At 44.1% G+C, this 72,089-nt stretch overlaps 3 long non-coding RNA genes and 1 pseudogene across 3 annotated transcripts; all 4 read right to left on the bottom strand.

Moving 5' to 3' along the window:
* Positions 1 to 7,784: 7,784 nt before the first annotated feature.
* On the bottom strand, positions 7,785 to 14,183 carry LOC138919420 (uncharacterized). Its single transcript, XR_011429583.1, has 3 exons — positions 13,699 to 14,183; positions 9,623 to 9,772; positions 7,785 to 8,872 (listed from the first exon to the last, which is right to left on the bottom strand). It is a non-coding gene; the product is annotated as an uncharacterized lncRNA (long non-coding RNA).
* A 3,754-nt stretch (positions 14,184 to 17,937) lies between these two features.
* LOC138919419 (uncharacterized) lies at positions 17,938 to 20,628 on the bottom strand. Its single transcript, XR_011429582.1, has 5 exons — positions 20,522 to 20,628; positions 20,125 to 20,235; positions 19,304 to 19,485; positions 18,669 to 18,772; positions 17,938 to 18,193 (listed from the first exon to the last, which is right to left on the bottom strand). It is a non-coding gene; the product is annotated as an uncharacterized lncRNA (long non-coding RNA).
* Positions 20,629 to 34,327: 13,699 nt separating this feature from the next.
* Positions 34,328 to 47,766, bottom strand: LOC138919418 (butyrophilin subfamily 3 member A3-like; annotated as a pseudogene).
* A 17,705-nt stretch (positions 47,767 to 65,471) lies between these two features.
* Positions 65,472 to 71,863, bottom strand: LOC102150115 (uncharacterized). Its single transcript, XR_002802187.2, has 4 exons — positions 71,386 to 71,863; positions 67,310 to 67,459; positions 66,368 to 66,559; positions 65,472 to 65,781 (listed from the first exon to the last, which is right to left on the bottom strand). It is a non-coding gene; the product is annotated as an uncharacterized lncRNA (long non-coding RNA).
* Between the last annotated feature and the right edge of the window lie 226 nt (positions 71,864 to 72,089).

The raw sequence follows: 72,089 nt of genomic DNA, 5'->3' as shown, positions 1-72,089 counted from the left end.
GAACAGATTAATGGTTACTAGAGGAGAAGGAGGTTGGAAGTTGGGCTAAAGGGATAAAGGAGCACATATGTATGGTGACGGATAAAAATTAGACTATTCGGGTGAGAAAGATGTAGTGTATTCAGAAATTTCTAAACAATAATGTACACCTGAAATTACACAATGTTATAAACCATTATGATCCCAATAAAATTACTTTCAAAACATAGATAAATAATACTGTACTTTGTATTGGAAGTGGCTAAAAGAGTAGATATTAAAAGTTCTCATCATGAGGAAAAAAATTGTAACTCTGTGGTAATGGAGGTTAAATAGATTTATTGTGATCATTTTGTAATATATGCAAATATTTAGTCATTATGTTGTATATCTGAAACAAAGATAATGTTATATGTAAATTATATCTTAATTTAAAGAATCCACAAATTTCAAAGATAAAATTGTTAACAGTTCCAAGATGGCAAGAGCAGAGCATTAAACCAAGTCTGGGTCCTGTGCAACTGTACGGGTGATGCTCCTATGAAGCCAGCCCTGTTCCTTTCTCTTTACTGCCTCTTGGAACTGCCCCTCCTCTTCAGCCCCCTGGCCTCTATCCAAGTCACTGCAATTTGTCCCCTGGACTGTTACAGTAGTTTCCCTACTTCCTGTTTCCTTTACTATCCTTCCTCCACGTTGTCCTGAGAAAGAACTTCATGAAGCACACATTTTATCTGGGCCTCTAATCCCCTCTGCATTTAAATCTTTCCATGACAAGAAAGAACACAATGCTCAGTATAGCATCTAAGGCCCTCTATGACCTGCCCTCATCTGGCTCTACAGTCTCATCTTCTCCACACCCTCAACCCCTGACACTCAGTCATTATATAAGTGAGTAGTGTTGTCAGACTTAGTACATAAAAGTACACGATGCCCATTTAAATTTGTCCCATGCAATATTGGGGACATATTTTAAAATTATTAGTTGTTTTTCTGAAATTCAAATTTTAATGTGGGTATTATTTGTATTAGTCACTCTCTCCCTTGTTTTCTTCAAGGCATACCTCGGAGGCTGCCCCTCCTGGAAGTCTCCCTGGCCTCTCCCATCACTCCCCTTATCACAGCACCTACACATGGCTCCTTATCAGTACAGTCCATGCTGTTTGGCTCTAAGCAGAATCAGGGATCCAATAACCTGATTTCAAAATCTAGAAAGAGTCACTCTTCTCTCATTGTGACAAGTTACTCAATCTCTTCCTGCCTCACTTCCTGCACCTGTAAAATGAGCATGATGAGGTGATGAGGGTAACATTGCCTGCCTCCGAATGTTGTTAGGAGGACTCAGGAGTTAACACGTGTATAAACCACTTAGAATGATTTTTGACACATAGTGAATAGTAGTTATTTGCTATTTGAACGACTTGGCTGTGAATTCCTGGCCAGCAGGTGCAGCGTTCTATTTATTGCTCCCCTGCCTCCTCATACAATACCCGGCACAAAAATTAGGCGTGGTTACTGAGTAAACTTGTCTGCTTTAAACTCCAACCTGGAACCTTGAGGAGGAAGATTATAAAACTTCACCTGGCCTATAGCCTTATCGGGAGTCAAGAAGGTTCCTGTTGACAGTGCTATATCTTTCCCAGGTCCCCTGGGTGTCCTTCCTGGGGCAGCTCTCCATCCTGGCCTCTGCTGCTTTCACACGCTTGCCTATTTCTAGGTTTCATCACCTTCCTGGCTCTGCCCTTCTCCCCTCTCAGTGGCAGTGTTTGCTGGATCTGCAACTGACCTGTCTTTGCAGGCAGAGAGAAAGTGCTACTGTGCAGCCCCCTGGCTGGCCTCTCCTGGTCCAGCCTCTGAGCCAGGCTCTTCTACCCCTGTGACCCAACTCTGGCAAACTCCAGAGAATAAACATTTTGTGTCATTCAACCCGAGGTTCTAGAAGACAGGAGAAGTAGAAGGACAAGGAACATTCTGTGTGAAGTAAGTATAGGGGAAAGCCTGAAAGGGAACAAGAAAACCGTATTACCCCTTTCATGTTACTCTGTAGGAGTAAATAAACTAGGGGGCAGGAAAAAGACCTCCTGTGCTTCGGCCAAGGAACTTAGCAGTGTTCTGTCACAGTTCTCAACTGGCTGGCACTGGCTCTCCTGTTCTCATTGGCCAGCTGTGCTCATCAGGGGCCAGTGTAGAAGCAGATTCACCCCCTAACTGACCAGTCTGAGCTGAGGTCTTGCTTCCCCACAGTCAGTGTGGGTGGTCAGGATAGGCCAAGGTAATGAGGGTAGGGCCTGCTGCGCGGCAGAAACTGTTCAGAGGTCAGGCTTCGTAGTCACACAGAGCCAGGTTCAACACTGGCATTGCTGCTCGCTAGCTGAGTGACTTTGATTCAGTCATTCAACTTCTCTCAACTTCATTTTCCTACAAAAATTGGTATCATAACACCTCCCTGGCAGGTTTGGTGCAATGAGAAGGATAAACAAAAATTCACCCCTCAGGCTTGCTTGAGTTATGGGAATGCACACAGCCCCTAAAGCAGTGGTAGCACTGAATAACTACTGGGTATTATTATTAGAGTCTTAGAGAGAGGGCACAACAAGGATTCTGAAGTGTGATCTCTTCCCAGGAAGGAGCAAAGTTTAGAGGAATGAAGGAGGATTCGTCCTCTCCTGTTCTGTGATCTTCCTCACTTTGGAGAACTCTCTAGTTTTCAAGTGAGAAGGTGAGGGTATGCTGAAGAGTTATCTATTGAAGGGCAGGCATGTGAGTGTGTCTGAGGGACCTAAGGCTGCATATGCCCAGCACTTCTCATGCAGTTCAAGAAAATGTCAATGGCATGAAGAATGGGAGATGATGAAGATTTGGGAGGCAAGGACATCCTCCATAGTCCCCAACTTTGTTAATTATGTTTTCAAAATACAATGGTTGGGAAGGCAATGTTGGGTGTGAAGAACATTGGCAGTGAATGTGCACACCATTGAGTCATTTGTCACCAACCAATCCCACATGATGTCTTCAGGGAAGGAGAGGATACATGATGGGAGAGGACCAAGGGGGAAGGGAGGGGTTAGGTCCCAAGATCTCAGTCCTGTCTCTGAGTAATCCACCTAGGCCTGCTCTCAGGCTCTCCACTATCTAGGGATGCAACCAAATATGGGGTGGTTAGGATGGAAGCCAAGCATGAACTCCAGTTTGAATCAAGCCTTGCCAGCTGGCAACAGCCCCACACTTCCTTATCACAAAGGTTCATAGTGATGCCACAGACCATGCCTAAAAGATGGTGGAGGTGCTTTTCTGAGCCAAGATACAGTTGGGAGCACTGGGCTGGGAGTGGGGAGTTGCAGTGGCTCCCCTCTGAGAGACAAAGCCAAGGCCAGATGGTCTTTCAAGGCCAAACCACTCTGACTCTGTCTGCTCCAATTCTCCTGGTCACTCGCTGTCCTCTAGCCACTCTAGCCTCTTTATATTCTTCAAACATGCCACATTTGCTTCTGATTCTGGGCTTTGGCCCTGATGTTCTGTCTACTTAAAATGCTTTTCCACAGGTAGTCTGTGCCTTGCTCCCCTATGTCATCAGCACCCTATTTTAAATTGCACTTCAAGTACAATTTTCATTCCTCTGATTGATTTATCTCCTGAGTACTCATCATTATGTGCCACACCACAATTTTACTACTTATTTAGTTTTCTGTCTCTCTCCCTCCACTAGAAGGTAGGTTCTTGGTGAATGGGGGATTTCTCTTTTGCTCACTTCTGTACCCCTGGCTACTAGAACAGTAACCGGCACATAGTTAGTGCTCGTGGATCTTTATTGAGTGAAAGAATGAAAGAATGGACTGAATAGAGAAGCCCTGAGGGGAGCTGGAGAGTGAGGGGTCCAGGATGAGGGTAAAGAAATAGCCTGAGACAGGAGAAAGGACATGTGCTCCCTCGAAATCAGAGGAAACAGATGAGGAGGGGCAGGTGCAGGTGGTGGAGAAGGGGTTTTGGGACCTCCGTCTTCTGTCCTCTCTCTGAAGTGGGGGGTTGCATCCTAGTCACAGAGGTGAGGAAAGGATGTTGTGATGAGGATAATGGCTAATGTTCACTGATCACAGCCGTGTGCTACATTCTGTACTGGGTGCTCTCCACACTTTATCTCATTCTCTAACATCTGCTCAGAGAAGTGGGTGCAATTAACTCACTTTATAGGTGAGGAAAATAGAGTTTCAGAGAGTTTAAGGAAGCTGTCTCCATTTCTCTATGTAAGTAGGATATTCAAGGGCCAACCAGGTGTGTTGAATCTACAGAGAAAATGGGCACAGAAGTGTGAAACCCAGTGATGCATTTGGGGCACTGCAGGTGGTGTGGTCAGGGCAGTGCAAGGTGGCACACGGCAGGGAGCAGCCAAGGATGGAGCAGAAATATGAAGACTGGACCGCTGAGTGCCTGCAATGCAAGGATAAAACGTCCAAGGATTGGGCTTTATCTTTTAGGGTAGTGTTTTCTTCAACTGAGTTACACAAAAAACTTGCCTAGACAAAAACTAATTTCTAGAACACATCTGAAACTATAACTTCAAACCCTAAGGGACCCAATTTGAAAATGCAACATTAAAATAAAAAATTTGTCAAGGCCAGCCCCATGGCCCACTGGTGAAGTTTGCACGCTCTACTTCGGTGGCCCAGGGTTTCGCTGGTTTGGATCCTTGGCATGGGCATGGACATGGCACGGGTCTTCAGGCCACGCTGAGGTGGCGTCCCACATAGCACTCATGAATAGTATATACAACTATGTACTGGGGAGCTTTGGGGAGAAAAAGAAGAGGAAAAACACAAAGATTGGCAACAGTTGTTAGCTCAGGTGGCAATCATTAAAAAAAATAGTTAAAATCTGTCTGTAGGGAGTTCATTTGTCACTGATGGGATTGTAAACATAGCAGTTAGCTTGGAAACCTGGACCACTCAGCAATAATTGATTATAAGAATGATAACCAGATGATACAGAGTCTGCTTAGGTTGTATTTATTTAGATTAAAATTGACATTAAGACAATTTTTCAAAAGAATTAAAAATTCTTTTAGAATTTACAAATCTCCACAGCAGCCCCTACCCCACTAACACTGCAGAAAGCAATGGGAAGCCACAGGAGGTTTGGGAGCTCAGGAATGTAATCACATGTCTGTTTTAGCAAGTTTACTCTGAGACTCTAGACTGTGGGCAACACTGTAACAACTTTTCGAAAGCAATGTGTTGTTTATTCTGGTTGTCTTCCAGACTTCTTGTCTGTTTCCTGATGTTTATTTAATCTTAAGTGTTAAGAGGAAAAGGACAACAGTAGCTCTTGGAGGAAGGGAAGCAGAAACCAGGGAGGTAGAGTGGTTTGCTAGTGACGGCTGTGAAGAGAAGGACTGTGGGAAACTGAGTCCCATGGCTCCTTGATAAAAGAAGAGAGACAAATTGGAGGAGGTGGTCCATGCTGAGAAGGGGCCCCAGGCTAAGATGTAGAAAGGACTTTCCCTGAGGGATAGGAGGGAAAGGAGCCCACCTGGGCGGGTGGTGGCAGCCTTGAGGAATCAAGGCTGCACAGGAGGAAAGGACATGACGTTCAGTTTTGGAGAGAGGATTTAAAAAGCTTTGGGGCATCCAGGAGGTGTGAGCCAGAGATATTAGGATTGTAGGAGGTAAGTCCAGATAGTGTAGGAGTGAGCAAGGCCTCAGGGGAAAGAATCAGGTTAAATACACCTAGAAAATGAGGCAGATGAAGCCTTAGATAAAAAACAAGAATTCAAATTTAGTCACCATCCACTTTCTGGGCTTTTCTCCAACCTAAAGTAGAACAAAGATACCTCATGAGATAGCTGCCACTTGAGAGGGTCTGAAATCATAGACAGAAGAGAGGGAAGCACAGAACTTACTGGGCTCTCTTTGGAGTTTCTCTTCAAAAAGACATGAATCTAATCAATACTGTCCATAGCAGAGGAGGCAGGTCTACTGGGCAAAGTGGTCTCTTGGAGACCCCTTCCTGGGCTATCTGTTCAGGGAGTCCTGGGAGCTGTCCCAGAACCAGGAATGCTAGGAGACAGTCAGGGTCACAAGAGGGGGAAGGAAATGGATCAGGCTTGGTGGTAGTGAGTGAGGAAGGACTGCGTTAAACATCTCAGTTAAAACATGTCCTGATCCTCTGCATCTTCATCCTCTCCCTTTCCTTCTGTCCAACCCCATGTTCCACATTCTTCATTAGACCTCATTGTCTTGGTCTTTTGATTGCTTTACCTGATTGTTTATTGTTCCTTTAACCCTCACAACAACAATGCTTGTTAGATATTTGGGGGAAATTTGCTTCTGGGGCGTGCATTGACCCTAGACTGTTGAATTCTCACTCTTTCTCCTGATGAAGTTTCCAGATGAAACACAGTGCACCCACCAGAAGTCCCAGAAGAAGCAAGAATGAAGTCTGAGCTTCTGCCCAAGGAAAGTCCTTCAGGAAGAACGTGCCTGAGTCAGAACAGCTGAGCATTATTTCTTCAGAGAAAAGGAGGAAAGACCCAAAGACATCGGGGTGTTGGTGCACACAGAGATGCCTCTAGGACTGTCCAAGATTCCTGGTCCAGCCCGATGGGAGGAAGGAGCCTGGCTGGGATAGTGACTTTAGCCTTGCCCCATTCTCTCCCACTCAGTGGTTGGGAAACCATGAAACCTTGAGAGTCATTGTGAAAAAAACAACACAAAACAAAAACCCTTGGGACTTAAGGGAAGCACAAATCACCCCTGAAACATGGAAATGAACCTGAGATCTGCAGGAATGGGTGGACATTGTTCCCTTTTCCTCAAATCGTGGGAGGAATAGCCTTTAACTGAGAATCACCTTGAACCTTGGAGCCCCTCAAGTTACATGCAATTGTTGATTGAAGCGTATTTTTGGCAAGGAAGGAGAAGACAGTAGGAATGAGAAGCCCTGAGTACTAGTTCCATCTCCGCGGTTTACTCTACGTGTGGTTTCAGCCAAGCCATCTAGTGTCTCTGTGTCTTGATTTCCTACCTAAAATGGAGAGTTCAGTAATGTTACGTGTGCTATTGACACTCTCAGATCAAAAAGAAAATTGTGAGAAGAGAACTTGACCATGTAGATGCACTTTTATGCATGTGCTTCTTGTGAACTTTCCTCTGCATACCGCAAATACTAGTCATTTCGTAAGCGTCCAATAAATACCATTGAATTGAAAAAAATGAGACTGTGAAGCCTTTGTCTCCAAGAAGAAGAATTCCATGTGACTAAAAAGCCTTTTCAAGGAGGTGTTGCCAATTCAGTGAAATATCCTATTCATTGGAAAAATTAAATTAACCAAATAAAAACTACCCCTACCCATACAGCCAGAACAAAGTCATAGATGGACATAAATGCAAGTCTAGGGTCAATGCATGCCCCAGAAGCAAATTTCCTCCAAATGTCTAACAAACATTGTTGTTGTGAGGGTTAAAGGAACAGTAAACAATCAGGTATTGCTATCTTTCTAATATGATGGAATTTTTTTATTAATAAAGTAGTTTCTGACAATTTTCCCTGAAACTTGAACATCACGTTTTTGTTTGGTTGGTCATTATCTTCTAGAGCAGCCCACACAGGACTTCCTCATTTGCTGTGCTTATGTTCTTTCCTCCCCCCAAATTTAACCCTAGATTTTGTACTGTTTTGTTTCTTCTGGTAACAGCTTTAGAGTGAAAGCCGCATATGTCCTGATAAAAGATGAGTTTCAAAAAAGGTTAATATATATAAAGAACAGGTGCCAAAGAGTTCATTTAACTTATTAACGAGGAAACCAGTAAAAGTGCTAAGAGTGGTTCAAGTGAGGATTTTATTTATAGAACTTTATGTTCTCTATCAGAGAGAAATCGTGTGCATTGCCTAGGACAGGAATCAACTGTATTCCTCTCAGTGTTCCATGAGTTAACATCTGTTGCTACAAAGCTGTACAATAGCCTAGAAAAAGAAACAAAGGCACACTTCTGTAGATCAAAGATCACCAGTGTGAAGTCCATGAGACAATGCCAGTATTCCATTGAAAAGATACCCAGTCAGCTTTTTCGACCATTTGAAAGTCTTTCACAGTTTTTCGTGGCTGATCTTCTTTCTTTCTTTCTCCTACAGTGTTGAGGACAAAACAGGCAGTGGTGGTTCACACAAAGGCAGTAAATATTAGATAAAATATGAAACAGAGGAACTGACTGTTTCCCAAGAAATACTGCCTAAGGGGCACTTAGAAAAGATCCAAAGTGATTTCCAGAAATGATCAGACCGTTTGCAAAGAGCCTCAGTTGAAGAGAGAGGACTACACTCATGCACACCCTCCGTCCCTTTAAACAGCATCCTCACCTGCCTCCTCCTGTCCGGCAGTGGCTTCAATGATGTCACCTCTTTGTAAAATGGCAAATATTCAAGGACTCTTACTTGGCATTTCCTGGTGTAAGTGCTACGGGCCTCTCCTCTGTGGTACTGATGAGTCCTGTCCTCGTCGAGCCCATGACCAGAGAGGATGCACCTACAGCTGTTGTACCCTATGCCTGAGTCTCACCTCCAGGGAGAGGGACAGGGGAGCTCGCTGTCCTTCACATCTTGGCTAGAAAAGTAGTCACCTCAGGGGTCACTCCCTGCCCATGGAACTGGTTACCAACCAGTAAGAGGGAGACGAAGTGGAGACATGTGAGTAAAGGGAGGACCCTGGACTAACCTCAGGATGGGTCATGTTCTCCGTCAGAAGTCTGGGGAGCAGACACAATCTGAGACCTGCTTCATTTTGTCCATAACACTTATAACCAATTTATCTTTCTCTTTGTTTATTATGTGTCTCCTTGTTCTTGCATGTAAACTCCACAGGGGCAGAAATTTTTGTCTGCTTTGTCTTCTGCTGGATTCCCAGCACCTAAAACAGAAGGTAAGACGGATTGCCAGATAAAATACATTGTGTTTTTGTTTGCTAAATCTGGCAACCTTAAACACAGAGGACTCTCAGTAAATATTTGAGGAATGAATGAGTACTATTTTCCACTTGGAGCTTTGATTGAAATAGAGAAACCAAGCAAGGCAGCAGGCAGAGGAGAAAAGGGGAGCGGAGTTGAGCTTATAAGCAGAAACCCCTGTCTATTTGCTGTGAGTCAGACACTGTGCTGAGCAAACAGATTAGGGAAGAGAAATAAAGAGAAGAGTGGGAGAGAGCCCTGGCCTTCAGGGAGCCCTCTGACCTCAGGCTTACACCCTCCCATGTCCTTCAACCACACCCTCCTGGCAGTCTCCCCACAGCCCTTTCTCAGACACTCACATTTCTCTGCTCCTCTGACTGACTGAGTCTTTGGATCACTTCGTGATTCAGACTCTGGGCTGGGCCAAGGCTTCAGTCACGACTCTCCACTGCCTCCAGTATCTCAAACTGAAATACTGTTAGAGGCAGGAGAGCATTCAGGGGCCAGGTATTGCCATCAGCAGAGCTCCCCTGAGGACCCCATGTAAATTTGTGTGGGGCCCGGGTGTCCCGTATCTGAGCCTGCCCCAGGGCTGAAACAGATGATGACAGGGATGAACTCTGGACTGTGCAGCGCTTCCCCCTACACTTCTGATGTAAGATAGCAAGGATTTCAGGGAAAGAAGCTAAGTCTAGAGATTGTCCTACACACACCTGGGCTGGTCAGTCTCTCCACAGCACTGCCCATCTGGCACTCACACCAGTGGGCATGAGGCTTTTCAGCTCAGCCGGCCTGTTGACAATCCCCTATCTGTGCTTGGGGAGAGTGGATGATGCACTGGGGTTCCCAGGAATGCGAACAAGCTGGAGAAAAACAAATTTGTATTAAAACAAAACCAAAAATAAACCACACTTCAGCATGCATCTGCTAAACACTTTTGACTTCCTTGGTCCTACAAGGATTTGCTGGAAGGTGGGAGACAATGGGGACAAGGAGCTGTTGCTAGGCAGCAAGATCAAGTAGGGATGAAGTCAGAGACTGCAATTTTCTTATGAGGAGAGAACTTTGGTGGCAGGAAGTAGACTGGGTGAAGCTGCAGAAATGACTCTGTTGCTACTGAATCATTCAGAATTTTCAGTCAATTCTGAAGCTGCAGAAATGAAGCTCTGGAGCAGTGAGAACCCAGGGAAGATATGGACCAAGTGAGTCATCCAGCATTAACACCCTCAGCCAACTTTGGTGGGATAAATGCTCTGCAAGCTTCCCTTCAAAATCTGAACCTCTCTCTGGCTGTGGCAGCATTTACGGCCAACAGACCCAGGTGCAGGTAGTAGCTGTGCTCTTGACCGAGGGGCACAGCATTTTGGTTAAGCGTGTGAGCTCTGGCGTGACATAGTCTGGATTCACAGGTGCCTCCACTAACTTCTCTGGCTGTGTGACCTTGGGCATATTATTGATCTCTCTAAGCCTCCTCTACAAAATGGGTTGAATTGTAGTGATGACTCATAGGAAGGCTGTGAAGATGGAACAAGGGCATACGTGCAGAGCCTGGTACAGGATGCTCAGTAAATCTAAGCTGTTGCTCTAATATCTCTTACTCCAATTTATTTGATAATGTGGTTACTTATTAACATCTAGCTATCTCTCCAGATTGCAAATCCTTGAAGAAAGATGTCTGGCCTGGTTAATCTTTATTTGTATTTTACTCCTCCTCCCACCATCCCAATCCACTCTCTGCTCTTTTCCAGTCAGCTCTGTGCCCCACAGGCTGACCTCTGAGGACTGTAGCAGCAGCCTCTGCAGTCTGGGTTCTGGTGGAGGTCTGCCAACAGAAGACAACAGGAGAAGATCAAAGGGTGGAAGGGCAGAGACTCCAGGGTATCTATTCTCCTAGCTCCCTCCATACTGGGCAGCAGGTGATGGTGGCCGTCTTCCTACTCTAGAGGTCACAGCTCTGTCAGGATGCTCTAGTGTGGCTTTAAGTCTCATCTTCTGTGGAAATACTCTCCCCTAGCTTCATCAGACCCACTGGTGGTGGTTCCTGCTGTAGCCCTAGGGTGTGTCACCATTCCTTGCTGATATCCCTTAAACCTTCCACTGACCTTTGCAAATGGTCCCTCCATTAAATTCTCTTCAGTTGCCTTCTGGACTTTGCCTGATTTCCTGCCAGGACTGTGACTGATTTGGTACTTTATCTCACTCATTTGTTCATGTCTTCAAATGTCTCCTCATCCATGAAAGCTTTCCTTGATCTTTATAGCCAGGAAAAATCTCTCCTTCCTATGAATGTTCAAACCACTTTATAAGGCAAGAAAGGGACCTGGAATGCCACTAACCCTATCAACTCAGCCATTATAGAACATAGGCTTCCTCAGAATTCACAATATCACTGGTCTAGTCTATCAATAGGCTATCTTTCTCCTTTCTCCCTATCCTTTTGTAACCACATCAAGAAGGGGTTCTCCTATCCAATGCACATAAAATAGCCAATAATTACAGTATCAGCTTTTGGGAAAAGCAAACAACTTTATTGCAAATTTGATCTGCGAGTAGACAGGAGGCATATAATCTCCAATCTGTATCCCTGATCCAGGGCTTGAGGCAAACTTTATGGGATGAAGTGTGGAGATAGATGATTGGAGTTAAGGAGAAGTGAGGTAATTGATGACCTGCACAGGCATAGTCAAGCTTCATGGCTCTTCATAGGATGCGTGTTCGTAAATGATGGTGTTACTACCATCTGAGGATGGAGTTTTCAGCCCCGTGACTTCAAAAGGGTCAGTTATCAGGCTTTTGCACAGGCCTAGTTGATGGGTTGGTGGTCTCAACTGGCCTGAACTGGACAAGGGGTCTCAGTTCCTGAAAAACAACTCTTAGTTGCTCTGTTGACAAGATGGGCTCATTTTGGACTGGTCCTAGAGGGCCCATGGTTACACTTTTGCAGAAGGCAATCAAGACTAACATGCTTTAATGGAGTTGCCCAAGGTCAGAGCTAGTTGATTTTCTGATTTATGGCCTAGTTATCTTTCCCTGGTCCCAAGCTGCTCCTGTTTAACTCTGAGACTCAGATCTGGAGGTTCTCTAAGGGGAAAGAGTCCCTTGTCCCAGGAATGGGAGACTTGACCTGGCAGTTTTACATTTGCATTCAGACAGAGAGGCTGCCTCTCCAAAGGACCATTCCATGCATACAAGATGAAGGCATCTCCTGCATGGTCCAAGAGCAGGGGTCTATGACAGGACAGGGGACACCTGAGCACAGGAAAGGAATTAGCCAAAATGGACTGGAGAAGCAGAGTCTGAAGAAGAGGAGGAGGAGGTGGTAGAGATGGTGGAAGGCAGGGCTGCAGTCTCACTTCTGGGTGAGACTTCTTGCTGTGGGCAGCATTCCTTAAGCTCCATCGTTAGTCTCCTAAACTGCATTAAGTCAAAACTCTTTCTCTTCTCTTCCATCCCCTCCTCCTACCCTCCTACCTCTTGCTTGCTACTAAAGATTTCAAGTAAGAACAACCATTCTCAAAATTTTTTTCTGCAGCTAGAATAGCTGCCACAACAACAATGGGATGAACATTCCCAGACTTGCTGCAGACTGTTCTTCCTAGAACAGCGCATGTCTCTAGGATATTCTCTTTCAGCCCAGCTCCTACTATGGATCTGTGAATACTAAGACTCTAGGATCCTTGTTGGTCTTCCATCCAATCCCTGCTCCCTCAACTTACATGAACAAGCAAACACCAAGATTGAGGGTTGGCTTAATGACTCTTTTCCTTAACCTTCCTTAAGATAGTGGCAGCTCTGGAGCTCTCTGACTAACCTTATGACTATTATTCCAACTCACTGCCAGTGTTCTTCACACCCAACATTGCCTTCCCAATCATTGCAATGTGAAAAGAAGTTTAACAAAGTTGGAGACTGTGGGGGACATCCATTCCTCCCAAATCTTCATCATCGCCCATTCTTTATTCAGTTGACATTTTCTTCAATTGCATGAGAAGTTCTGTGTATATGCAGCTTTAGGACCACAAGACGCACACACAAGTGCCCCTCTATAGAGAAATCTGGATCCTCCCATCGTCTTCTCATATGAAAACTAGAGAGTTCTCTGAAGTGAGGAAGATCACAGAAGAGGAAGGGAAGAATCTCTCCTCTACTCTTCCAAACTTTGCTCCTTCTTGGGAAAAGATCACAGTTCAGAATCCTTGCTGTTCCCTCTCCCTAAGACTCCAATAATAGCATCCAGTAGTTATTGAGTGGTCCCCCTGCTCTAGCAGCTGTGTGCATCCCCATGAGTGAAGCAACCCCCAGGGGATGAGTTTTGTTTATCCTTCTCACTGGATCAAACCTGCCTGGCAGGTATTATGATCCCAATTTGTACAGGAAACTGAGGCTGAAAGAAGTTAAAAGACTGGATCAAAGTACTTGGTTAGTGAGCAGCAATGCCAGGGTTGAAGCCTGCTTTGTCTGACCACAAAGCCTGACCTCTGTATAGCTTCTGTTGTACAACAGGCCCTACCATCATTATTGTGGCCTGTTGTGACCACTCACACTGACCCTGGGGAAGCAGAACCTCAGCTCAGACTGGCACAGCTACCTGATGACCACAGCCAGCCAATGAGAGCAGGAGAGAAAGTGCCAGCCAGCTAAGAACACACAACAGGGCAAAGGTCCTTTTCCAAAACACAAGAGGTCTTTGTCCTGCCCCCACACCCCTAGAGTTTATTTGCCCAAAGAGAGTAATATGATAGGGAGAATACAGTTTTCTTGTTTCTTCTCAGCCTTCCCCCATACTTACCTCACACTGAATGTTCCTTGTCCTTCTACTTCCCCTGTTTTCTCGCTCCTCGGGTAGACAGATATGAAATGTTCATTCTCTGGAATTTGTCAGAGTTGGGTCACAGGAGCAGAAGAGCCTGGCTCAGAGGCTGGACCAGGCAAGTCCAGGCAGAGGGGTACACAGTAGCCTCTGCCTACAGAGACCGGTCAGCTGCAGACTCAGCAAACACTGCCGCTGAGATGGGAGAAGGGCAGAGCCAGGGAGGTGATGAGACCTAGAAATAGGCAGATGTGTGGAAGTAGCAGAAGGCAGGGTGGACAGCTACCCCAGGAAGGACATCCAGCAGGGATGGGAAAGATGGAGCCCTGTCAACAGGAGTCTTCTTGACCCCGGATAAGGCCACATGCCAGGAAAGGTTTTATAATCTTCTTTCTCAGGGTTCTAGGTTGGAGTTTAAAGCAGACAAGTTCATTCGATAAGCACACCTCATTTGTGCGGCAGGGATCGCATGAGGAGCCAGGGTAGCAATAAATAGAACACAATTCCTGCTGGCCAGGAATTCACAGCCAACTCATTCAAACAAAAAATGATTACATTTACTATGTGCCGGAAATCACTCTAAGTGGTTTATACCTGGGTGAATTCCGGAGTCCTCACAGCACTCCTCTGAGCCAGGCATTGTTACCCACGTGACCACCATCCTCATTTGACAGATGCAGGAAGTGAGGCAGAAAGAGATTAAAGGACTTTTCACAATTAGAGAAGAGTGACTCTTTCTAGACTTTGAAATGAAGCTATTGGGTCCCAGAGTCTGCTGCGCACCAAACACCACTGACTATACTAACAAAGAGCCATGTGTTGGTGCTGTGATAAGGGGAGTGGTGAGAGAGGGCGGGGAAACTTCTTGGAGGGGTGGTCTGTGAGGTATGACTTGGAAGAAAGGAAAGAGAGAGTGGCTAATAAAGACAACACCAGTTAAAATTTGAAATTCAGATAAACAACAAATAATTTCTTTGTATAATTATTTGCCAAACATGGCATGGGACAAATTCAAATGGGCATCCTGTATTTTTATTTGCTTAATCTGGCAACACTCCCCATTAGTCAGGCATTTCCTTGTATAAAGACTGCATGTCAGGAGTTGAGGGTGTGGAGAGGATGAGACTGTAGAGACAGACAGGAGCAGGTCGCAGAGGGCCTTGGACGCCATGCTTAGCATTTTATACTTTATTCTCATGGACATTTAAATGGAGACGGGATGAGAGGCCCATATTAAATGTGTGCTTCATGAAGGTCTCTCTCAGGATAAGGAGGAGGAAAGGTAGTAAAGGAAACAGGAATTAGGGAAACTGCTGTAACAGTCCAGGGGAGAAACTGCAGTGACATGGACAGAGGCCATGTGGCTGAAGAGGAGGGGCAGCTCCAAGAGGTGATAAAGAGAAAGAAACAGGGATGGCTTCAGAGGGTGTCACCTGTGCAGTTGCACAGGACCCTGCACTCAGAAGGGCCTCACACTGATTTTATGCTCTGCTGTTGCCATCTTGAAATTCTTAATAATTTTATCTTTGAACTTGTGGGTTTTTAAAATTAAGATATAATTGACATATAACATTATATTAGTTCTAGGTGTAAAACGTAATGATTTGATGTTTGTGTATATTGCAAAATGATCACCACAATAAGTCTAATTAATATCTACCACCATACACAGTTACAAATTTTCTTTTTCTTCTGATGAGAACTTTTAGGACTTACCCTCTTAGCAACTTTCAAATATACCATATAGTGTTATGACATTATATCCCCAAGACTTATTTATTTTATCACTAGAAGTTTGTACCTTTTGACTCCCTTAACCCATTTCATCCACCCCCATCCCCTGACTCTGACAACCACCCATCTGTACTTTGTGTCTATGAGTTCAGGTTTTGGGGCTTTTTTTATATTCCACATACAAGTGAAGTCATTCAGCACTTGTCCTTCTCTGTCTGACTTACTTCGCTTAGCTTAATCTGGTCCATTTATGTTGTTGCAAATGGCAAGATTTTCTTCTTTCTCACGGCTAAGTAATATTCTATGATATATATACATACCACATTTTCTTTATCCATTCATCTGTTAATGGGCACTTTGGTTGTTTCTGTATCTTGTCTATTGTAAATAATACAGCAATGAACATGGGGGTGCATATACCTTTTCAAGTTAATGTTACTGTTTTCTTTGGATAAATACATAGATTGGAATTTCTGAATCATCTGGTAGTTTTCTTTTTAACTTTTTGGGAACGTCCATGCTCTTTCCGTAGTGGATGCACCAATCTACATTCCCACCAGTGGTGCACGAGGCTTCCATTTTCTCCACATCCTCACCAACATTTGTTATCTCTAATCTTTTTACTCGTGGTCATTCTAACAGGTGTGAGGCGATATCTTATTTTGTCTTTGATTTTCATTTCCTTGACAATTAGTGACACTGAGTACCTCTTCATGTACTTGTTGGCTACCTGTATGTCTTCCTGGGAAAAATGTCTGTTTAGTTCCTCTGCCCATTATTAAATTGGATTGTTTGGGGTTTTTTTTGATACTGGGTTGCATGAATTCTTTATATATTTGAGATATTAATCTCTGTCAAATATATGATTTGCAAATATTTTCTCTCACTCATTAGATTGCCTTCCATTTTGTTGATGGTGTCCTTCTCTGTGCAGACACTTTTTAGTTTGATGTAGTCGAGCTTGATTGTTTTTGCTTTTGTTTCCTTTGCTTTTGGTGTGAAGTCCAAAAAATCATCCCCAAGACTGATGTCCGGGAACTTACCGCCTATGTTTTCTTCTAAAAGTGTTATGGTTTCAGGTCTTATGTTCAAGTGTTTAATCCATTTTGAGTTAATTTCTGTGTATGGTGTAAGATAATGGCCCAGTTTCATCCTTTTGCATGTGGCTTTCCACTGAACGTATGTTTTTGAAGTGAAATCCAATGGACCAACAGAGTATGTTCATGGGTAAAGTATGTATGCGCAATATGGGTGTCCACTATTCCTTGCCAGTCCATTCACAAATAGCATTAGTGATGCCCCATGAGCACATGTTTCCAGTGGATCCACATGCATGGGGGTTCAGTGAAATTCAGGGTATGTATAGGATAAGCCAATTACGTCCACTACTGAGTAAATTCAAGTGCTGACAGCGGCTAGAGGTCACGCTTCCCTTTTGAACCAAACCTTGCTTCAAATGCAAAAAGAAGTCAACGGAGTTCTAAGAAACATAATTCTGTCATATCCTTTTGTGTGTTACTCCCCTGTATTTGCCAAAAGTGTGTTTTGAAAATAATGACATAGATGGTAAGGAAAAGAGAGAGAAACCTGTAGTTGCTTTTCTTTCTGCTCCTTTCTTGAGCATCAATAAACCAAAGATAGTGTTGGTAGGGTGTATACATACCAAGAAGAGAAATAAAAAGAGTTGAGTTAGTTTTGTACAGGGCATCCACCCTTATGGTAAGAATGGGATACATGCACAAGCTATGAAATGCAAATGATGCAAGTTTAGTGATTCCACACATGTGTCAATGCTCTTATATTTGCATTTGAAACTAACATTTCACATTATAAAGATGAATGGTAAAATTCATGGTAATAATTAAAAATTCTAATGTTCCCTTACTTAGAACAGTAACAAACAGCAAATAAAAGCCACTATGACAAGTCAGGAGAGAGAGAAAGACTGTAGAAGATAGAGAAAAGTTTTATATTTTTGTAGTTTTAAACGCACTTGTTCCTGCTTTTTAAACAAGGGTACCACATTGTCAATGTGCACTGAGCCTTTCAAATTATGTGACCAGCCACTATAGAAATGACGCCTATTAGAGGTAGGGTAGAGGGAATGAGTTTTTTGGCATGATTCCAAGGTCTTGGTTTGGTGACTGAGGATGACAGTGCCACTGCTGGCTCAAGGGAGCCAGGAGGAAGAGCAAGGTGAGATAATGAAAGCAGCTCAGTAAATGTTGTGTTTGAGATGTCAGGAGGACATTCAGACAGACACATCAGGCAGATAGACACCCAGGCCTGGGCTTGAGAGAGAGTTGGGTTACCCACAGAAGGGAGGCCTCAGGCAAATAGTGAAGGTTGTTCAGGGAGCAGTCAGAGAGAGGGAGAGGAGCTCTGAGGAGACCTAAGATGCAATGGGAAGCAGTGTGGAAGGCGGGACCTGATGTGTAGAGCTGGATTTGCCCATGACAATCCAGTACAAGAGATGTCATATTATTAATTTTTCTAGACAAATTTAATTCTGGCCCAGGATCCCATTTGAGAGATTGTCAAGAAGCCCTCACCCAGTCACTTTGCATGGCTCCACGTTCCTCTGCTGGGGGAGCAGCACTCTCGAGGTTTACACAGTTTTGCAAACTTCTTTAGTTTCACAATATTGGTGCTAAGCACCTTAGCTGAGAAAGGAAAAATGTGTCAGCAGCCTTCTTTCTTCTTTTTTTTCCTGCCCATCTCCGTTGTTGCCCATCTTCTTCTGCAGGTATGAGAGGTGGATTTAGAGGGATGCAAATAAAACTTAAGTTCCAGAACCTGTTCCAAAGACCTGTATTTAATTTATATGCATAATTTTGTATATTTTCCTTAAAAAGGGCCCTAAAATTGTATAATCTTCAGGGCCTCAGAAGGCACAGTTTTTTCCCAGATACTGCATAATGTACACACCAAAGCCCCAGACCTGCTGATAAGGCCATGTGGTCTAGGCCTGGCATCTTGATTGCAGTGTGAACGTTACACAATTCCTCTGACGCCATTTTCATCAGAGCTATTTAGAGAGGGGTTCCCAATCTGGGGAAAGGGAGGAAACTTTTTGAGACACTACCTCCCTGAAGAACTATTGCTATTTGTTTATATTCTAAAGCATACAAGGTATATATACTGCTTAATGTATTGCCAGCTGCTGCAACAAACATCTCCCAAATTGTCAGGGGTTGAACCCAACAGTAACTGACTTCTTGCTCACGTGATCCTCAATGCAGTTGCTGCTGGCTGGCAGGCAGGTTTCACAAGTGCGACTCCTTTCATCTGACTCCCCATCCTGAGAGCACAGAGTCCTCTGCATGTAGCCAGAAAGAAGGAAGAGAAAGTGGCCACTTCCTTAAAGTTTCGGTTGTGAGAAGCACTCCTCTCTTCCACCCATATTCCACTCTTGAGAAACACACCCTGGACTCACCTATATGCAAGGGGGGCTGGGAAATGAATTCCCTGGCTGGACAACTGATTACCAGTGGTAACTCTATATTATGGGAGGTAAAAATATGAATTGTGGTAGACAGTTAGTTTTCTCAGCTTAAGTGGGGTAAGCTGGTAGTAAGACCACACATTCAGAGCAAATCCCACTTTCTGGTAACACTGGGAAGAGCAAATAAATGTTGCAGAAAATATCTTCTACTTTGTTTGTTTGTCTGTTTGTTTGTATGGGGCTTTCATTAGCCAAACGAGAGGCGCTCTCCAGAAATGTTACTCTCAGCTCCAGGGATGGTAATTTCTCCCTAACAGTCAGAGCACTTGTAAAGGCTGCTCCAGGCTCTGAGTGAAGCACATACCTTTAAACACTGTTTCTCTTTGTTTCAAAAATAGACTGTACCTCAGGCCAATTTGTGGAATTGGAGAAGTTCGACTTCAGGATATCCAGTCTCCACTTGGTACTCAGTTTCAGATGCCCAGGGCCTGCTCACTTTTTAACTCTATCCCTTATCAGACAACCTCCTGCAAGGCAAGGCCTTTACATATTTCATATTTGAATACTTGAAGTGATGGAGTTAGAGCCTGAAAGACAGGGGTAGGTGCCGAAAAAAAGGTTGAACAAAAAGAGAAAGAAAGAGAGAGAGAGAGAAATTATCATCATTATTGACCTTAAAAACTCATTTGCTGTACTTCTTTTCCATTGCATCTGAAGTCTTCTCTTTCTCATTGTGGAATAAAGGCTCTCTCCTTCCTTAAACAGACTCCAGGCAACAGGAAGCAGGTGGGAGTCTTCTGGTGCAAGGGAGTCTCCTCACCTCCGGATTATCCTTTATCCAAATCCTGCCCTGGGGTTAATCCTGTTTTCAACACTTTCCCTTTAGGGGAGGGAGAGCAAGAGCCTTTCCTCCTCCTGTTCCTTCCCCACCTTCATGCTTACCAAGATGATTAAGCTGCTCTGATGCACAAAATAGGGAACCTCAGGCCCAGCCAAAATAGCCCCTAACCAATCAGTGTCGAGAAGTTACCATTATTATCTTTTTAAAAAAAACAATAATGGAAATAACATTTACTCTGTACTGGGTATGTGTATTAGACAGGTTTCTACGGCAATCGTGCCTCAAAACAGACACTGAACATCTCAGGAAATTATGTCAACATTTACTTTTCTCCTTCATGGGTCTGCAGGGTGACTGGACTGCAGCTGGTCTGCGGTGGGCTCACCTGGGCTTGACTGACTAGATTGGATTCCAGGCTGGAGGTTGGGTTCTTGTCAACTTCAGAGGTTTCTTTATTCTGGGACCAGGAGCTACAAGACATGAGCTTCTCCAAGTCCTGGCAGATGGCAGAAGCGGAGGAGCCAAGTCAAACCACGCAAGCCTATTTAGAGCCTCTATTTCACTGACATTCCGCTATCCAAGCAAGTCACATGGCCAACCCCAAAGTCAATGAGGTGCGGCACTGCACAGAGTCATGGCTGACAACAGGAGAAGTGGGGACAGTGAGCCTATCCATCACAGGAGAGAGCTTTCACCACAAAAGTAACGTGTGCTAAACACACACACCAGAAATACACACACAGGCACATGCACACAAGCACACAGAACGTACATTATCCTACCGATAAAGGACACAATTGGAACACTTTTCTCCTAGTCTCCCACCATCCACCCAGATGCTCAAGCCAAAACCTCAAAGTCATCCTTGCTTCTATCCTCCTCTCACTCCCAGCACCTAATCCATCATCAAGTTCTATCTCCAAATAAGGCTGGAATCCACTACATTCTGCAATTCCATGGTAACCACCACAGTCCAAACCTACATCATCACCTCAGGCATAGCCAACTGCAATTGTTTCCTAACTGGTCTCCTTCTTCCACACTTGCTCCTGCCCCAGGGACCCACCACAGGATAGACACAACATGTACCCACAAGACGGCAGACACAGCATGCACCCACCACACAACAGACATATCATGTACCCACCACACAACTGATAGACTGAACTTTACCATGTTGGGCTCCTACCTATACCCTCCAATGGTCCTTGTAGTTCAAATAACATCCAAATTCCTTACCATACTCCAGAGCAGTGCTTCTCTAACTGTAATGGGATATCAGTCAACTGGGCAGGGATCTTATTAAAATGTAGACTGACTCAGTGAGTCTGGAGTGGGGCCTGAGATTTGGCATTTCCAGCGAGCTTGGTGCTTCTGATTCACTGACCCTAGTGGAACACCCTATCTGACCTGGTCCACCCCTTCCTTTCAACCACAACCTATCACAGGCCTTCTCTCTATTCCTCTCCCACAGAGAAGTCTTCCTGCTCTAAACACTTGGCTTCCTCTGCCTGGATGCTCCCCTCTTAGCTCTACATGTGGCTTACTCCCTCTTGTCGTTCATGTTCAACTCAACCATCACCTCCTCAAACAGGCTATTCCTGAGCTCCCAAGCCCCCAGCCCCATCTTACTTGGGAGTTTCTCAACCTCAGCACTGTTGACAGTGGGGAGCTGTCTTGTACATTGTAGGATGTTTAATAGCATCCCTGGGCTCTCCCCTCTAGATGCCAGTAGCATAACTTCCTCTCCCCATTTTTAGTAATAAAAAATGCCTCCAGATGTTGCCAAATGTTCCCTGGAGGGCCAATCATCTCCAATCCCCAGCTGAGAACCTCTGCTCTTTCTCGACCCTTTTATTTCCTTCATACCTCTGGCCTATTACGCTCTGTCATTATCTTGTTTACTTGTTTATCGTCATTCTAGAGCGTGAACTTCTGCATGCCTTGGTCACCTCTGTGCCCAGCACTTTGAACAGTATCTGACACATAGTAGGTGTTTGGCAAATATTTGTGGAATGGATCAATGAATGAACGTGTTTTTCTTCCAAATGAACTCTTAATGTTTTGTGGTCTGCCTTTTTATACTTAGCAATGTTCTAGGAAGACTTTCATGTCATTTATTTCAGTATATTTTAAACTTTTTATAATAAAAATTTTCAAACATACAGAGTAGAGAATATAACATAAGGAGTCCCTCATGTGTCCATCCCCAGCTTCCACAGCTTTAACATTTTGCCAGATGGAAAGTATTTTATTTCTTCATCCTCACTTCCCCCCCGAACCTACACCATATGATTTCATCCATAAAGATAAATCTACAATTGATAAGAATGTTTTTATATAACTGCAATGCCTTTATTATCCTAGTAAAAATTAATCATACTGCAATTTCTTTGAGTCATCTAAAGCTGGCCATATACCAATTTCCCCAATTATCTCAAAAATGTGTTTTTACAATTGGTTTGTTCAAATCAGGGTCCGAACAAGGTCAGATCATTGCCATTTAGTGCATGTCATAGTCAGTGGTGTTTGGGGGATGGGGATGAAAACTAGTTTTATTAACTGCTGTCTATTGGCTTATTCTTTCACAGGCACTGTGCTAGCATTTTATACAGGCGTTATCACATGTAATTCTGAAAGCATCACTTTTAAACTGTAAATGATAAACTCATTCTGCTGATAAGACACCGAGGCCCAGAGAAGCTGAGTCACCTGCCCCAGGTCACGGAGAGAGGAACATGTTGCTGAGATTTAAAGACAGAGGTCTTATCCCAAAGTTTCTGCTCCTGACCTTCATGCTGTTCTGAATCTGCACAATAATAGAGATAACGGTGGACAATTATTCAGGTTATAGATATTATAACACAAATAAACTATGAAGGAAAACATTTCGACTTTATGAATGAAAGTAATGCAGAAATGTGTTATGCCCCCTGCTGACTGTGAGCATGATGCAATGTGACAGTTGTATTTCCACTAGACTGTAAGCTCTATGCTTTTTTTTACTTTTTCTTTTTTATAATTTATTTTTATGGCAGTAACATTGGTTTGTAACATCATATAAGTTTGAGGTGTACATCATTGTATTTCAGTTTCTGTGTGGACTGCATCATGTTCACCACCCAAAGACTAATTACCATCCATCATCATACACCTGTGCCCTGTCACCCCTTTCACCCTCCTACCTCCTCCCTTCCTCTCTGGTAACCAGCAATCTGTTCTCTTTATCTATGTGTTTCTTTCTTTTTTTTTTTTAACTCTAAACTTAATTTCCAAAAATGATCAAGAGGAGAGTTCAAAAAGGATTTGTTGAGTGAATGTGTGTCATTAGATACATGTCAGATTAATTTATAGGTAAATTTTAGTTGAATCATAAACTGTGAGATTTAGAAAGAATTATAAAACTCGGCTAATTTAGTTGCCCACAAAGTGCAGAAACCCTCTAAACTACATCCTTCAGTGGCAGCCATGAGATTTCTGCTTAAACATTCCCCATATGGGGAACTCACTACCTCACAAAATGGACAAGGCTAATTGTGAGAAAGTTTTTTCTCCCACAGAGCAAAATCTGCCTCCATGTACCTTTCATTTTTGTTTGCAGTTCTCCTCTGTGGAGCAAATCAAAATTAATCCAATCCCTCAAACATTACAGCTCCAAATGTTTCAATTACAGTAATAAACTCTCTCAATTTCTCTTTGCATTGTTCACGTTTACAGAGCACTTGCTAAGGCCTACAATAACTCCTTTGTTCCTCACCAGAACCGTGTGAGGTGGGGGCCGTTGTCCCCATGTCACAGATGGGAGACTGCTCAAAACCCTCCCTGACCACTCCCCTTGCCCTGCCCCTCTTTCTCTCTCTTCATGATTAATTTTTCTCCATAACATTTAGGTCACCACCTGACATGCTATATATGTTACTGATTTATTTTCTGTCATCCTCGCACTAGCATGCCAACTCCCTGAGGGCAGTCTTCTTTTTAAATTACTTTATTGAGGTCATATTGGCTTACAACATAGTGTAATTTCAGGTGTACACTCTTATATATCAGTTTCTGCATATACTGCATTGTGCTCACCACCAATAGTCTAATTTTTGTCCGTCACCATATACGTGTGCCCTTTTGTTCCTTTCACCCACCTGCCACCCCCTTGCCCTCTGGTAACTACTAATCTGTTGTCTTTATCCATGTGTCTGCTCATCTTCTACATATGAGTGAAATCATACAGTGTATGTCTTTGTCTGTCTGGCTCATTTCGCTTAACATAATACCTTTAAGGTCCCTCCACGTTGTAGCAAATGGGACGATTTTGTCTTTTTTTAATGGTTGAGTAGTATTCCGTTGTATATATACCACATCTTCTTTATCCACTTACCCATTTATGGGTACTTGGGTTACTTCCACATCTTGGCTGTTGTGAATAATGCTGGAATGAACATAGGGATGCATAGATCTCTTTGTATTGTTGATTTTATGTTCTTTGGATAAATACCCAATAGTGGTATAGCTGGATCATATGGTGTTTCTATTTTTAATTTTTTGAGAAATCTCCATACTGTTTTCCATAGTGGCTGCACCAGTTTGCATTCCCACCAGCAGTATATGAGGGTTCCCTTTTCTCCACAGCCTCTCCAACATTTGTTATTCTTTGTCTTCTTAATTATGGCCATTCCGACAGGTGCGAGGTGATATCTCATTGTAGTTTTGATTGTCATTTCCCTAATACTTAGTGATGTGGAACATCTTTTCATGTGCCTGATGGCTATCTGTACATCTTCTCTGGAAAAATGTCTGTTCACATCCTCTGCCCATGGTTTGACCAGGTTGTTTGGTTTATTGTTGTTAAGTTGTATGAGTTTTTAAAATATTTTGGAAATTAACCCCTTGTTGGATATATGATTTGCAAACATTTTCTTATAGTTGGTGTGTTGTCTTTTCTTTTTGTTCATGGTTTCCTTTGCCTTGCAGAAGCTTTTTAGTCTGATGTAGTCCCATTTGTTTATTTTTTCCTTTTGTTTCCCTTGTCTGAGTAGACCAGGTATTGGAAAAGACTCTGCTCCACCCTGCTGCCTCTGTGTCTGAGCTGTGACATGAGGATTGCACCTTCTGATGTCATTCAGAATTCCCACCGAAATTGATTTAATAACTGCGAAACATAGTAAAGGTCCATTCACCTTGACATTCCCCAAATGTTTCTTTTCACTTCGTCATGTATAAAGTAAACGTATATTTTTTAATCCACAATGTTTCAGGTTGCAAATAAAATAAAATGTGTGTAGGAATCCTTATCCAACTGGGTTGTTATTGCTTGGAGAATATGAAAGAATATCTATAATATGTTGTAAAATGTAAAGTACCTACAAATGTCACCAACTGCTGTCCAGAAAGTTATTTTTTCACTCAGTAACCTGCCTTCTCCTCCTCTGCTCTTTCCACCTCTGATTCCTCCTTCCAGCCCTCCTACTCACCTCTTTCTCCTCCTTCCCCTTCCTTCCTCTCCTCCTTCCTCTTCCCTTTTCCTCCCACTTGTCCTCCTCCCTCTCCTCCTCCTTCTTCACCTCTCCTCTTCCCTCTCCCTCTCCTTCCCCCTCTGTCCTTTTCCTGCTCCTCCTCCTCCCACTTCTCAGGGGATAATCTTTAGGCTTCTCCGCCCCCTAGTGGCCACTGGGCGTCACTGCGTGCGCTGTGTGCCTGGGAAACAGGGAACCACTTCCCAACCTATATGGGAGAGGCCTACAAAGAGGGAGCCAAGGGCCATGCACAGACGTAGATTTCCCCCGCAAGGAAGTTATAACAGAATTAGAAGCTCCCCTGAATAAATTTGAATTCTGTAGGCCGGAAACACAGAAGTAAAATTTGTACATTTATTTGGAAGTAAACTGAGATTAATTTCAGTCCCCAATGTCCTTTTCTGGCTACTCCTAAGTCAGTGGGCTTTGTCTTAGTCAATTCAGGACTTCATCAATCGATTTTGAGGCTCCCTGTTTCCTCAATTGCATCTCAGTTTGGGGTGAAGAGAAGAGCTCTGTCTTGTCCAGGTTCAGGGAAGAGTCACCAGCTCTGCATTGTCACCTGTCCCCTTGGGAATCTGCTTCCACATCCTCGTGCCCTGGGTTCTCTGCATGGAACTACACACATCCTCACTTCTTTCCTCTGCATCCTGGCGAGGTGTCCTTGGGCCTCTGTGCCCCTCAGACATCCACACCCAGCAAGCCAACCAGGAACCTGTGGAGCTTGCCTTCCACCCTGTGGTTCAGCCTCAGTTCCTTCCCCCACAGCTGCGTCCCCCTCCGTTCCTACATCTTAGTTCTAATGTCATCTCAAACCTGTTTTTTTACTGTGATATAGTAAGAACTACATTTTATATCGTGAGTCGGGACACACATTCAAATTTATATATACTGTATGCTCTTATATTTCCATTCTGTTTTATTTGTTTTTTTTTAAATGTTGGTCACTACTCAATATACGGATTTCACAATCCATTGATGGACCAGGACCTGCAGGTTGAAAAGCACTGTTCTGTGGTTATTGTCTTACAGCATAAACATTATGCCCCAAGTCCTGCATGGCTCTGCTTTTGTTACCCAAAAGACAGTTTTGAGACTCAAAAATTTACTTTCAAATTATAGTTTTTGACATGGGGTTTAAAAAATAATTTTGGGGGCCAGCCCCGTGGCCGAGTGGTTCAGGTCGCAGGATCTGCTTCGGCACCCTGGTGGCTGGGGGTTCACTGGTCTGGATCCTGGGTGTGGAATTACACACTGCTCATCAAGCCATGCTGTGGAGGCGTCCCATGTAGAAGAACTAGAATGACCTACAACTAGGATATATAACTATGGGCTGGGGCTTTGGGGAGTAAAAAAAGAGGAAGATTGAGGGGCTGGCCCCGTGGCCGAGTGGTTAAGTTCGAGTGCTCCACTGCAGGCGGCCCAGTGTTTCGTTAGTTCGAATCCTGGGCGCGGACATGGCACTGCTCATCAGACCACGCTGAGGCAGCGTCCCACATGCCACAACTAGAAGGACCCACAACGAAGAATACACAACTATGTACCGGGGGGCTTTGGGGAGAAAAAGGAAAAAAATCTTTAAAAAAAAAAAAAAAAGAGGAAGATTGGTAACAGATGTTAGCGCAGGGCCATTCTTCCTCACCAAAAGAAGTATACTAAAAAATAATAATTTTGAAACTTAAAAATGCATATTTTTATTCTGTTATTTCTCTTCATATTAGTGTTATAAGATTCTTTTGCGCATGAGGCAAAGCAGACAGTTTTCTCATGAAAAAGGATAAACACATGGGTTAACATTTCTTAGTATTTTCTTGCCTCCCTCTCCCCCTCATATATATAAAATACTGCAAACCACACATCTATGTCAAATCATTGTATAGATGTGTACTAGATTCCCAGGGCTGCACAAAGTGCCACAAACTGGGTGACTTCAACAACAGAAATTTATCTTCTCACAGTTCTGGAGGCTGGAAGTCTGGGATCAACGTGTCAGCAGGGTTGGTGCTTTCCGATGAGGTTGAGGGAGAATCTGCTCCAGGCCTCCACACTAGCTTTCAGTGGTTTGCTGCAGCCTTTGGCATTTTTTGGCCTGTAGAAGCATCACCCCAATATCTGCCTTTGTTTTCTCATGGCGATCTCCCTGAGAAACTTGTCTTTCTACCTTCTCCCAAGGAGAAAGGAGCTGAGTCAGTCCTGTATTTCCGACTAAATGCAGTCAGAGCTCAGAAATTCCATTTCAGTCGTCTGTTAGAAGGACCTCTCTTGATTTAACTCAAATGTGATACCATCTCCTCTACAAAGTCTCATCTATGAGCTCTTTTATTTAATGATGATGTTACTGCACAAAATAGGGTTCTCCAACAGATGCACATAAATACACCAATTAATTATGGCATCACTTTATGGCAGAGAAATCAGCTTTATTCTGTGAGATCAATCTGCAGGGAGACGGGGGTGTGCACCCTCACATCTCTTACTCTCATTCAGGATTTGGGGCAAAATTTAAGAGGTTAGGGAGAACAGACTGGCAGTTGGAAAAATTAGTGGGACAGGTTTTGATTGGTGGGCTTCAAGCATTTACGGTAAGATTCTAAACATTTATGGTGAGGTTTTAAACATTTATGATAGGGTGGAGAAGAAGTTTGAACACTGGATCTTCCTGAATAAGGGGCCCCTCCCTTCTGATAAGAGTCCAGCTTTTAAGTTCCAGTCCTGTCCTTGTCCTTTGGTTCTGTGGGAAGGAGAAGCTTTGGTTCCATGGTCATTTCAGGTCAAGATGTTTTCTTCTGCGCATGCTCTAACTACATGACTTTGCAAATTTTCGGAAAGGCAATTCTTAGTCACTTTGTTGATAAGAAGGGGTCAGTTGAATTGGTCCTGGAGAGCCCACGGTTACAGTGTAACTACACGTGAGTGAAGGAAGAGATATAAAGACCAAGGTTAAAGAGGGATGGTGGGTGTGGGAGAATGAGGTTGAGGCTCAGAAGACCTAACTTAAGCTCCCACACTCTAACCATCACTAACTGATTCCATACCATTGGGTGTCAGATTGCTTTATCAGCTTAAATAATGAGTAAGATTTTTCTCATTTAATAGGAGGTCCTGCAGTAGGACATGGGGAGGATATGGTGAGGTGGCACCCCACAGCCATCCTTGCTCCCTCTAGTGGTCTTTTCTGTACTGGAGAAGCGGGAAAACTAAAAACATTTCTCAGATTCCATGCAGCTATGATTTGGGAGAGATTTAGTTTTGTCAAATCAGACGAACTCATGTGGGATGTAGATGATGGAAATGAGGCAAAGGCTGCATTTCTGCAGGTTTGAGTGTTGTTTTGAGGCTGAGTACCTGAGGGTTACTATAAATATTCAATAAGATCACCTTTAGACCTTGTTCCCAACAGAGACATAGATGAAAAGAAGTTAAACTTGTCGATTTGCTGTTTTCTTGTTTAGCCTGAGGGGTGACTCAAGGGTCACAAGGATTTATGAGCTTGTTTTACATAAGAAAGAGAATGCCTTCAAGGAAGTTATGATCACCAGATAACCAGACTTCAGTTGCCATTGATGCCCATAAGTCAGATTACCCAAGGACTTATTTGGAGTGAAAGAGACACAGATCACCCCTTTGTTTCTGCAAAACTCCTCCTGCCAAGCCCCTTAGCTCTATAAAATCCCCTGCTTTCTTCTCTCATTAAGGTGGATTTGAGAGAACCTATCCTCCCACCTTCTCATTTTTTCCAATTTGAATAAACCTGTCTTCATCTCCAAGCATCCATGTCTCAGTGATAGGCTTACTGCACCCCAGGCACATGGACTTGAGATTGAGAGGTTCAGCATCACATTGGTTTTCCCAGGTGGTGTTAGCAGAGTCCTCAGTGACCTATTACTGATTTTGTAAGAAGTGAGAGGCAAGCCGGACGGTATCTGCTTTGCTGAAGCGGATGGTAGCAGGTGCTGCACAGTTCTGGAGGTGGCAGCAAGAAGAGCTTCCTCGTGGTAGGAAGCCCTTCCTTGGCTGTGGCAGTGGCATTGTAGTGCTGATTACAGAAGAGCCAGCAGCCCCCTTGGTGGCTCAGTTCTGCAGCATGGCTTCGGGAGTCAAATCTGAATGCTCAATATAGAGAGCACCTTGTAATAAATTCTTTCCTGCTTAGACAAAAAATGCATTCTATTCTCTGCAACTGAACCCTGCCCAACACTGGCAACAACTCCAGGGCATGTCATCAAAGATCCAGATTCTTTCCATCTTTATACTTTGCAGGCTTAGCAAATCAGATTAGCTCTCCTCATGGTCAAAGATAGCTGCAGTTGCCCCTATGATCATAGCCAGGCCTAGTAACATCCAAGAGAAGAATTTCTTTTTCTTTTTGATTGTTTTCTTAACTGAAGTGTGCCCTGAGTCAACAAAAGTGCCTGTCACATAGCAGGCCAATAAAAAATGTTTGTTAAATGAATGAATGTGTCACTAGAACTACAGAAGAGTCTGTTAAGGGGCCGGCCTGCTGGCCCAGCAGTTAAATTCACACATTCTGCCTCAGCAGCCCGGGGTCCACTGGTTCGGATCCTGGGTGTGGACCTATGCACCGCTTGTCAAGCCAAGCTGTGGCAGGCATCCCACATATAAAGTAGACGAAGATGGGCACAGATGATAGCTCAATGACAATCTTCCTCTGCAGAAAAGAGGAGGATTGGCAGCAGATGTTAGCTCAGGGCTAATCTTCCTCAAAAGAAAAAGGCTCTGTTTACTTTTCTGCTAAGAGGATACAGTGCCGCGAAAATGAAAAGAATATTTCTTTTAAAGTAACACACACACACATACGCAACATAGGTTGAGTTTTCATATTCTAATACTTTGGTTTCTAACCACGCAACTCCAACTCAATTAAGGAGAAAAACAAAAGAATGTATTATATTATTATAAAGATACAGTGACAACTTGTGGAACTCAAGAATAGAGCTCCAGCTGGGCCTCCAGCCAGGGCTGGGAACCCGCAGAGGCAGAGAGGCAGGCAGACCAGGCTGGCCTGCAGTTGTTGCTGAAAGTCAGTATGCACTCAGGTCACTGCTAGGCACTCATGTCTGTGGGCTGCATGGGCTGGGGCCTTGGGCAGCAGTGCTCATGAGACAGCCAGACCCTTCTGTCTGCATAGACTTGGCTGTCCCCATGGCATTCTGGATATGGTCCCAGCACCAAGAGAGGAGCAGCTACCTCTGTCTCCAAGAAAATGCTTTCCTCTAGCCCAGGGACCTGGAGTCATTTTTCTATAAAGGGCCAGATATTGTATATTTCCTGCTTCGCAGACCACGTGATCTCTCTCATAATTACTCGTATAGCACAGCCATAGTTAATCGACATGGCTATGTCCCCAGAAAAACTTTTTTATGGGCACTGAATCACAAAAATAATTTAGCACCCCCTTTTCCAGCTTAGCAGAGGGACTGTGCTTTCTGACCAATGCTTCTCTACCTGGGGCAGCCTTAATCCACATCACCTATCCTGGCAGCCAGGAAGCTTCCCCTTCTCTGGGGGACCCCACCTTTTCTGTCACCAGGTTCCCTTCCTCTACTTACCACCCCGCCCACACTCCAGAGCTGTAGAGCTTCCCCTCCCTTTCCTAACTTCTAGAATTCGCTTCTGCATTTTCTTTTCTCATTGACACTCGAACGGTGATCTTCTGCTTATCCTTCTCTCCAACCTGCTCATGGGTACAGTCACAACCAGAGAACAAACTACGTAGGAAGCAGAAAAGATAATTTTCTTATCTCCTTGTTACTCACAGTGTGTGGGGCTGCTGGACCTAGGACTCTGTACACTATGTGACCACAAAGTCCCAAGATTTCCAGTGCATGGTTTAGAGATCAGGATTTGCTGGCTTTGTGTCAGCCAGCTAATGGTATCCCTGAGCCTGCTCTCTCCTAGGTGTTACATAGAATATACAGAAATCGTTAAAATTGCACAACTGCAAATAGCCTTTTGAGATGATCTGGCCTTTTTATTTCCTTTCTCTGTTTTCAGAAGCAAGATACTTTCATCTTTTTTGCAAAACCTTGAGATTCCCCAAGGTTTGTGGTGGTGCTAACCAAGGGGAGAGAGGCCTCTGTGTATAGAAGTATGTATGCGGTAGTGGATGGGGTTGGGATGGGGAGGTGATGAGGTAAGAACAAGCAACCCTCTGTTTGTAGGGGCAGTGGAGACGTAAAGGGAGACACAGGGAGGGGTCACAAGGGTAGAGAAGGAAGTAAGACAGCAGCTGCAGTAGTAGACTGTAGGCCTTGTCATTCATTCAAAACCATTGAGGGAGAGATGCTGAGGATACTGAGAGGAAACGCCCTTTTTCTCAGGGAGGTGGCATTCTAGTGGGGCAGGAAGATGGCAGCAAGGAAAGACTTTGTAGTTGGGCTTCATGTTCTGCCAGTAGATGGATCCATTCAGTCCAACACCCCCTACACCCACACAATGCTTCCTTTCCATGCCCCACAGACCTCAATCAGGCCTTTCTAGAGATTTATTAATCTTCTTAATAATCTTCCTGAGGCACATTTCTTCACATTTCCCTCAAGAACCTAAGTGCTTCCCCTGGAGGTCTCCAATTTCTTTCTGGTTCAACTCAAAACTGTGCTATTAACACACTAGCAATGGCTCCACAGTATCCTTCCAGGACTGGGTTGCTCTTGGGAAAGGACACAAGAGGGGGCTGTGAGAGTCTAAGAGCCTGGTCTGACTACAGTTTATACCTGAAGAAAATAAGGCCCAGGGAATTCTGAGGAGGTTTGTGCCAGAAGCATCAAGTGAAACCTGGCCTCAGCTCCTGTGGTAGCTGACCTGAGGCAGAGGGAAACACCTGTGTTCTGAGCATGATGAGGACCCATTGCCCACGAGGTAGCTCAGCAGGAAACAAGGTCCAACTAGGGTGTGCCACTGCAGAAATGACAAGCTGACCCAATCATTCTCTGTCATAAGAAAAATAAACCTAGAGGGTGAGTTCCTTACTGTGAGTCTCCTCCAGCTGCAAATTTCTTCCAGGTAAGGCCAAGACATCTTGGCACACAGAAAAGATATTTCAACTCTGCCCTGTTCAAATTCCAAATTACAGACTCATGGAATCAATAAGCATATGAAAATGGTTGCATTAAGTTGATAATTTTCAGGGCTGCAGCAATAGTAACGAGTATATTTACCTTGTCATAAGATAAGAAATTTCTCAGAACACACAGCATGAATAAAATTGGGCCCCAAAGGCACTGGAACCAAAGATGGGAAAGTTGCTCAAACTCTCTCCATCTTGAACCTCTCTCTCTGCACACCTCCTTCAGTCTAATCTCTCTGTAGATCTCCCTCCTTTAGCTTCTCTAGACCACACTGTGGATGGAAACTGCCTTCCCACAGCTCCCATGAATACCTGCTACTAATCAGGTATAACTGGCTACACATCAGTCAGCCATTCAATCAAAATGTGCAAGGTGTTCCCTCTGGCCTAGTGTGGGTCAGATGTCCATCCAAGATCCAGTCCATGTCAGGGGACAGTGGAGCCACATTATACGGACATATGTTGGAAGACAGGAAGTCACCAGTGCTAAATTAATGGGGGTAGAGTGTGGGCACATAGGTCTTAACAAACATTCAGTATATTCTCAGAAGCAGAGACTTATAAAGAAATACTGTTGATGCCCAATCCTGTAGCCCATTGATCCACTTCAGGTAGACAGTTTCCTGCAAGGGAACAATTTCTCAGGTGCCTGCCCTTCTTCTCCACCTGAGAGCTTTCACTACAACCAATGATGCTTGCTCCCTTGCATACATGCAGCCCAACCTGGAAGTGCAGGGGAACATCCCAGGGACCACCTTCAACCAAGGGGGATAAGAGTTTAGATGAATGACCCAGGCTCCCCAACCCTAATAGGAGGATTCAGAGGAATAGCCTATATTTTCACATGATTTCTTAGAGTCTCCTGGGTGGGACCGAGCCTAGTTGCCCACACGATAACCAAATAATTAACATATATTCTTGAATTTTTTACCTAGTTGGCATCTCCTCTTACCTATTTTCAAACTTGGGTTTCCTGGGATCACTTCCAAAATAGACTACCTGAACTCAAGTCCATGACTCAGAGTCAGTTTTGGGAAACCAAACTGAGAGATGGGATAAGGTAGAAATTTCACCACATATTGTATCCACCAGTGAAATTTATCTTTTCTGGAGAAGTACACGCTGAGCTGTATACCTTAGTCTAGTAAGTGAAGAAAGAGCTACAGATAAAATTTCCAAAGATTCACAGGCATCTCCAATCATGGAGGCCCCTAGTCTATAGAGGGGCCTACCAGAATGGAGGTCTCCTCCTCCTTCAGAGTGAGCGAGGCTGTGACTATGGTAAGTGCAGCAGGCTAAATACACCACACCATCATCTCTGCAACCCATGAATATGGTACATTATATGGAAAAAGGAAGCTTACAGATGGAATTAAGATTTTGGACCTTAAAGTAAGGAGATTATCCTGGAATCTTAGGAAAATTATCCTGGAATATCTGGGTGGACTGAATATAATCACCTGAGTTCTTAAAAGTGGAAGAAGGCAGAAGAATCAAAGAGATTTGAAGGAATAAGAACCAAGAGACATTCAAAGATTGAGAGGGACTCAAGCTGCCATTGCTGCTTTGAAGATGGAGAAAGGGGGCCTCAAGCCCAGGAAGGTGACAACCTCTAGAAGCTGAGAATAGCCCTCAGTTGACACGCAGTAAAGAATAGCAACCTCAGTCCTACAACTGCAGGAAACTGAATGCTGCCAACAATCAGAATGAGCAAATAAACAGATCCTTCCCCAGGGCATCCGGAAAGGAACTCAGCCTGCAGGCACCTTGATATTTGCGTGATGAGACCCATGTTGGATCTCGAAGCTACAGAAATGTGAGATAATAAATTTACATTACTTTAGGTCCTGAAATTTGTGTTAATTTATTATGGCAGCAATAGAAAACTAACAAAATAAGGATTTTGTGAAAATATTGCAAAGAAGGAAACTGTGAAACTGTGGTGGTTAAACAGTGTGAGTTTAAAATCTAGGAAAAGCTCAGTTGAAGAGTGAAGATTATTAATAATTTTATTTGAGAAATGTAACTTGACAACCACATGCTGAGTAGAGTGGATACCGTGGTGAACAATAACAGTGATGATAATGAAGAGTAGCCTTTCCCCAGTATCCATCAGTACAAAGGAACATCCATTGACATCAATGCATGATCATGGGCGGAAATATCCCTTTCCTGGAGATGGAGTCTACAGTGTGGATAAAAATACCACTTAAGTTCATCTAGCTTCTGTCCTCCCAAATTGTTATTCCATAGACAATCTTTAGGTGTTAATTTAGGCTTGTAGAGAACTTCAAAGTAGGAGGATTGGTTCTGGCTCCTTAATCATGCATCACATTGACAGAGTGAGTACTCATGTGTCCATTGTTAGTGAAGGGTTTGGTCTCTAATCCCTTCACATCCTGTATGATGCAGTCCCTGTGAATTCACTCTCTGGACCACATCGCCCTGCACACTCAACCCAATGAAGTGCCAGACCTATGGCTCTGACAATCAACTTTGAAGGTACCAAGTGGGGATGTGGCCTCCATAGTCACCTACAGTGAGCCTCACCCTGGGGTGCCCTGAGCAGCAAGACTCAGGGCTGCTTATAGTACCTTGGGGAAAACAGGACAGGAAAAGAACAGGGTAGGGCCAGGAGGTAGGACAGGGCCTCAACTTCTCCCAGCAGCACAAATTTCTGTGTGAATTATATAAGTTACTTCACTTGGGCCTGCCTCAGTTTCCACATTCTCAAAATGAGACGACCTCACAGGGTTTTTGTAAGGGTTAAATGAGTAAAAGTCACTTAAACCATTTAGCACAACACCCAGTACATTTTCAGTTATCTATACATTTTAGTTATTATTGTTCAAATTCTAACTGTCATTCACTGCTGAGTCACCTTGGGAAAGTTAATTCAATTTTCTGCATCCCTGTTTCCTTATCTATAGAAGGGAGACAATAAAGTGGTACCAAACTCAACTGTCATATGGAATAATGGAATTAATATGAGTGAAGTGCTTCACACAGTGTGTGCATTTAGCAAGTATTTCATTGTTGTGATGTGTTGCTATGAAGGAGGAGGGCCTCAGCTCCACGCTGGGCAAGGGGAAGCTAGGATGTTACTTCATCCTTAGAGTCCCTTCCAATCAGCAGAGCCCAGGGTGCCTGGGGTCTCCAGGGAAAGCTCAGACACTAGGTCAGTAACAAGAGAACTCTGCATTCAGGTCAGTGCTGGGCAAATGGTCAAGGCAGTGGGATCTAGTGTTGAAATTCCAAAAATAGGGCACAGAGGCCCGGAGAAGGAGGTTTGCGGGAACGTGTAGATATGAGATCCATCCACAGCATTGTAGAATGAGACCTCACCAGTCTCATAGTCCAGGAAAACCCCCACTCTTTGAGGAGGGTCGTCAATTGTCAGCTTGGTCCTGAAGTAAGTGAGAGCTTGATAGTGTTCCCCATTAGACAGCTCCATAGTCCAGAATCCATTTGTGGGTGCTCTATAAATGGAGTATTTCCTCTCCACATTCTCCATGCACACCCCGACATGCCAGTTTTTCCTGTCTCCCACCTCCACCTCCCAGAAATGTCTCCCTGATGTGAACTCTCGCAGCCAAGCACATAGTAATCCGAATCAAATCTCTTAGGGTTGTCTGGCAGATTCTGTCGTCGGTCCACCCACTGCAAGCTCCTCTGGTCCTCAGAAACAAGGAGATTGGGGTTTGCTGTGTTCGGATCCAGAATCACATCCGCTGCAGAAAGTTTGGGCATGGGTCGTGGGCTCAATCATTGTTCCCAGACCTCAGATCATCAGACCTTCAAGATCTTCAAGACCTGGGTCTGGCAGAGGAGGGCCAAGTCCAGAGCCTGGTGTCCCCAGCCTGCCTTGAATGTGACCCTCTCAGCAACACCGAAGGAAAGGGCCAGGGGTCTTTTGTTCAGTGGAGTACAGTGTTTAGGGTCAGGATCTGCCTAACTTGACGTCACTAGTTGGCTCCTTCCTTCCATCTTTTTCCTATTTCTCTCCCCAAAAATGATTCAGTCCACCTGTGCTTTATAGTCACATAGATTTACATTTCAATCCTTGCTCTGCCACTGCTGAGCTGAATAACTTTTCTCTTTCTACAGTCTCTTTTTCCATAGTCTGAAGCTATATATCTTTGAGCCTTAATTTCCTTATCTGGAAAATGGGGATAAAAGTACTAATCTCTAGGTAGAAAAAGACAACAAATGTTTTATACGAAGCCCAGGGCCAGGCATGGAGGAAGTACCTGATGTTATAGTAGCTCCATGCCTTTTCTGTGCTAGAGGGCATGTTGGGGGCTTTCTGTGCTCCCAGATCCCTTCTCTTCCTTCCTCTACCCACTTCTGGGCCCCAGCAATCTGTCCTCTGTGGACAGCATCACTGGGCTCCCTTGCCTTGGTTACCTATTGGGTTTGGCCAATGGGAGGTACTAGCTGAAGATTGGAAGGAGAGAGAGAAGAGAAGCAAACATTTATTTCCCCCACTTCCTCCCAGCCAGTGTCGGATGGTGATGGCCTAACACAGGCATGACTCCTCTCAGGCAGCCCTGTCCTTGAGCTACGGCTTCCTCTGGGCTCCAGTAACTTCTCCCTCTCCCTGTTCCTTCAAACCTATGGGTGGTGACAGATCACCACTGTTGTGACCCCTGGGGAACATCACATTCCCTTGTTGGTTTCCTTTAACCCTAATCCTGCCTTTGTAAAGAGTTCCTTTTCTAAACCTTCTTCAAACCACCCAGTTTGAACATGCCGTTTATTTGCAGTTGGTTTTTTATGACCCATACACATTCATTACCTCATTTAGTCTTTACCTCTACCTTCACATAATAGAGATTATGATCATCGTTTAAAAACGAGGAGACTAAAGTTCAGAACGTTAACTGACTTAGAGACACTCAGCAGCAGGAGGTGGCATAAGAAGCTTGGGGAAAGTAAAAATCTTTGCACATTGCCTTCTCTCCTTGGTCATTCCACGTCCTCCCTCTCCCTGCAGTGTTAGTTCACTCTGCCTCTCCTTCCCTCAGTCTACCCTTTATGCCTCTTCCTTCCCATGAAGATCTGTGGACCTAGGAGAGCAATCCTCCCTGCTTCTCTGGGCTCTCAGCAGGAAGGCCCTGGAGATGGGCAAAGCTTTGAGACCAGGACTTCAAGTCACCCACTTGGAACACTCCCAGTCATGGGGAATTTCTTCCCGGAATCTCAAGACTTGGAGAAAAACAGCATAAGGTCCCTCAGGTTGTTGTCCTAGGGAACATACAGTGATTCACTCACCAGCTTGGAAGAGGGCCATCTTCCATTCTGAAAGGCAGGAGACACAAACAGGGAACGGGCATTATTTCTGTTCTTGCTGCATCCATTCTCCTCACTAAGCTTTTTCCCTCTCCCTTTCTTCAGTCTCTTCCAATGTCCAGCTTCCTTAATCTACAGCTCTGCCGAATCAGAATCTAAAAAGTAGTGGACTTCCTTCACTCCGTCATGCTGGGGCTGCAGGCGAAATGGGCAGGCTTTGCTAGGGTGTGAGCCTACGTGCCAGCAGGGTAAGGGGTGACTGAAACTGGCCAGAACCTGTGTCTGGAAAGTCCTTTCTGGGGTTTCAGAAAAGCATGGGTGGTGTCTCCCACAGAAAATGAGCCTCTGGGCTAGATCTAATTATTCCTACTGGGAATGCCAATGGGTCATACAACAGAGAAAATGTTTAAGTGCTTAGTACACATGTGCCAGGAAACTCAGAGAGCATCAGGGTCACTCACCATCATAGTACAGAGACTTCAATCCACCTACAATGGAAGAAAGGTAGAGATGTCACCTGAACTATGTCACTTCTGTGTGATCTAATTTCTCTTCTTTTGCACCAACCTAATCTTTCTTTTTGACCCCCATCCCCTCCATCCCTACCTTCTCCCTCTGCCTGTTCAATGCGCTCCTCCCTCTCCTCCTTAATATGAAATCTGAGAACATCAATAAGAAATAAGGGTGACTGTTTGGGGGCAAGCACAGGGAGGCCATGTTTTTAATGGGGAACAGGGCCTTCAATCTCTCTCCAGGAGGGGCCTACAGACTCTTCAGCCCAGCAAGGCACCCGGGAACATATAGGGGTGCACTTGAAAAGAAAGGAGGAGGATGGAACTCCCTCGATGAAGTGCCTTCCCTATTCCCATCAATTGCATGCTGATATACCACAGGCACCATGCAAGTGCTTTCCCAGCTGAGACCTGGCAGCTCTATTCTGTATGTATCCATACTCCCATACAGGGGCACAGGTGTCACTGTGTGTATACCTGGACATGTATATGTACTAGAATCCATCTTTCTCAGGCTTTATGATGTCCTGCCCACTTCGAAAAAGAATCGGACAACTTAATGAGGGAATTTCAGACACTGTTTTTTTAAAAGCAATTCTAACAAGTCTATGACAACTAAGCCACTGTGGTACTGCTTTTTTTTTAATGCACTTTTCTCTCTCCTTCTTCTCATATTTCCTCATTCTTTTAAATCTTACATTCTTTGTTTTCTTCTCAGCAGCCTACAGATTATGTAAAGCAATTAGTGAGATTCCCAGCATTGGGAGGGCACTTTATCTAGGGAGTTTCATCCCCCTCCTCCTCCTTTCCTGTCAAGTGCACCCTGGATATTCCCTGGTGCTTGCTGGGCTGAAGAGTCTGTGGGCCCCTCCTGGAGAGAGATTGAAGGCCCTTTTCCCTAATAAAAACACAACTCCCTTATGTTTCCCCCCAAAGAGCCAGGCTTATTTCTTTCCCTTGGTAAAGGGATCCTGGATATTTTTCAGCCCTGGGCAGAGTTAGGGGTGAGGAAAGGGGCTGGGAAATATTGGAGCAGAGAGTCTTAGAAGCAAATTCAGAGAAAGTGTCAGAGACGCTCAGGCATGAGCCATGACAGGCGATCCATCTCTCATACATCTGCAATGGAAGGAACCTGAAGGGTCATGAAGCAGCTTAAGGCAGAGATACCGAGCCATGGTGGACCCCTCGGGGAATCTGAACTTACACAGTATACGCTGGAGGCACCCTGGAAAATAAGCAGGGAAAAAAATTACTGTTATGTGGAGGACCTTTGGAAAATAAAACCTACTAATGACCCAGTACAGTGGTTGGTGCTTGGGGTGGCGATGGAGTGAGATCCTTAGGGGCACCCTCCCCTAAGCCAGTGCCTCAGGTTCCCTCCCTGGTCTGATACCTCTTTCCCTTCGTTCCTCTTCCTTTTCTGCTTGCTCTCTCTTTATCACCTGCTGCTGTTTCCAGAGGAAGTAAGCAGCCCCTGCAAGAAGCAGCAGCAAGACAGGCAGGGTCCCAGCCAAAGCTACTATCCAGGGCCTGGCTCTCCAGAAGAAGGGGTCTGCAATGGAATGGAGCATTAGCCTCTCACCCCCAGGGTGGGGATCACAGAGTTGATCTCATGACCTTAAATGATTCTTCTCCACCTAAAGTCGCAGAAAACTCTGGGGAAAACTTCGGTAAACTCTTACCATAAAATAGTCTATTCCTTGTCTTGAAATGTCTGCTTCTCACATGTGAATAGGAGTTACTTGAGCATCAGAATCACATTTTTTCTAATTTAATTTTTCAATAGTTTACATTTACATGGTTCAAATATCAAAAAAATATAGAACGTTGTCCAAGTCTCCCATCCACTGCCTCCTCCCTCCCCCCATTTATTAGTATCTGATTAGTCAGCTTAACATGGTTGTTAAGAATAGGCACTTTGGAGCTGGAGGGCCTGCATTCAAATTCTGGCTCCTCCACTTGACTGGCTGTGGGATCTTGGACTAATTCTTAACCGCTCTGTTCCTGGTGTCCTAATCTGTAACATGAGGGAAATAATAGTACCGTACTCATAAGGTTAAAGGATTAAATTAATGCTTATGAAGAGTTTGACACGAAGTGAGTGTTATTCAAGTGTGTATTAAATTTTTTAAATATAAATATCCTTCTATTTTTTCTTTTTTACACCAAAGACAGCATTCTACACAAACCACTCTGCATGTGGCTTTTTCTCTTCATCTCAGAGAATCTGCCACATTAGGACAGAGCAAATGTTTGTGTTTTCTTTCCCAGCTGTGCAACATTCCATTGCATAGAAGTTCCCCACTGGTGGACTTTTGCATAAGTTCAAACTTTTCCCTATCATAATGAATGCTACAACAAATAGCCTTTTACATGAGTCATTTCATACATACGCATACATTTCATACAAGCATATCTGTCAGAGAAGTTCCAAGAAGTGGGATTCTGAGATGAATATATAAGTAGTTGGGAGAAATACTGCTTACTGCCCCTAATAGAAGTTGTGCCAATTTATACCAAAAATATACCAAATTGTACCTACAAATGCCTGAAAGTGACTCTCTCTCCACAATCCTGCCATCAGAATGTGTGATCTGCAACCTGGTTTTGTTGTCTTTTGTTTAGTTTCCAATCACAAGTGGTAAATGTTTTAATACTTGCTCCTCTATAGACTGAGATGGGACATCACCTTATGTGTTATTCCCTTTTATGTGAACTAATAATTCATGCCCTTTGCTCATTTTTCTATTTTCTATTGCTCATTTTCATTTTGAGTTGTTTTATATTGTAAGCAGATTAGTTCCTTCTATAAGACATCAATCGTACATATTTTTTTCCCATTTTGTCATTTGTCTTTGCTTAAGGGTCTGATCTTTACCATGTTCCCCCAGTTCTCACTGCTTGTCACAGTGCCTGGCACGCAGGAAATACTTAGTAAATATTTGTGACATAAATAGCTTTATGGGGAAAAGAAACATGCCAAAAGTAAGAAAAAGGCTCTGGATCCCTGCTCTGTGCCTTATATTCACTACAAAGATCCAAATCAGCAACAAAGAATTACACGTCTTCCTTCTTTCAGTAGCCACAGCTAAGCACAGTATACCTAGGACTAAGCAGGGTACTGACCTGCGATGGAAATCCTGGCTGACTTTTCCTGCCTGAGGAGGGGATTTCTGATGATACAGGATACCTCGTCTTCAGAGTCATCTTTCATGATCACAGATGCTGCGACTGCATACAGACCTGCTCCGTCCAACTCCAAAGGTCCTGGCACAGCTGGCATGTCTGTTCCCTTGGCGTCTATCCACTGTATTTCGGGTCGAGGATACCAGCCAGTGGACATGCAATCCAAATGGATCCCTCCATCCTCATGACCCTTCATTTCAATGTGACAATCAGAACCCAATGCTGTGGAAGGATAATTGAGCCTGAATTCTTTACAAAGAAGCCTCTTGCATTAATGAGAGTCTCAACAGGAATCCAATGACACAAGCACATTAGATAATTCAAGGGGAGTTTCATGAAGGAGGTATTTACAAATGCATGGTTGTGGTGAGGGGAAAACTACATAGGATGGAGCAACACCCCAGGGCCAAGAATAGTGGAGCTGTTACCAGCCACCGCTAAACCCAAAGGGAGGTGGAAAAGAAGCCATTTTGAAGCCTTAAAGAAGAAAATCATATAGAGACAGCTTTCTTGAGAGGAGCTGGGAGCTTTGGGAATGGAATGCAGCCAGCTAGAGGTGGTCCTACAGGGAGAAAGCCTATGGGGTAAGTACCTGGACCTCTCTCTCCTCTCCTTCCCTCCATTCTCTGCTTTGGCCCCCTATTGACCAACCCAGCCAGAAACCACAGGCAAGACAGAGCCCTGAGAAAGAGAAATGCAGCCCTTGACATCTGGACATCGGCCTGGTTTCAGTGTTCTCCTGTTGAACATAAGCAATTTCAAGGTACGTCAACATCAGACAAAGGGACCTTGTCACTATGATGGGTCAAGACAAAAAGAAGACCACTCAACAATCATGTTTGACCGTAGAGGAAAACATGTACACAGTCCAAACCACAATCACGACTAAACATTTCCCTATCCTGGCTATGAGTGACTGCCGCTCCTTAACCAATTACGGCTTTAGCTTCACTCTAGTCTTCCTCCTGATAAGACTTAAGACACCCACCCACAGAATCACACCCTCCAGTTTCCTGATAGACCCAAGCCAGATCAAAGTCCCACTTCCATAAACCCTCCTGAATCCCCTAACACAAGCCCAAATTCTATACCAATCTTCTCTAACACCATCTTAACTGAGACACCCCACGATTACCACACATGAGCCTTCTCCCTCCCTGCAACAAGTAATAAACACAACTTGGTCAACTGCTGGTGTGATCCTGGGGGCCTTTGGTGGGAGAACATTGGCAGCACAAATGCTGTCCTACAAGTCAGCCTCTGGGGGCCCAGAGCAGTGTGCACCTGGAGGAGCCACAGAAGCCATCTGGAACACAACTGAACCCAAACAACTCTGTGCCATCACTGAGGAGATATTTTCTTATTCTTCCTAACTCTGACCTTTCAATTCCTGTCTTAGACCCTGGTGGCCAGCATGAGGGAGTTCGTTGCTTGATGTTATATGGTACAAGAGGGATTATTCCTAGACGAAAACCTGTGTCTTTCCCAAGAGCCTAAGAAACAAAGTGGGAAGGCAGTGGAGGCAGTTCCTAGTGACCAGCCAGGATGCTCTGAGGTGGATTTGGAGGAGGACTTCTTCCTCCACTTCCAGGTCCCAGGGAGGAATGAGCTGAGAACAAAACTTGGAGGCTCACCTGCAACTTCCAGCTCCACCATGGCTTTTTCATAGAAGTTTTCATCTTGGAAATAACACAGGTAGTTTCCACTGTCAGAGACTCTGACACCATAAATTCGGAGAGTGGCCTTCCCTTCAGTGATGGCATCTCTTAAAATCGAAGTTCTCCCTCGATACTCTGCCATCTGATTCTCTTCTACCTCCTTCCCATTTGCATACTCATATACTACCTCCCTAAGGCTGGATCTCACCCACAACAGCTCCATGGTCTCCGCACTCATCTTCGGGGAAAGATGACAGGGTAAATCAGCGTCTTCACCCACCATGGCGAGGATGGGGCCAGGGGGTCCAATCACAGAAAACTGAGCTGATAAGTAAAAGGAGAAGCTCCATCAGAGGAAGTTGGGACAACGAAGGTAAGGGAGGGGGGATCTCACACAGGTTGGTGAGGTACGGAAAACCTAGAGAGGAACAGGATCCTGACAGAAGTAAAATTTGTCTTAATGGCATGTGCGCCTCCAATTAGGATTGGATTTATAGGTATGATAAGTTGTCAGAGGTTCTGACAGGGCACTAACAGGTAATTGTCTTCTTCAGATACATAAAATCAGAATGTTCCCTACCTGAGCAAGGGGTAAGCAGCTGGACCAAGACGAGGCAGACAAAGAGGTCGAGCAGAGGGAAATCTAAGGAACTTGCCATTTTCATCTGTGCTGCAGAGAGACGGTGGAAAGAGGCAAAACTATGACCTGGAAGAAGATGAAGAATTCCACATTAAACTTCCATCTCCAAAGGCTGACTCAGGGTGAAACACAGAGTCACTAATATGGTGACTCAACATCCTTTCCTGCTAAAATTTCTGTTTGAGAGTCTCTTAACCTTTGAGTTCCAACATAAAAAATCACTCGTAAAAATATGAAATGTTAAGTATACATACATTTAACATATAAATGTTATGTATGTCCTGATAAAGGTACATGTATTAAACCTTAACCCATCAGGAAATCCTTGACTCTACAGTCCAAATGTGTCTCTCTCTGAGTCCCCTGATTCAATATGTGTCCCCTATAATCTGTGCTCAACACAAGAACCTGAATGGTGTTTGAGTCACATCATGTCACTACACTGCTCAACACCTTCCAGTGGCTCCCATTTCACTCAGAGTAGATGCTGAAGTCCTTACAATGGCCCACATGGCCCTCCAGGACCTGCGCCTCTCACTTCATCTCCCTTACTCTCCTCATCTGCTCCAGACACACTGCCCTTCTTGCTGGTATTTGAACAGGCCAGAACAGAGGACTTCGGCCCTGACTCTTTCTTCTACCTGGAACTCTCTGACCCCAGTATCCACAGGCTCACTCCCTCACCTCCTTCAGGTCTTCCTCTAAAGTTCATTCCTCCATGAGACTTTCCCTGACCACAGGATTATGGCAACTGCTCCCAACCCCCTGAGCCTGCTCTTTTGCCCATTGAATTTTCCCCATTTAACATATCATGTGTTCACCGTCTGTCTCTACCTGCTCAAATGGAAGCTCCACAAACTAAAGATATTGGTCTATTTTGTTTACTGATATGTAAGAGCTGGTACAACAGTGTGTGGTTCACAGGGAACCCTCAGTAAATATTTGTTGAATGAGTGAATGGATGAGGGGTAACATATTAACCAATAAATATTAGAATTTTAAATCAATTTAGATGATCAGATTAACATGTTGTCATCTGGCAAGATGGGAGGTGGAAAGTTATGAAGACAAGTAGTGACCTGCCTCTGTAGTGACCTGCTATTTTAGTCTGACTCAGAGAGCACAGCCTGGCCTCCTGTGCTCCCACTGGGACTTGTCCGTATTAATGTATTTATTCCTACTTTCCAGTGAAGTGGTTTCAAGGAACAAGCATGTCCTGGATATGCATGTAAGAGTGTTACAACTGGGTATGCTTCAGTGCACTCTTTTCACAATTGTTCTTTTGAGGAGAAATATCCATAGGAAGGAAATTATTCATTTCCTGCCTTTCTTTCTCTAGATGTTCACCGATGCTCCTTGGCAGATGGCCTCTGGGCTCACCAGCAATGGGTAATTTCCCTGGTCTTAGTCTTTCCACTGGTAGAGAAGTGGGTTTCAGAGGCAGAGATGTAAGAGCTGGGACTTATGAACAAGGGGCCAATATGTCCAGCCGGGAGCACATAGCAGCCTAACAAAGCTCATGCCTCTACAAAATGCTGAGGTTCTCTAAGCTCAGAGGCAGGACCCCTGCAACTCCCCACTCCCAGCCCAGTGCTCCCAACTGTTTCTTGGCTCAGAAAAGCAACTCCACCATCTTTTAGGCATGGTCTGTGGCATCACTGTGAACCTTTGTGATAAGGAAGTGTGGGGCTGTCGCCAGCTGGCAAGGCTTGATTCAAACTGGAGTTCATGCTTGGCTTCTATCCCAGCCACTCCAGATTTGTTTGAATCCCTAGATAGTGGAGAGCCTGAGAGCAGGCCTAGGTGGATTACTCAGAGACAGGACTGAGACCTCGGGACCTAAACCCTCCCTTCCCCCTTGGTCCTCTCCCATCTTGTATCCTCTCCTTCCCTGAAGATATCATGTGGGATTGGTTGGTGACAAATGACTTGATGGTGTGCACATCTTGGGAGCAACACTGTGGAATCCTCCAAGCCTCAACCCATAGCCATCACCACCTTCAAATCATGTCCGCATCAGACTCTGCTTAAGATCCAGGCAGACCCCCTGGTGGAGGCTCTGGAGTCAGAGGCTGAACCCACCACTTCTTAATCACAAGACCAGTGAATGGGAGAGCTAGGAATAAGACCAGCTCTCACCCATCTTATCATTCATTCATTCAATAAACATTTACTAAGCACACATTATGTGCCAGGCCCACTCTGTTAGGTGTAGGAACAAAAAGGATGTGGAAACTAGGTAATGGCACTCGGATTCACAAGCTGTGTGAAGTCAGCCATGTGACAAAACCTATTTGAACTTCAGTTACTCATGAAACAATGTGAAATATGAACTTTGAAGTGTGCATAATCAGCCCAGCAGATCCCCTTCCAGATCTGGGTCAGCAAAGCACTTGCATGAATCCAGAGAGAGGAACGTGTAAGGATGACACTGCAGCATTATCTTTAAAAGTAAAAGAGCGATCAAGAACCTAAACATTGGAGACTGGTTAGTTGAATAATGGCTCATTGCTACAAAAAAATTCAATGAGGCAGTTAAGACTAATTTATAATCACTAACCCAGATAATCAAGATATATTAAGTGAACAAAAAGCGCATTGCAGAACAATACTAACGATTCTATTAAAAAAAAACAAAGCTATAAATTTGTATATACATTTTTGTCATTGCCCTAAAAGAAGACTGAAAGGATACAGGCTACACTGAGAGTTGGGGATTGAATAAAAGATACTTTTATCCTTTTTGCCCTATATTTTGAAAATTATATGAATGTTTTAAATTTTAAAAGTTTTCTTATATAACTTAATAATAAATCATTGTTACAAGCAATTATAGTGACTGCAACATATTTGTTGTTCAGAAAATACCAACTCCTCAAAAACAAACCAGATGAGGCCCCAGTCATAGTACCTGCAAGTCCGGGAACTGCCGGGGGACAAGGGAGTAGAAGTCTGGTCAGCTGGCGGTGCTTCAGACCCTTGTCTGAAGCCTGAACACCTTCAGACAAAATGTTGTCTTTCAGTCCATCCTCTCCTCTTCAAACTGTTCTCTGTGCTGCTAGAGAGGACTATTATTATTACTATAATAGCCACAATTTCCCTGCTCTCCTCAGAGTGGGGAAAAATGTTTACACTTACTTTTTAGGGTATTTCTTGATTTTTGTTCCTAATTATGCATAATTTTAAAATAGGGAAAAATATATAATTTAAATACTCTGTTATGGTAATGATAAACTTCACTTCACGAGAATGCAAATATTTCTGGAAGTATTTTGGCCATATATATATATATATATATATATGCCAAATGCCTTAGAAATGTTTCATCGTTTGATCCAGAAATTCCACTTGTATGAATTACTCTTAAAGTAAAGCAATCAGATGTTAACACAAGGAGTTCTGTTTAAGGCTGTTCAACACAGTAAAATCTACAATAGCAAACTGTAGACACAATTTAGATACCCAAGGTGAATCCAATTTTGCTACAATTATAAACGAAGCTCTTTATTAAAAACGTAATTCCTAATAACTGTATGATAATCCCTCTGCGATTGGACAACGTGTTGTTTATTCATGCTCCAACTGTTGCATATGGATACGTATGCAGCAAATGGAGGTTGATGCAGATTTTTCTATATTATAAATAATTCTGTAATGAACATGTTTACATATAATTCTTTGAGGCACTTTTTTTTTTTAGAATCTATTAGGATACCTTCCTAGACATGAGCTGGAGAGATTGAGTCCTTTGCTCCTTTCTGGCTAGAGTAAGTTCTTAAGAATACCCAGTTGGCAAGTTTCTTCATTCAGGTTGTCTCTCTCCCAGCAAATTTCCTGATGCAGGGCCTTACCTTTTGCACCTGCCCTCATCCCCCATCCCCTCATCTCACACACAAGCATCAAACCCCTTTCTCTGGGTGAGGAATTCCCTGTACCCACTCTCAGCTTTTTAGCCTCTCTCCTTCCAGGGCCTGTGGCACTGGCTTTTACCAATTTCCCCCACTTACCCCTTGGCATTTCCATCTGAAAATTATAGCCCACAGAATGAAGGTAATCAATACTTCTCCGTTGTAGTTAACAGTCAGCTCTGAAAGAAAGAGAAAGGAAAGAAAGGCTGTTTCCTGTGAGAAAGAGAAGCAGTCTCTCTTTGGAAGAATTACTTTTCTGATTGGCTCAGAGGGGTATTTCTCATCAGTTGCTGGGCAGACACCAATGAGGAAGGTAGAAGGAAAACTGAAACTGTATGGGACTGTAGAAAAGAAGAAAAATTACAGCCCTAATTCCCCCACTGTTTATGTTTACCTATTTGAATCATTGTGTGTTTGTGTATAATCAGTATTTCATTACATACATTTGTTTATGTCTTTTATATCACAATACTTTTATCAGCAGAACTAAGCAGAAAAATTAGAAGACTTTAAAGACTGAAGAGAGGAAGAGATGCGTTAATTACAACATTTCTGTGGTCATTTTATAACATCTGTGTGCATGTAGGTGGACACATGGAGGAGGACATCTTTTACAACAGAGCCAAATGGATGTACGAACAGAAAGAAAACCAGATCCACTCTACTGTTTTAGCACCTCTGAAACTCAAGTCTCAGATCCGTGACCACATCATATAATTTTATGGTTTCCAGAGGCAGTGCTGCCAGTAACTGATGGGCATGTCTTACATTTTCAGAGCATTCTTATTTGGAGGGTTGCTGAGAGCTTCATCCACTCTCTGCCCCTTACTTGCGCTACATTTGTATTTTCACGTATATTTGTTTCTCCTCTGCCTGCAGGATTCTGTATTCTCTGAGGTTAGACTCTGGATAGGCTGTGAATCCTGCTTCTATAAGGTGTATTTGAGAATAACTGGTCCTATCTGTGGCCTAGGGCCTCCCAAGACACATTATTGTGATCTCAAGACAGTGATTAAAGCTTCTAGGGCTTTGAAGTGAACTTGGCTTGTGGAATTTGATTAAATTCCAGCAGTTTGCATTTAGGCTTTGTGGTAGACATGGCTGGTGGTTGTACAGTATCTATTCCCTGCTTCTCCTTATTGATCAAACCCATTTTGGGGGACTACTTCAATGCACCCATCCCCCTTATAGAATAGGAAAGACCAAAGGACTAAGTTCGAGCCAATGATTTGTAGGTGGAGGTAGTTGGGTTGTGTTTCTCAAGAGAGGCCCATATTCTTCCTACTTCCTCCTTCGTCTTTTTGTCTAGAACATGGTCCTTGGAGCTGGAGTACAGGGACCATCTTGTGACCAAAATGGAAGCCACATTCTGAGATGGTAGAGAATAAAGACAGAAGGAGGCTGTGGCATGGATCCATCTCTGAGCTGCCAGACTAGCTCTGGACTGCTGCCCTCTGAATTCATTTTACGTGAAAGGAAAACAAACCTTTGTTTTGTTGAAGCCAATGGTACTTCTGGCGTCTGTTATCAATAGCAAAATACAATTCTTCCCTCCCCACCACCCCCCATCAGCAGTCTATCATGAAACTTTTCAAGCATACAGCAAAGTTGAAAGACTTTTTCAATGACTGCCAAATACACCTACTATCTAGATTTCACAGTGAAAATTTTACTATACTTGATTAATTATAGTCTGTCCTTATATTCATCCCCTATCCATCCTTATCTATCCATCTACTTATTTATTTATTTATTTGATGCCTTTTAAAGTAAATTGCAGACATCAACGCACTTTCCCCTGGATACTTCAGCACACCTATCACGTCGAAGAACAGATTCCTGAAATGCTGGAGGCACCAATGCTCTGTTTGAAATACAAATGTAAGAGTACTTTCTAGTCATATCTTCTAAAATGAACAGTGGGATATGTTTATCTGGGGATCTCTAGCTCCTAAATGCCTATCCATCCCCAATGATATTGACAGTCTGGCCCCAGGTACCTGGCCCCTCCTAGTAAGAATCAGGCTCCCTCCAGGAGGCTGTGTGAGCAGGAGGCTCCAGGACTGCCTCTCAGCAACAGCTTGAGACAGGGACCAGCCCTGCCTCAGGGCCCTTCTGTCCATTCCCTGGAATCTGCTAGAGAAGTGCTCTCTTCTTCACTGAAACCACAAGAAGGGAATCAATGTTCTGGAGGGTCTGCAGGATATAGGGCCCACAAATCACTTGAGGAAGAGCAGGCATAAAAATCACCTTTGAAGGAAGCTGAAGAGAGGCATGGGGTTGGGTTCAGAGACAAAATAAAAGAGGAGAGTGGGCATTCCATTACAATGGGAAGAGAATGTAAAAATTAGCTCAGAATGTTACAATAAGACCTGCCAGTCATCAGGTTGGGATAACAGACATATTTGATAAAGTAATCACGTAGTAAACAGAAATAATATTTCTCCCAAAGTCATGCTGCAGCTGCAATGTGGGGAAAAACCACACCCTTCTCTGAGTGCTTCCTGTTTTCTCACTCACTGAGAAACTTCCTTTTAAAAATTCAATAACATTCATTTTTTTGCATGTGGCTGTCCAGTTTTCCCAACACCATTTATTGAAGAGACTTTGCATTCTCCATTGTATGTTCTTAGACTCCTTTTGAAGATTACCTGTCCATTATCTTACACCATACACAAAAATTAACTCAAAAAGTATTAAAGCCTTGATGTAAGACCTGAAACCATTAAACTCCTAGAAGAAAACATAAACAGTATTTTCTCTGACATGGGTCTTAGCAGTATCTTTTTGGGTATCACGTCTACTAAGGCAAAGGAAACAAAAGAAAAAATAAACAAGTAGGAGTACATCAGACTAAAAAGCTTCTGCAGGGCAAAGGAAATCATCAACAAAATGAAAAGACAACCCACCAACTGGGAGAAAATATTTGCAAATCATATATCCAACAAGGAGTTAATTTCCAAAATATATAAAGAGCTCACACAACTCAACAGCAACAAAAAATTAGCAACCTGATCAAATAATGAGCAGAAGATATGAACAGATATTTTTCATTTTTCCAAAGAAGATACACACATGACCAACAGGCAAGTGAAAAGATGTTCTACGTCACTAATTGTTAGGGAAATGCAAATCAAAGCCACAATGAGATATCACTTCACACCCATAAGAATGGCTAGAAAAGAGAAGGAACAACACGGGTTGGAGAAGCCGTGGAGAAAAGGAACCTTCATACACCTTTGGTCAGAATGCAACCTTATGCAACCACAAGGGAGAATAGTATGGAGATTTCTCAAAAAAATAAAAATGAAATACCGTATGATCCAGCCATTCAACTATTGGATATTTATCCAAAGAACATGAAATCAATAATCCAAAAAGATTTGTCCACCGCTGTGTTCATTGCAGCTTTATTCACAATTGCCAAGGCATGAAGGCAACCCAAGTGCCCAACACTGAAAGAATTGATAAGGAAGATGTGATGTATACAATCAATGGAACACCACTCAGTCATAAGAAAAAGACAAAATGGTGCCATTTGTGAAAACGTAGATGGACATTAAGAGTATTATGCTAGGTGAAATAAGTCAGGCAGAAAGACAGATACCGTATGATTACACTCGCATATGGAAGAAAAACAAACACATAGATAAGAAGAACAGATTAGTGATTACCAGAGGAGAAGTGGTGGGAGAGGGCAAAAGGGGTAAAGGGCACACATATAAGCTGATGGATAAGAACTAGACTGTTGGTGGCAAACACAATGCAGTCTGGACAGAAACTGAAGTATAATCATGTACACCTGAAACATACCCAATGTTATAAGCCTATGTGACCTCAATAAAATAATTAAAAAGCAAAAACTCAGAGTCTGTCAAAAGCTTTGCTGCTAGAAATCATATCAATAAGAATGAACCATTCCATTCTTCTCTGGAGGATCCAAGTTACTTTGACCCAGAAAAGCAGCCTTGATTTCCAACCAAGATGCTGAACTTCAGATAAGGGGGTTCTAAGTACAACATTTTCTGTCTCTTAACTTTATGGTTTCCGAGGAAATAGGGCCCTGGGTCAAATTCTCATCAGGAACTTTACATGAAGCTCTGAGAGATAAATGTGTATGAAATGGGGCAGTAAAAATTCATTAATTCCACAAATTTTAATTGAAAACCTACCTACGAGTAGGTATCAGCACTGAACTTAGAATTGGTGAGAAGAGAGGCATAATGCATTAGGTGAACCACAGACTCTGAAGCCAGGCTGCCGGGGTAACCTTTATTAGCTGTGTGATGTTGGGCCACTTACTTATCCTCTCTTTGCCTTAGTTTTCTTATCTGCATAATAAGGGAAATAATAGTGTCTGTCTTTTTGCATTGCTGCTGTGAGGATGAAATGAAATGATTCAGGCAATTTTCTTACAACAGTTTCATAAACAATAAACCACAAAAATGTATGTTAAATAAAGAGTAGATTTGTTCCTCCCTCTCAGAGTTGATAGCTTGGAGTTTCCCCTTGAGGAGAGGGAGATGACGGGGATTGATGCCGAAGGATTGAAAAACTGAAGGATGGGCTTCTACTGTTAACTTTAGGAACTGAGCATGATAGATGCCAAAATGTCTGCAGAGACTCCTTTCCTGTAGGAAATAGCTAGGTGTGTGCATATACTTAATAACAATTCAAGTCCCCTTTGTACAGCAATTGCACTTTCAAGAATTGATCCTAATGACAAATGCCATTGGGAAATTTATTCTGTGGAAGTGACTGGACCTATGCAAAAATGATTTACATACAAAGATGTTTATAGTAGCATCATTTGTAAGACCAAAGAAAGAAAACTATCTTCATTAACAATAATACAAGATTAGTATTTAAGATTAAGTGTTGTAAAAAAAGCATGTCATGGGACAACATATACAGCAAGGTTCAATTTTCATTGAAAAACTGTGTGTCTATTAGAAAACTGTTAAAGAATATGCACTTAGTAGTTAATGCAGTAAAATGCTTTAAAAGTAGGAAGTTATTTATGGAAAGGAGCAATAAGTGAATTCAAAAACCAGAAAAGAAATCTTGAAAAATCTGGGGTGAAAAGTGACATTGAAAGGGTCATTGAAATTGCTTGATAAGGAATGCCTGGATTCTCAGGGGTGGTAAGATGTGGCATTAGAAGTAAGAATGTGGAATGTGGCATCAAGTCGCAGAACAGCAGATGACCTGGAGAAGGGATATGGGGAATCACAGAGTCACCTGAAAATGGATTCTGGTTCCTGGAACTGTGTGCTAATAAGTGTAAGGCCCTGACCTCCTTGGGACCTTTCTGTGTTTTCCTCACAAACCCCAAGCTCCCAATAAGTCCTATTGCCCACTTCTACCTCCCAGTAATGTCTCCCTAAAGAGAAGGGCTTGTGGCCCAGCACACATGGGTCAGGAAAAAACCCTCCAGGTTTTTCAAGGAGATCCTGCCGTGTATTTTTCTGCCTCACACTTTCGCAATCTTCAGACAAAAACAGTTCACAGTAGGCGGTGTCTGGATCCAGAGTCGCATTAGCTGCAGAAAGAGCAAGAAACAAGAGAGAGCCAGGTCAACGATGTCATCTCAGGGCCCTCAGTGACTGGGAAAGAGGAGAAAAGAAGCTGACCCTAACCCATGAAGGCCCTCTCCTTCCTTCTCCAAACAGCTAGAGTGATAAGCATCTTCCCAAATGTCCTCAAGAACAGGTTTCAAAGAGTCTCTGGGAGAGCTCAGAAACTTTTACAAGGAGAAGATAATCTAGATTCCTGAAATCTGGATGTCCCAGGTCCCGGGCAATAGGGGTATCTAATCAGGAATTCCCCCTTCCCACCCCATCCTCTCCTCTCCAGCAGCATTTTGTACAAATCTCTCACTTGTCACTGCACTTTTATAACTAGTTTCATATTTCTCTCTGCTGGTCTAGGACGTGAGAAAGTAGAGACTGTGCATGGTCATCACTGCATTCTCACTGTCCAGCACTGTCAGTCCCGGGCTCCAAAGTGGTGCTTAATGTTTGTAGGGTGAAGGAATGGGGAAGGTCCTGTGAGAGCCTGCAGCCATCCCTCTCTGCCAGCCCAAAGCCCAAGGGGAGCCCACAGGGGACTAGCTGGCCAGGGCTTTTCAGCCAACTGTGTAGGATCCCTGATCTGATCACTACCCATCTTTAACACACTTTCCCAGAATCTCATAGCTTAGAAGAATCAGATGAAAGAAACTTTTGATAAAAACGACAAGCAATAGCATATATTGGAGTATATGAGGAAGCCATTTGATGTAAAGCTGATTTGGCCTAACCTTATTTTTTTTCTAAAAGGGCCTGACGTGGCTGTTAAGCGTGCACTGTATATCTGCTTTCAGCATTTCCGAGGTCCCTAAGGCAAGAACAAATGCCCTCAAGATAAAGGTGCAACTTCCCCCATATTAGCATTTCCTTAAGGACAAGCATCTCTCCCTAGACTAGGAATTGATTGCTGCCCTCACCTGTGACCCCTAGCCGAAGACAACAAACTTGCTTCCTGCTGTGTCCATGGAGACAGCAGATCTACTACCTGCTATGTCCATCAATCACTGTGCTGACAGGGCAATCTTGTGACTACTGTAAAAGGGACATTTCAGTCATGTGTGATACATGCTCTGTGACAGTATATAACCACTGTGTACACTCCCACTTGTTTCAAGTGCTCCATTCCTTTGTGGAAGGGCTCTCCTGGCCTATATGGTCCTCACGTTTGACTCAGAATAAACGCATCCCATTTTGATTTATAGATTGGTGATGGATCATTTGTGTTGACACTTTTATGTGTCCACCAAACAGTAGACCCTGTCCTCCTGGTGACACAGCAAAAACATTTCCCAGCCTTCCTTGCGTGCCCAGGAGGAGAGTTGGCCCCTTCCAGGCCTGGCCCATGAGAAATCTTCTGCACAATATTTCTACCTCTTTTTCCCCATCTGCTGGCTGAATGTAGAGGACAGAGAGGCCCTAGAAAATCTGTGTGAAGCAGAGCTCACCTCCGCATATGATCTGCCCTGAAGTCTGAAGAGATAGAGAAATACACTTTTATTATGTTTATCTACTGAGACATTGGGGTTGTTTGTTACAACAGTTAGTTTACCCTGACCAATGCAAGCCATGACTGAAAGTCGACTCCCTTTACAGTTTGTTTCTGCAGACGGTTTTCCCCTGTGCTAGATACTGAGGACTCGCAAACGGTAACACCCAGTCCCTGCCAAATAAAGAGGAAAATATCACTTCAAAGAGAAAATCTGTAACATCCTCTCAGTTCTTCCTTCTAAAAGCCCTCAAATCTCTGTTTTCTTCCCTACGTTATTTATTTAAGAGAATCCTTTATGGTTGATTCCTTTTCTCTTAAGTATACTTATTCACATCTGTTTCCAAAGCTTAAACTATCTCTTCAGTGGCTCATCTGGAGCCCACACTACAGAGCCAAGCACCTCTTTCCTGGACCAGGGCTTCTCTGCCTGGCCGAGCAGTAAAACCAACCTACCCCTCACTATGTCTCTGATTCTTCATTTGTTCTTCATCAAAGTTCAGCACTCACTTTCATTTGTCAAATCTAATCGTCAACTGTCAGTTCTCACCTTATTCAAACTCTCAGCCACATTTGACATAAACATTTCCTCCTCCTTGACATATTTTCTTTCTTCTGATTCTGGGACACGCATCCTCCCGCAATATTCTTCTTATTCCACTGGTTACTTTTCTCAGTCTCCTTTGCTGGATCTTCCTTTTCTCAACCTCTAAATGTGCTTTGAACTTCTGTTCTTTTCTCTCTGAACACTCTCCCTAAGGAATCTCATCCAATCAGATGATTTTAAATTCCAGGTGCACGCATGACTTCCAAGTTTCAAGCTCCAGCATCATCCAGGCATTCCAGACTCATACATTCAGTTGCCTACTTGACTCCACTCCAAAAGAAAGCTTTTAATTTCATCCTAGAAATTCCCCATCATTCTACCCAGTGGCTTGAGCCAAAAATCTAAGCAGGACCTATCAAATGGACCTATCAGTAAGTTTTTTCAACTCTTCCTTCAAAACGTATCTCAAATCCAACAACCACATTTCACCATCTTCATCAAAGCCACCATGATATCTTGCCTGGATTCCCAGTGTACCATTCTAACTGGATTCCTTCCTTGCCATCTTGCCTCTCTACACTCTATTCTCAACACAGCAGGAGCCAAAGTTATCCTCAAAACCATAAATCAGATGATGTCATTCTCAAGCTCAGAAGTCCACAGTGGTTTCCCATCACACTTAAAATAAACCCAAAGACTACAGCATGGTCCGGAAGATGTTTCATGATACAACTCCACTTATCTCTTGCACTACATCTCCTGTCATCTCTAGATCCACTCACAATGCCCCTTCCATGCACATGGGCTTTCTTTCAGTTCCTCAAATACTCTGGATCTTTCCCAACTTGGGATCTTTGTATCTGCCCCCCACTCTGCCTGGAATGGGAGAAGTCCTGCATCTTAATATTTCGATTCCTTTCTATCCATTGTGTCTTGTTTTAAATGTCATCTCCTGAGAAAGATGCTCCCTGACCTCCCTCCTCTAATAAGTGTACCTCCTTTATTCTCTATTGCTGCATCTATTTAGTTTCCTTTATGGCCTGGCATATGAAAAGCACTTAGTTAATACATATTGCATAAATGAGGCCAGAACAAGAGAGAAACAGTACAGTACAAAGGGTTATCTGGAGCAGAGCAATGCAGGGAGAGTAGACGATGCAGTTGAGGGTGACTCAGAAGGAAGATCTGCAAGGATTGGCTAGCCTATTAAATCAGGATGATAAAGAAGGAATCCTGGGTGATTGAAGTTCTTCTTTGTGCAGTAAATAATGATGTCATTGATACAAATAACAGAGAAGCCGAAAGAGTAAGCATGCTTTGGATGGTTTGGGAGAATTTTTAATTTAAATTTGTCTGCGTTACCATGAGACAATCCAGATAGACAAATTTTAGGGGGCTGGTGGAAGTGGAGCTTAGGAAAGAAGTCCAGATAAGAAAGTAGGAGGATCCACATGCAGATTTTCCAAGGAGCATGTGTAAAGGGACAAGTGGACCCAGGAACACCTGGGGAACACTCACACTTAGGAGGTAGACGTGGAAAAAGAGTCAGTGTCTCTTGAGTCAGAATTAATCATTTGTGTCACCTTGAAGAAGTTACTTGAAATCACTGGGCCTTCTGTATGTTAAGTATAAATGCTGAAAGTAGATCAGTTCCACCTCTACCCCATATGATCTGAGGAGTGTGGGACCAGAATCCGTGAGTTTGTGTCCTAGTGTCACCCCCTCCTGGATGTATGATTTGGAGCAAGGTTTTTACTGTCTTTGTGGATTAATTTCCTCCATTGTAAATAGACATAATAGCACTTACTTCTTATGGCTGTTGTGAGGGTCAATAAATAGGAGAATATTTGTAAAGAACCCAGACCTGTGCCTGGCACATGGTAGTAGCTTCTCAATAAAAGTTACCTATTTAAAAAGACAAGGTACAAGGTTATATTTATCCCTCCTTTCTAGGGTTCTCAATGAGGGAACCAATTGTGAAGTGGTCCTTCTGCTCTGAAGAGACAGGCACGTAGGTCTAGAGAGTTGTTAGGTCTGCTCTAAGATGCATGGAACCTACTGAGACTGAATGTCATTTGAATGGAGACTTTCTAGCTGTACCCTGAGGCCTATAGTGCTGAAAGTGTTGAGGAGTAGAAAAGTCCAAGAGAGATTGGGGTGGGAGGGCTTTAAGAAAGAAGGAAAACAAGATCTAAATCTGGAAGGGAAAAGATACAGGTGCTGAAGTGGGATGAGGCAAAACTTGGCCAAGGTGCCGCATAGATCTTCCCTGGGTCTCCATCCATGACCCACCCAGCTAGGCCACTATTTAGAGCTGTAAGATGGAGAAAGAACACTAAGATCTTGTCTGATGGAGTCTGGAGCCTGAGACCATAGATATGACACAGTGACTCACCAGCATAGGACTGCGCTTTTCTCCAGTCTAAAACAGAAAAATGAGAGGTGAGTGCTCCCTGGCTAGAGCCAGACAATTCTTGGCCTTTGCTGTGCCCTGTCTGCCTTCCCTTCCCCTCCTTGGTGCCCTCTTCACTCGTCTCCAGCACTTGTCTGGCTGCCTTTCATCATGTTCCTCACAAAGATGTGTCCAGGCAGAGGGAGGCCAGAGGACATAGACTCTTCTATTCCCCCTTCTTGGTCCCTGAGCACAGACTTTGACTCCACTGGCAGCTCCTTACTCATCTCTTCTTCCTTACATTATATGGCCTGGCGCCTCAGTATCTGAAAGGCACCAGCATGTGCAAAGTCATGTCAAGTCTGCCATTGCATGAGACACAATCCTGGATGGAGGAAAGAACTATGGTGGATTCACCCTTCTCTTCACAGTGACCTTGGTCCATTCACTCCCCTGGTCAGGCACTTGATCGCATCTTCTTCATCTTTTCCAAGACCTAGCGCAGTGTCCTGCAGGAACTAAGTGTGGCCAAGTGCCTGGAAATCTGTCTCTTTGACTTAGTTAGCCTTAGCAGGAAGAATCTATTTCTCATGGTTACTATGTCACTGCTCACTGCCATTAGAAACTCCCAGGAACACAAATTTGTTTTATAGCTTTACCTGGGGAGTTGCTTGTGTGTTGCAGGCACTATGGCTTATGGTCTACTAGCCCACAGTTTTTGTCTCTATCTCCATATGTTGTTATCCATGACTCATTAGGCGTGAAACGCAAAGTCAATTAACTAACTACTCAGTGTCCGTATTTCCTCATCTTTAGGGTGGGGATAAAACCAACATTTGCTTCTTAAGTCATCTGGGGAAGACTTAGAACAGCACCCCTGCATATTAACCCTCTATGAATGTCACTGTCCTCCATTTTGAAAGGTTCATTCACGACCCCTGCATTGTTGACTCTCAAACCTACCTCCCCAGGACACAGCATCATCAGGTGTCTGGTGTGGGATTGGGGTCATAGCCCCAAAGTGAAGAAGAACCTCTGAAATTTTGACGTGAGAAAATGCGTACATTGAAAATCACAGTAGGGCAGGTGTAGGGGGAGATGGGAGGCAGCAGCATCATTTACATTGTATTCTCTGTTATGACGCCTCCTGGGATTGCACAACGTAGCAGGTCCTTATTGGAGAGCCAGATGGGAGGAGGCAGGGAGATGAAGCAGAAGCTGCTGTGACACTCCAGGCAAGAAATGATGAGCACTTCAAGCAAGGCCCTAGATTTGGGGTCAGAAAAGAGAGAGGTGGATTTATTTACTACTAATAATAATAGGCAATGCTTACATAGAACCTACTATGAGCTTGGCATTGTGCTTGGGGCTTTACATCTATTAACAACACTAAGAGGTAGATACTCTTATTTCCCACATTTTATGCATGAGGAAGCTGAGGTCCAGGGAGGTTAAATAACTCACTCAAGGTCACACAAGAGGTTACTGGTTGAGCTGGACTTAAGTCCAGGCAATCTGGCTCCGGAGTCTGTGCTCTAACCACTAAGCTGGACTATTTTAAACGAAGTGCAAATAGCAGGATTTGGCTGTTAGTCAGAAGTGGTGGATGAGACAGCTGAAAGGAGTTGAAAATGATTCTTAGGTGGTGTAATTAACTCAGATAGAGAGGGAGGGCAGGGTTAGTGGGATTTTAGTTTTGGATTCACTGACTGTGAGATGTCTTCAAGGCCTCTGTAGGGAGGTGTCATGTGGACAGTGGCTGAGGCAGTGGGTGGGGCTAGAGCCAGAAATCAGGGGCTGGTGAGGGAGGGTGGTCAGCTTACAGGGTAGAGGCCTGAAAATGGCTTGGCACCTGCAGGGAATGTGTGTAGTATGAAAAGAGGGCCCAGCACTGAAGCCTGAGGTATATCAGCAGTAATGGAGCAAGAGGGGCAAGAATTCTGAGAAGGAGCTTCCCAGGGAGTAGGGAAAGAACCAGCACGGGAGCTAGGGAATTGGTGAAGCAGATACCAAATTAGGGAGGCAGACCTACTCAGGGAGGTCCATGAAGAAAGGATCGAGAAATGCACATGGATTTAGTGACTGGGAGGCTTTAGTGATTGGCAGGAATTGTTTTTATGGTGTAGTAGAGGGGAGATCAGCCATCATGGCAGACAAGAAAGTGGAGGCCATGCATGTATTTTCTTTGCTGAGACCTTGCTGGTGTGGAATTAGAGCCCTAGAGAGAAGTGAAGAGGAGCATATTGCAAAAGGAAGGGGAAGGAAGGAGCTGGTGAAGATGGGAGACGCTTGTGCTTCTTCTAGCTTGCTGTGTGGCAGAAGACTCTATTGTGGTCCCCCGTGGTTACTCACCTTGTAGTTCACATCCTTGGGTAATCTCATCCCTTTGACTGTTGGCAGAACCTGTGACTTGCTTCTACTCAGTAAAATCTGGGAAAGATGGTGGGCAGTCACTTCCATGATGACATTGTTGTATAAGAGTCTGTCTTGCCAGCTGGCCCACTCTAGAGGCTCCCTCTCTCCTCCTGGATTTGAAGAAGAAAGCAGTCATGGTGGGAGGCCCACATTGCAAGATGCTGAAGGTAGCCTCTGCGAGCAAAGAGCAGCCTCCAGCCAACAGCCAGCAAGAAGCTGGGGCCCTCGATCCTACAACTGTAAGGGAATTAATCCTGCCAACAACCTGAGTGAGCTTGAATGTGAATTCTTCCTCAGTGGAGACTCCAGGTGAGGACACTACAGCCTGGCTGACACCTTGATTGCAGCCCTGTGAAACCCTGAGCAGAGGACCAAGCTCAGCAGTGCCTGGATTTCTGACCCACAGAAACTGTGAAATAATACATGTATGCTGTTTTAAACTACTAAGTTGATGTTAATTTTGTTATGCAGCTATAGATAACTAATACATGAGGAAGGAAAAAGAGACAGTGGGAACAACAATGAAGATTCAGTGGAGCAAAAAGACTAATTTATATTTCTAGCCCTGACTTCTTGTCTGGACTGCGCACTTGGTTCTCCAACTGCCTACTCTGCGTCTCCACTTGATCCCTTATGGGCTCCTCAACCTTGACAGAGCCAAAATGGAACTTCCAATCCTGTGCACCTCCTCGCCTTGTCCCCACAACCTGCTTTTGTCTCAGTTTCCCCATCTCAGTCAATGGCAACTTCACCTTCACATTTTCTTAGGCCTAAGACCTCAGAGTCATTCTTGATCCACTCCTTTATTCTTATTCCAAATCCAAGCCCATCAGCAAAGCCTTTTTACTGTATTTTAAAAATAAATCCAGCCCCGACCACTTCTACTGCTCCCCTTGGTATAAGGCATTCTCATTTCTCGCCTGGATCCCTGCAGTAGCTCCCAGCTGGTTGCCAGATTTCTGTTCTGCCACCTCTCCCCACATCCCAGGCTCAGGTTAACATCTGAAGTAACTTCTTAAAACGTAAGTCAGATCCAGTCCCTGTTCTGCTTAAAAACTTTCAGTGGCTCCCCTCTGAGAGACAAAGCCAAAGCCAGATGATGTCTTTCAAGGCCAAACCACTCTGACACTGTCTGCTCCAATTCTCCTGGTCACTCGCTGTCCTCTAGCCACTCTAGCCTCTTTATACTCTTCAAACATGCCATATTTGCTTCTGCTTCTGGACTTTGGCCCTGATGTCCTGTCTACTTAAAATGCTTTTCCACAGGTAGTCTGTGGCTTGCTCCCCTATGACATCAGCACCCTGTTTTAAATTGCACTTCAAGTGCAATTTTCCTTCCTCTAGTTGATTTATCTCCTGAGTACTCATCATCATGTGCCACACCACAATTTTACTACTTATTTAGTTTTCTGTCTCTCTCCCTCCACTAGAAGGTAGGTTCTTGGTGAATGGGGGATTTCTCTTTTGCTCACTTCTGTACCCCTGGCTACTAGAACAGTAACCGGTGCATAGTTAGTGCTCGTGGATCTTTATTGAGTGAATGAATGAAAGAATGGACTGAATAGAGAAGCCCTGAGGGGAGCTGGAGAGTGAGCGGTCCAGGATGAGGGTGAAGAAGTAGCCTGAGACAGGAGAAAGGACATGTGCTCCCTCGAAATCAGAGGAAACAGATAAGGAGGGGCAGGTGCAGGTGGTGGAGAAGGGGGTTTGAGACCTCCGTCTTCTGTCCTCTCTCTGAAGTGGGGGGTTGCATCCTCATCAGAGACTTGGGGAAAGAATGTGGTGATGAGGATAACGGCTAATGTTCACTGATCACCGCCGTGTGCTACATTCTGTACTGGGTGCTCTCCACACTTTATCTCATTCCCTAACATCTGCTCAGAGAAGTGGGTGTAATTAACTCACTTTATAGGTGAGGAAAATAGAGTTTCAGAGAGGTTAAGGAAGCTGTCTCCATTTCTCTATGTAAGTAGGATATTCAAGGGCCAACCAGGTGTGTTGAATCTACAGAGAAAATGGGCACAGAAGTGTGAAACCCAGTGATGCATTTGGGGCACTGCAGGTGGTGTGGTCAGGGCAGTGCAAGGTGGCACACGGCAGGGAGCAGCCAAGGATGGAGCAGAAATATTAAGACTGGACCGCTGAGTGCCTGCAATGCAAGGATAAAACGTCCAAGGATTGGGCTTTATCTTTTAGGGTAGTGTTTCTTCAACTGAGTTACACAAAAAACTTGCCTAGACAAAAACTAATTTCTAGAACACATCTGAAACTATAACTTCAAACCCTAAGGGACCCAATTTGAAAATGCAACATTAAAATAAAAAATTTGTCAAGGCCAGCCCCATGGCCCACTGGTGAAGTTTGCACGCTCTACTTCGGTGGCCCAGGGTTTCGCTGGTTTGGATCCTTGGCATGGGCATGGACATGGCACGGGTCTTCAGGCCACACTGAGGTGGCGTCCTACATAGCACTCATGAATAGTATATACAACTATGTACTGGGGAGCTTTGGGGAGAAAAAGAAGAGGAAAAACACAAAGATTGGCAACAGTTGTTAGTTCAGGTGGCAATCATTAAAAAAATAGTTAAAATCTGTCTGTAGGGAGTTCATTTGTCACTGATGGGATTGTAAACATAGCAGTTAGCTTGGAAACCTGGACCACTCAGCAATAATTGATTATAAGAATGATAACCAGATGATACAGAGTCTGCTTAGGTTGTATTTATTTAGATTAAAATTGACATTAAGACAATTTTTCAAAAAAATTAAAAATTCTTTTAGAATTTACAAATCTCCACAGCATCCCCTACCCCACTAACACTGCAGAAAGCAATGGGAAGCCACAGGAGGTTGGGAACTCAGGAATGTAATCACATGTCTGTTTTAGCAAGCTTACTCTGAGACTCTAGACTGTGGGCAACACTGTAACAACTTTTCGAAAGCAATGTGTTGTTTATTCTGGTTGTTTTCCAGACTTCTTGTCTGTTTCCTGATGTTTATTTAATCTTAAGTGTTAAGAGGAAAAGGACAACAGTAGCTCTTGGAGGAAGGGAAGCCGAAACCAGGGAGGTAGAGTGGTTTGCTGGTGACGGCTGTGAAGAGAAGGACTGTGGGAAACTGAGTCCCATGGCTCCTTGATAAAAGAAGAGAGACAAATTGGAGGAGGTGGTCCATGCTGAGAAGGGGCCCCAGGCTAAGATGTAGAAAGGACTTTCCCTGAGGGATAGGAGGGAAAGGAGCCCACCTGGGCGGGTGGTGGCAGCCTTGAGGAATCAAGGCTGCACAGGAGGAAAGGACATGACGTTCAGTTTTGGAGAGAGGATTTAAAAAGCTTTGGGGCATCCAGGAGGTGTGAGCCAGAGATATTAGGATTGTAGGAGGTAAGTCCAGATAGTGTAGGAGTGAGCAAGGCCTCAGGGGAAAGAATCAGGTTAAATACACCTAGAAAATGAGGCAGATGAAGCCTTAGATAAAAAACAAGAATTCAAATTTAGTCACCATCCACTTTCTGGGCTTTTCTCCAACCTAAAGTAGAACAAAGATACCTCATGAGATAGCTGCCACTTGAGAGGGTCTGAAATCATAGACAGAAGAGAGGGAAGCACAGAACTTACTGGGCTCTCTTTGGAGTTTCTCTTCAAAAAGACATGAATCTAATCAATACTGTCCATAGCAGAGGAGGCAGGTCTACTGGGCAAAGTGGTCTCTTGGAGACCCCTTCCTGGGCTATCTGTTCAGGGAGTCCTGGGAGCTGTCCCAGAACCAGGAATGCTAGGAGACAGTCAGGGTCACAAGAGGGGGAAGGAAATGGATCAGGCTTGGTGGTAGTGAGTGAGGAAGGACTGCGTTAAACATCTCAGTTAAAACATGTCCTGATCCTCTGCATCTTCATCCTCTCCCTTTCCTTCTGTCCAACCCCATGTTCCACATTCTTCATTAGACCTCATTGTCTTGGTCTTTTGATTGCTTTACCTGATTGTTTATTGTTCCTTTAACCCTCACAACAACAATGCTTGTTAGATATTTGGGGGAAATTTGCTTCTGGGGCGTGCATTGACCCTAGACTGTTGAATTCTCACTCTTTCTCCTGATGAAGTTTCCAGATGAAACGCAGTGCACCCACCAGAAGTCCCAGAAGAAGCAAGAATGAAGTCTGAGCTTCTGCCCAAGGAAAGCCCTTCAGGAAGAACGTGCCTGAGTCAGAACAGCTGAGCATTATTCCTTCAGAGAAAAGGAGGAAAGACCCAAAGACATCGGGGTGTTGGTGCACACAGAGATGCCTCTAGGACTGTCCAAGATTCCTGGTCCAGCCCGATGGGAGGAAGGAGCCTGGCTGGGATAGTGACTTTAGCCTTGCCCCATTCTCTCCCACTCAGTGGTTGGGAGACCATGAAACCTTGAGAGTCATTGTGAAAAAAACAACACAAAACAAAAACCCTTGGGACTTAAGGGAAGCACAAATCACCCCTGAAACATGGAAATGAACCTGAGATCTGCAGGAATGGGTGGACATTGTTCCCTTTTCCTCAAATCGTGGGAGGAATAGCCTTTAACTGAGAATCTCCTTGAACCTTGGAGCCCCTCAAGTTACATGCAATTGTTGATTGAAGTGTATTTTTGGCAAGGAAGGAGAAGACGGTAGGAATGAGAAGCCCTGAGTACTAGTTCCATCTCCGCGGTTTACTCTACGTGTGGTTTCAGCCAAGCCATCTAGTGTCTCTGTGTCTTGATTTCCTACCTAAAATGGAGAGTTCAGTAATGTTACGTGTGCTATTGACACTCTCAGATCAAAAAGAAAATTGTGAGAAGAGAACTTGACCATGTAGAGGAACTTTTACGCATGTGCTTCTTGTGAACTTTCCTCTGCATACCGCAAATACTAGTCATTTCGTAAGCGTCCAATAAATACCATTGAATTGAAAAAAATGAGACTGTGAATCCTTTGTCTCCAAGAAGAAGAATTCCATGTGACTAAAAAGCCTTTTCAAGGAGGTGTTGCCAATTCAGTGAAATATCCTATTCATTGGAAAAATTAAATTAACCAAATAAAAACTACCCCTACCCATACAGCCAGAACAAAGTCATAGATGGACATAAATGCAAGTCTAGGGTCAATGCATGACCCAGAAGCAAATTTCCTCCAAATGTCTAACAAACATTGTTGTTGTGAGGGTTAAAGGAACAGTAAACAATCAGGTATTGCTATCTTTCTAATATGATGGAATTTTTTTATTAATAAAGTAGTTTCCGACAATTTTCCCTGAAACTTGAACGTCATGTTTTTGTTTGGTTGGTCATTATCTTCTAGAGCAGCCCACACAGGACTTCCTCATTTGCTGTGCTTATGTTCTTTCCTCCCCCCAAATTTAACCCTAGATTTTGTACTGTTTTGTTTCTTCTGGTAACAGCTTTAGAGTGAAAGCCGCATATGTCCTGATAAAAGATGAGTTTCAAAAAAGGTTAATATATATAAAGAACAGGTGCCAAAGAGTTCATTTAACTTATTAACGAGGAAACCAGTAAAAGTGCTAAGAGTGGTTCAAGTGAGGATTTTATTTATAGAACTTTATGTTCTCTATCAGAGAGAAATCGTGTGCATTGCCTAGGACAGGAATCAACTGTATTCCTCTCAGTGTTCCATGAGTTAACATCTGTTGCTACAAAGCTGTACAATAGCCTAGAAAAAGAAACAAAGGCACACTTCTGTAGATCAAAGATCACCAGTGTGAAGTCCATGAGACAATGCCAGTATTCCATTGAAAAGATACCCAGTCAGCTTTTTCGACCATTTGAAAGTCTTTCACAGTTTTTCCTGGCTGATCTTCTTTCTTTCTTTCTCCTACAGTGTTGAGGACAAAACAGGCAGTGGTGGTTCACACAAAGGCAGTAAATATTAGATAAAATATGAAACAGAGGAACTGACTGTTTCCCAAGAAATACTGCCTAAGGGGCACTTAGAAAAGATCCAAAGTGATTTCCAGAAATGATCAGACCGTTTGCAAAGAGCCTCAGTTGAAGAGAGAGGACTACACTCATGCACACCCTCCGTCCCTTTAAACAGCATCCTCACCTGCCTCCTCCTGTCCGGCAGTGGCTTCAATGATGTCACCTCTTTGTAAAATGGCAAATATTCAAGGACTCTTACTTGGCATTTCCTGGTGTAAGTGCTACGGGCCTCTCCTCTGTGGTACTGATGAGTCCTGTCCTCGTCGAGCCCATGACCAGAGAGGATGCACCTACAGCTGTTGTACCCTATGCCTGAGTCTCACCTCCAGGGAGAGGGACAGGGGAGCTCACTGTCCTTCACATCTTGGCTAGAAAAGTAGTCACCTCAGGGGTCACTCCCTGCCCGTGGAGCTGGTTACCAACCAGCAAGAGGGAGACGAAGTGGAGACATGTGAGTAAAGGGAGGACCCTGGACTAACCTCAGGATGGGTCATGTTCTCCGTCAGAAGTCTGGGGAGCAGACACAATCTGAGACCTGCTTCATTTTGTCCATAGCACTTATAACCAATTTATATTTCTCTTTGTTTATTATGTGTCTCCTTGTTCTTGCATGTAAACTCCACAGGGGCAGAAATTTTTGTCTGCTTTGTCTTCTGCTGGATTCCCAGCACCTAAAACAGAAGGTAAGACGGATTGCCAGATAAAATACATTGTGTTTTTGTTTGCTAAATCTGGCAACCTTAAACACAGAGGACTCTCAGTAAATATTTGAGGAATGAATGAGTACTATTTTCCACTTGGAGCTTTGATTGAAATAGAGAAACCAAGCAAGGCAGCAGGCAGAGGAGAAAAGGGGAGCGGAGTTGAGCTTATAAGCAGAAACCCCTGTCTATTTGCTGTGAGTCAGACACTGTGCTGAGCAAACAGATTAGGGAAGAGAAATAAAGAGAAGAGTGGGAGAGAGCCCTGGCCTTCAGGGAGCCCTCTGACCTCAGGCTTACACCCTCCCATGTCCTCCAACCACACCCTCCTGGCAGTCTCCCCACAGCCCTTTCTCAGACACTCACATTTCTCTGCTCCTCTGACTGACTGAGTCTTTGGATCACTTCGTGATTCAGACTCTGGGCTGGGCCAAGGCTTCAGTCACGACTCTCCACTGCCTCCAGTATCTCAAACTGAAATACTGTTAGAGGCAGGAGAGCATTCAGGGGCCAGGTATTGCCATCAGCAGAGCTCCCCTGAGGACCCCATGTAAATTTGTGTGGGGCCCGGATGCCCCGTATCTGAGCCTGCCCCAGGGCTGAAACAGATGATGACAGGGATGAACTCTGGACTGTGCAGCGCTTCCCCCTACACTTTTGATGTAAGATAGCAAGGATTTCAGGGAAAGAAGCTAAGTCTAGAGATTGTCCTACACACACCTGGGCTGGTCAGTCTCTCCACAGCACTGCCCATCTGGCACTCACACCAGTGGGCATGAGGCTTTTCAGCTCAGCCGGCCTGTTGACAATCCCCTATCTGTGCTTGGGGAGAGTGGATGATGCACTGGGGTTCCCAGGAATGCGAACAAGCTGGAGAAAAACAAATTTGTGTTAAAACAAAACCAAAAATAAACCACACTTCAGCATGCATCTGCTAAACACTTTTGACTTCCTCGGTCCTACAAGGATTTGCTGGAAGGTGGGAGACAATGGGGACAAGGAGCTGTTGCTAGGCAGCAAGATCAAGTAGGGATGAAGTCAGAGACTGCAATTTTCTTATGAGGAGAGAACTTTGGTGGCAGGAGGTAGATTGGGTGAAGCTGCAGAAATGACTCTGTTGCTACTGAATCATTCAGAATTTTCAGTCAATTCTGAAGCTGCAGAAATGAAGCTCTGGAGCAGTGAGAACCCAGGGAAGATATGGACCAAGTGAGTCATCCAGCATTAACACCCTCAGCCAACTTTGGTGGGATAAAAGCTCTGCAAGCTTCCCTTCAAAATCTGAACCTCTCTCTGGCTGTGGCAGCATTTACGGCCAACAGACCCAGGTGCAGGTAGTAGCTGTGCTCTTGACTGAGGGGCACAGCATTTTGGTTGAGCGTGTGAGCTCTGGCGTGACATAGTCTGGATTCACAGGTGCCTCCACTAACTTCTCTGGCTGTGTGACCTTGGGCATATTATTGATCTCTCTAAGCCTCCTCTACAAAATGGGTTGAATTGTAGTGATGACTCATAGGAAGGCTGTGAAGATGGAACAAGGGCATACGTGCAGAGCCTGGTACAGGATGCTCAGTAAATCTAAGCTGTTGCTCTAATATCTCTTACTCCAATTTATTTGATAATGTGGTTACTTATTAACATCTAGCTATCTCTCCAGATTGCAAATCCTTGAAGAAAGATGTCTGGCCTGGTTAATCTTTATTTGTATTTTACTCCTCCTCCCACCACCCCAATCCACTCTCTGCTCTTTTCCAGTCGGCTCTGTGCCCCACAGGCTGACCTCTGAGGACTGTAGCAGCAGCCTCTGCAGTCTGGGTTCTGGTGGAGGTCTGCCAACAGAAGACAACAGGAGAAGATCAAAGGGTGGAAGGGCAGAGACTCCAGGGTATCTATTCTCCTAGCTCCCTCCATACTGGGCAGCAGGTGATGGTGGCCGTCTTCCTACTCTAGAGGTCACAGCTCTGTCAGGATGCTCTAGCGTGGCTTTAAGTCTCATCTTCTGTGGAAATACTCTCCCCTAGCTTCATCAGACCCACTGGTGGTGGTTCCTGCTGTAGCCCTAGGGTGTGTCACCATTCCTTGCTGATATCCCTTAAACCTTCCACTGACCTTTGCAAATGGTCCCTCCATTAAACTCTCTTCAGTTGCCTTCTGGACTTTGCCTGATTTCCTGCCAGGACTGTGACTGATTTGGTACTTTATCTCACTCATTTGTTCATGTCTTCAAATGTCTCCTCATCCATGAAAGCTTTCCTTGATCTTTATAGCCAGGAAAAATCTCTCCTTCCTATGAATGTTCAAACCACTTTATAAGGCCAGAAAGGGACCTGGAATGCCACTAACCCTATCAACTCAGCCATTATAGAACATAGGCTTCCTCAGAATTCACAATATCACTGGTCTAGTCTATCAATAGGCTATCTTTCTCCTTTCTCCCTATCCTTTTGTAACCACATCAAGAAGGGGTTCTCCTATCCAATGCACATAAAATAGCCAATAATTACAGTATCAGCTTTTGGGAAAAGCAAACAACTTTATTGCAAATTTGATCTGCGAGTAGACAGGAGGCATATAATCTCCAATCTGTATCCCTGATCCAGGGCTTGAGGCAAACTTTATGGGATGAAGTGTGGAGATAGATGATTGGAGTTAAGGAGAAGTGAGGTAATTGATGACCTGCACAGGCATAGTCAAGCTTCATGGCTCTTCATAGGATGCGTGTTCGTAAATGATGGTCTTACTACGATCTGAGGATGGAGTTTTCAGCCCCGTGACTTCAAAAGGGTCAGTTATCAGGCTTTTGCACAGGCCTAGTTGATGGGTTGGTGGTCTCAACTGGCCTGAACTGGACAAGGGGTCTCAGTTCCTGAAAAACAACTCTTAGTTGCTCTGTTGACAAGATGGGCTCATTTTGGACTGGTCCTAGAGGGCCCATGGTTACACTTTTGCAGAAGGCAATCAAGACTAACATGCTTTAATGGAGTTGCCCAAGGTCAGAGCTAGTTGATTTTCTGATTTATGGCCTAGTTATCTTTCCCTGGTCCCAAGCTGCTCCTGTTTAACTCTGAGACTCAGATCTGGAGGTTCTCTAAGGGGAAAGAGTCCCTTGTCCCAGGAATGGGAGACTTGACCTGGCAGTTTTACATTTGCATTCAGACAGAGAGGCTGCCTCTCCAAAGGACCATTCCATGCATACAAGATGAAGGCATCTCCTGCATGGTCCAAGAGCAGGGGTCTATGACAGGACAGGGGACACCTGAGCACAGGAAAGGAATTAGCCAAAATGGACTGGAGAAGCAGAGTCTGAAGAAGAGGAGGAGGAGGTGGTAGAGATGGTGGAAGGCAGGGCTGCAGTCTCACTTCTGGGTGAGACTTCTTGCTGTGGGCAGCATTCCTTAAGCTCCATCGTTAGTCTCCTAAACTGCATTAAGTCAAAACTCTTTCTCTTCTCTTCCATCCCCTCCTCCTACCCTCCTACCTCTTGCTTGCTACTAAAGATTTCAAGTAAGAACAACCATTCTCAAAATTTTTTTCTGCAGCTAGAATAGCTGCCACAACAACAATGGGATGAACATTCCCAGACTTGCTGCAGACTGTTCTTCCTAGAACAGCACATGTCTCTAGGATATTCTCTTTCAGCCCAGCTCCTACTATGGATCTGTGAATACTAAGACTCTAGGATCCTTGTTGGTCTTCCATCCAATCCCTGCTCCCTCAACTTACATGAACAAGCAAACACCAAGATTGAGGGTTGGCTTAATGACTCTTTTCCTTAACCTTCCTTAAGATAGTGGCAGCTCTGGAGCTCTCTGACTAACCTTATGACTATTATTCCAACTCACTGCCAGTGTTCTTCACACCCAACATTGCCTTCCCAATCATTGCAATGTGAAAAGAAGTTTAACAAAGTTGGAGACTGTGGGGGACATCCATGCCTCCCAAATCTTCATCATCGCCCATTCTTTATTCAGTTGACATTTTCTTCAATTGCATGAGAAGTTCTGTGTATATGCAGCTTTAGGACCACAAGACGCACACACAAGTGCCCCTCTATAGAGAAATCTGGATCCTCCCATCGTCTTCTCATATGAAAACTAGAGAGTTCTCTGAAGTGAGGAAGATCACAGAAGAGGAAGGGAAGAATCTCTCCTCTACTCTTCCAAACTTTGCTCCTTCTTGGGAAAAGATCACAGTTCAGAATCCTTGCTGTTCCCTCTCCCTAAGACTCCAATAATAACATCCAGTAGTTATTGAGTGGTCCCCCTGCTCTAGCAGCTGTGTGCATCCCCATGAGTGAAGCAACCCCCAGGGGATGAGTTTTGTTTATCCTTCTCACTGGATCAAACCTGCCTGGCAGGTATTATGATCCCAATTTGTACAGGAAACTGAGGCTGAAAGAAGTTAAAAGACTGGATCAAAGTACTTGGTTAGTGAGCAGCAATGCCAGGGTTGAAGCCTGCTTTGTCTGACCACAAAGCCTGACCTCTGTATAGCTTCTGTTGTACAACAGGCCCTACCATCATTATTGTGGCCTGTTGTGACCACTCACACTGACCCTGGGGAAGCAGAACCTCAGCTCAGACTGGCACAGCTACCTGATGACCACAGCCAGCCAATGAGAGCAGGAGAGAAAGTGCCAGCCAGCTAAGAACACACAACAGGGCAAAGGTCCTTTTCCAAAACACAAGAGGTCTTTGTCCTGCCCCCACACCCCTAGAGTTTATTTGCCCAAAGAGAGTAATATGATAGGGAGAATACAGTTTTCTTGTTTCTTCTCAGCCTTCCCCCATACTTACCTCACACTGAATGTTCCTTGTCCTTCTACTTCCCCTGTTTTCTCGCTCCTCGGGTAGACAGATATGAAATGTTCATTCTCTGGAATTTGTCAGAGTTGGGTCACAGGAGCAGAAGAGCCTGGCTCAGAGGCTGGACCAGGCAAGTCCAGGCAGAGGGGTACACAGTAGCCTCTGCCTACAGAGACCGGTCAGCTGCAGACTCAGCAAACACTGCCGCTGAGATGGGAGAAGGGCAGAGCCAGGGAGGTGATGAGACCTAGAAATAGGCAGATGTGTGGAAGTAGCAGAAGGCAGGGTGGACAGCTACCCCAGGAAGGACATCCAGCAGGGATGGGAAAGATGGAGCCCTGTCAACAGGAGTCTTCTTGACCCCGGATAAGCCCACATGCCAGGAAAGGTTTTATAATCTTCTTTTTCAGGGTTCTAGGTTGGAGTTTAAAGCAGACAAGTTCATTCGATAAGCACACCTCATTTGTGCGGCAGGGATCGCATGAGGAGCCAGGGTAGCAATAAATAGAACACAGTTCCTGCTGGCCAGGAATTCACAGCCAACTCATTCAAACAAAAAATAATTACATTTACTATGTGCCGGAAATCACTCTAAGTGGTTTATACCTGGGTGAATTCCGGAGTCCTCACAGCACTCCTCTGAGCCAGGCATTGTTACCCCCGTGACCACCATCCTCACTTTACAGATGCAGGAA

Source organism: Equus caballus, chromosome 20 (assembly GCF_041296265.1).
Source record: "Equus caballus isolate H_3958 breed thoroughbred chromosome 20, TB-T2T, whole genome shotgun sequence".
Lineage (NCBI taxonomy): Eukaryota > Metazoa > Chordata > Mammalia > Perissodactyla > Equidae > Equus > Equus caballus.
This window is presented reverse-complemented; position numbering and strand designations above follow the sequence as displayed.